Source organism: Hyla sarda, chromosome 1, assembly GCF_029499605.1.
Source record: "Hyla sarda isolate aHylSar1 chromosome 1, aHylSar1.hap1, whole genome shotgun sequence".
In the NCBI taxonomy this organism is placed as follows: Eukaryota; Metazoa; Chordata; class Amphibia; order Anura; family Hylidae; genus Hyla; species Hyla sarda.
The window spans coordinates 407,973,660-408,045,748 of NC_079189.1; the positions used below are offsets into that span (position 1 = coordinate 407,973,660).

A 72,089-nucleotide genomic window follows, 5' to 3' on the forward strand; every position below is an offset into this window, starting at 1 on the left:
AAAAAGTGAAAAATCCCCTCCCCCCAATAAAAAAGTAAGACGTCCGTTTTTTCCTATTTTACCCCCAAAAAGCGTAAAAAATAAATTTTATAGACATATTTGGTATCGCCGCGTGCGTAAATGTCTGAACTATTAAAATAAAATGTTAATGATCCCGTACGGTGAACGGCGTGAACGAAAAAAAAAAAGTCCAAAATTGCTACTTTTTTAATACATTTTATAAAAAAATAAATTATAAAAAATGTATTAAAAGTTTTTTATATGCAAATGTGGTATCAAAAAAAGTACAGATCATGGCGCAAAAAATTAGCCCCCATACCGCCGCTTATACGGAAAAATAAAAAAGTTAGAGGTCATCAAAATAAAGGGATTATAAACGTACTAATTTGGTTAAAAAGTTTGTGATAACAATAATAGAAAAGTATGTAATAATGGGTATCATTTTAATCGTATTGACCCTCAGAATAAAGAACACATGTCATTTTTACCGTAAATTGTACAGCGTGAAAACAAAACCTTCCAAAATTAGCAAAATTGCGTTTTTCTTTTTAATTTCCCCACAAAAATAGTGTTTTTTGGTTGCGCCATACATTTTATGATATGATGAGTTATGTCATTACAAAGGACAACTGGTCGCGCAAAAAACAAGCCCTCATACTAGTCTGTGGATGAAAATATAAAAGAGTTATGATTTTTAGAAGGCGAGGAGGAAAAAATGAAAACGTAAAAATTAAATTGTCTGAGTCCTTAAGGCCAAAATGGGCTGAGTCCTTAAGGGGTTAATCATTGTTGGACTGGGGTGGCTAGGGCCTACATAGAAATTTAATTCTAGGGGCCTATCCTACAGCTACATTCAAAGATCACTCGTTTGGTTTTTGCCCCCAAATGTGTATTTATTATGTATATGGAGTTTTATGGTATGTGTTTTTCTTTTATTATTATTGTGGTTAATGGAATCTATAGCTCCTCAACTATATGAAAAACTGCAAATCCCAGCAAGTTCTGAAGTTATGCTGCTGTCAGTGCATGTTGGGAGTTGTAGTTCCCCAATAGAAGGAAAGGAAGAGAGTTAGAGCCAGAAACATAAAAAAGAATATGCATAAACTGTATATTATCTTTGTTAGCCTATGAGACAACATCACTTCTTCTTACTGCCTTGGCCCTTTTATTTTTGTAGAGCTCTGCTGTGAGCTGACTGTACTATACTTATCCTGCCACCACACAATGTATCTCTAGTCCGGCATGTGGGCAGGCAATGGTGAAACACTATCTGTCACCAGAACATCATAAAGTGCTCACTGAGCAGCAGGCAGGAAGATCCAGCTATAGGTAGCAGGGTCCTGGGGTTGTGATCAAGGCTGCACCTTGCCTTTTTGCTACCTGAGGCTGAAAGTGTAATGTGTCCCAGCCACACAAAAAAAAAAAAAAGAAAAGGAAAATACCACTTGGGAATCTGTCAGCTCTATATCATGCTCAGAGCTCAATTGTTAATATGCAGGTTGCATGCCTCCTTTCTCCCTGCATTGACCAATTTACAAACAGGGCTAAGTGGTGGAAGCCGAACCCTGTACATCAATCAGAGTCAGAACAGGGAGGGGTGGGGAAGGGAAGATGGGTGTATACTTCAGCTTGGCACCACCTACTTGACACTTGAGCTCTGATATCAGGAAGGCAGAATCCCTTTAAAGTGTTACTAAAAGTTAAGATGTCATGAAGAGATTGCTCTGGGTCTGACCCCCGTCGATCACTAAAATAAACCAGGAGAAGTGATTTTCTAAGCACTCATTTTCCCTGTCTTTCTGCCTACTGGTGACAGGATTTATAAGCTTACCATAGAATCCGTCACCTGCAGTGAGCAGCAAGACAGGCAGAACGAGTGCTTGGCAAACCGCTTCTTTCTGGCCCATTTTAGAGATCGGTAAGAGTGATACCCCAATTTTTTTTTATAAATGACAGTTACACCTTATCCCCTCTCAGAATTTCAATACTGTGCTGACTTTTCATAAAACCACAGGCTGGTGCAGATTGCAACTGTTGTGTGCCTGTATTACAAATAAAAAATATGACATAATTCCTAACATTAAATAAATTTGGTTTTAACCCCTTAATGCAAGAAGACAGCAATAATTGTACAGCCAGCTATTTAACTGTTTAAATGCTGCAACTAAAGCGGCCAACTGTAAACAGTGTTGCTGGTGTGTTGTTGGTGGTATAGGGGTTAGATACTACCAACTCATACTCATACGGCCTAATAGATCTCTGTTAGAATGGATCATCTGAATCTTGTCTGAGCTCCAGCTCCATGACTTGAGTTATGTAATCACCTCTGATCAGCCCCCACAGCCTACTTCACCTATTTCATCATCTCCTTGTCATATACACACACTGCAATGTATTCTGGGAATTATAGTCCTAAGCAACTGGTTAATTTTTTTTTAAATAAATAGATTTTTAGCAGCGCAACAATTGTGCTATAATTTACACCTGATAACAGGGGTGTTCCTAAAGAGAGCTGGTTGTGTGTAATAATTCCAATATATCAGCAGTTTCTGACACATCTGGCACCAACAACTATGCTACAGTCAAAGTCACCTAAATTCCCTTTCTTCCCCATTCTGATGCTCAGTTTAAACTTGGCAAGTTGTCTTGACCATGTCTATATGCCTAAATGCATTGAGCTACTGCCATGTGATTGGCTGATTAGCTATTTGTACCAACAAGCAATTGAACAGGTATACCTAATTAAATGAGAAGTAAGGCTATGTTCACACAGGCATAAAATGTGCGGAACGTCCACCTAAAAATACCAGCGGACATTCCGTACATTTGAAAAATCCGGTATGTGCTAGGAGGAAATGCGTAGTCTCATAGACGCCAATGCATTTCCTTGTGGACTCCGCAGAAAGAATAGAGCTATCTATTATTTCTGCGGATGGTGGAATCAGATTTTCCGTACATCTGACACGGAAATTCTGCCGTGTGAGTAGTGAAGCAAAATCCCATTGAAATCAATAGAACTCTGCTGCAGCACAATGTCCGTGCGGAATATTTCGTGCGGACATTCTGCACAAGTTCCGCCTGTGTGAAGGTACCCTATGAGAGGAGCGTGTGAATGAAAGATCACAAGAACAATCTAAGTTACAAGCAACTTTTGATATTTCACACGTGTTCATGAAAGAAGACAAGAATCGATTGACGTCCTATATCATAGATCATCGATTGTTATGTGCAATTTATCTGGCCCTGTAAAAGGACCCTTAAAAAGTACCTATCATGAAAAAAAATGTGATATGTTTTACATTAATGCATTTGGGACACTTTACTAAATGCATATCATTAAAAAAAATTATATTTTATTGAGAAATTTATGTAAAATCCACCACTAGGGGCATCCCTAGATAGTCTTTTAGGTGGAAGAACACTGCAGCACTCCGAGATGTGGTGAAAAATCTTGTAAAAAGTATTCATTCCATCATAAATGCAGAAGGCAACGTTTCAGCTGCAAACATGCTTGGCTTGAGAAAGGCTGCATGTTAGCAGCTGAAATGTGTGCTTCAGTATTTAGGATGGAATGAATACTTTTTACAAGATTTTTCACCACATCTCAGAGTGCTGCAGTGTTCTTCCACCTACTTGATGTTTGGAGTTCCATGACCGGGGCCTCCCACTGATGGTGTGCGGCTTTTTTTTCATCTGTCTAGATAGTCTTTTATACATTTCGGACTCATGCCTGGCCTGGCATTAGTCGGGAATCTCAGACTGCAGCCAGGCCACGTGACGCGCACAGCGCTTCTCCCTGACGGTCAATCAGACAGGCGGGAGCTCGTGTTGTGCGCGCAGCAGAGCAGAGAGCACTCCTGACATGGCCGGCCGCTTCTTCAGGCTCCTACTGCCTGAGAAGGAGAGCCGATGTGTCCTGGCCATATGTCAGTGCAGCGCTGCTCTGAATGAGGATCGGGTCTGCCTTCCTTTTTTCTGATCTGAGGTCTTCTTAATCCAAGTAAGTGATGGGCATACGTTTGAACATTAGTGTTTCACAAATAGGGTGCCTCCAGCTGCTAGTAGTAGTTTTGCAACAGCTAGAGGCACCATGGTTGTGAAACACTAATATATACATATAGAAAGAGAAAGAGAGGAAGAAGGGCGGAATTAGCTCGGCCAGAGTTCAGATGACGTTTTGCCTGTAGGGCCACTCCTCCTTCCTCCCTTGCTCACAGCAGAAGAAATGAGCAGCCTTAGGTTAAGTTTCTACTTGTTTTTTTGTCCTGCATTTTTTGGTTTGAAAAAGACGCAAGAGAAAACGCCTGAAAAAACGCCAGTGCAATTTACTGCGTCTGGCATTTTTTCTGGCGTTTTTTCATTTTTGTGGAAATTGCATTTTTGGCCCCTTTGGCGTTTTTTTTTTTGGTACCCAAAATTTGTTGGGTAACCAAAAAAAAAGGATGCAGTAGTGATGGAAAAAAATGTATTTAACAAAATTTATATTTTTTTATAACGACATTTTTATTAATTTTTAATAAAGTGTGTGTGTGTTTCACTTTTTTTCTCTCTCTTTTTGACATTTTTTAGGTAGTACTACTACTCCCAGCATGGAACACACTATTTCATGATGGGTACCTGTACTAATACACCATAATGCATCCATAATATAGCAGAGATGCGGAGCGGCTCTATACAGCGCTCGCATCTCTGCACTATACTCCGGCCAGTGATGTGAATAGAACATCACTCATTAATATTTTCCGCCCAGAGTGGTGATTGGCCGGATGGTGGCAGCCAATCACATCTCTCTGCGGGAAATATGAATAGGTGTATATATACGGCAGTGCAGGGGACCATAGAAGAGTGGCCACCCGCATCTATACATTATACAGGAGGATCGCAACGGAACCCGGGGCGATCTGTCAATTAGTACAGGTACTACTACTCCCATCATGGAACAGTGTGTGTTCCATGCTGGGAGTAGAAGTACCACCTAAAAAATAAAGGGAAAAAAGTGAAAAACACACACACACTACATTTTTATTATTGTTATATTATTGCTATTATTGCTATTTTTAGCGCCCTGCCCGCCCACATAAATTGATCCCTGTGTAAAAATTAATAAAAATGTTGTTATAAAAAAGATAAATTTTGTTAAATACAATTTTTCCATCACTACTGTATCTTTTTTTTTTTTTTTTTTAATGGTACCCTACAAAATTTTATTATAAGGTATCTCCATCACTTTTTTGGATCCAAAAGAGAATAAAAACCGCCTGAAAAAATGCAAAAATTAAATGGGCACTGTCATCAACTTTTTTTTTTTGATATGTTGTAGTACATATGTACTACAACATATCTCTAATATATTTTCATTATTTTTTTTTTTAAATTAAAATATTTAAATTAACGTTTGAAAACCAACCACTAGGGGTCTCCCTCCTAGTGGCCGGCTGCAGGCTGGCGTGACGTCACGCATGAATTCGGACTGATGCGGCCGGGCATCGGTCGCAATTCATTCAGCCTGCGCTCGCTCCCTGCCTGTCAATCAGATAGGAAGGGAGTGAGCGCATTGACTCCCTGGCCTCAGACGCCGGCCACTCCTCCTGCACCATGCCGCTGATGCTGCCCCTGCACGCCGCTGATGCTGCTGGACTCTGCAGTTTGCATGTATGGGGATCGAGGTTTGTAATACGGGGGTTGCGGGAATCGGGGTTTGTAACACGGGGGTTGCGGGGATCGGAGTTTGAACACGGGGGTTGCGGGGAGAGCGGGGTTTGAACACGGAGGTTGCAGGGATCGGGGTTTGAATATGGGGGTTGAGGGGAGAGCAGGGTTTGAACACGGGGGTTGCGGGGAGAGCGGGGTTTCAACATGGGGGGGGGGGTTTAGCGCCGGAGGGAACAGGGTAGCGCCGCGCAGCGCTGCGCCCATGGCCCTAACTTATTGTTTTCAACACAGGGTGCCTCCAGCTGTTTTCCCACTACAACTCCCAGCATGCCCTGACAGCCAATAGATGTCAGGGCAAGCTGGGAGTTGTAGTGGCGAAACAGCTGGAGGCACCCTGTATAGATGAACTAAGGGCAGAAGTGCCGGCCCCAGCAGGCATCAGTGACGTCTGCCTGCTGGGGAAGTTTACCTGGTAGTGAGCACACTACCAGGCAGACAAAAATACCTTTTTAATATAGTAAAAAAAAATTAAAAGCAGGGAGGGGGTTAGGGATAGATGGGCAATAGGCAGGGACAGAAAAAAGAAATATATAGGATGGTGGGAGCTACCCTTTAAAACCCACATGGTGTTTTTCCTGGCATTTTTTTATACTCCCATAGGCTTCTATGGGAGAAAAACGCCACGATTTCATGGGAAAAAATGCCAGTGGCTCAACATGCTGCGATTTTGCAAAACCGCCAAAGAGCTGAAAAATTCCAAAAAAGAGTGAAAAAACGCCAAAAGGATTTAAAAAACCCCAAACTGAAAAACACCAAGTGGAAAAAGTATTTAGTGATTTCTCAATGATTTACACCTAACATCTGGCCACTGCATTCTTTGGCCGAATAAAACGTCATGCGGCCTAATTGGCGTTTTTCTTGGCGTTTCCCCCCCCCCCCCCCCCCAAACAAAAAAAAACCAAGTAGAAACTTAGCCTTAGGCTAAGTTTCCACTTGGGTTTTTTTCTGCTGGATTTTGGAAAGCTGCCACTGCAGTTTTTGAGCCAAAAGTCAGAAGTGGATCCATAAGGGAGGGGAAGTATAAGTCCTTCCTTTATATGTCCTATTCCTTTTGAATACACTTCTGGCTTTGGCTCAAAAACTGCAGTGGCAGATATCCAAAACCAAGAGGTATTTATGAGCATTTGTAAGTAGAAATAGTGTTAGTGAGTGGGGGGTTTAGGGAGAGTTTAGTTGATGATAGGTACTCTTTAACAAGGGCATGGCAATAGGTTTAATAGCATGATCTTCAACCATTATCAAGCAGATCAGAGAAATATCATAGATCCCGATAATTATAATAATAATCACCTTTATTTATATAGTAGCATCTACAAATTCTGCACATAACTGCCTGATCATATCAACCTATAATGTTGATAGGAATATAAGCATGCCTTAAAAAACCTGTATATCATACTTCTATAGTATTCATCCCAAAAATGGCAAATACCACATAATACCTGGCTTCCCCATAACTATGTTCACATGTTTTAATTGCAGTAAAAAGTGACAAAACCGTTTTTGTACAACTTTCCTAATTCCTCCTATTCTAACTATATTATTAGTAGGTACATGAATTACACACACATATGTATTTATACACATATATACTGTTTCCGTGCCACAATTGTAAGCACATTTCACTACGTCTGTGATGCTGTCTTGGCAGTAGATAACCTTTCGTGTGATGAGGGTGTACTGAGAATGTCTGCAGCCTATGACTTTATCTGTCAGCCCCATCTTTCTGCCCCTACTCTAGGGCTCTGGATTTTGTCAGATATGTAAAGTTTGGATGTCTGGGGGAGGTAGCCCTTCCTTGCCATTTGCTAACATGTTTACTTCTTACTCCACCCTGTGATAAACCATCTGCTGGTTCTTAGGCTCCCACCCCCATGTGCAAAACAAGCATCACCTTAAACCATCACTAATGCCCTAATAACAGAGCCTTTCACATCCACAAGATCCCTTTGCCTGCGGGTGTATATGTTTATTTATCTGGGAGGCTAGGTTTACACACAAGTCACTGACCAATCAGATGAATTTCTGTGACATTGGTCTGATTTTGCCCTTTAGGATCTATTGATACATGGAGGATTTGTTGCAGAAGTATATGTCCTATTCATTTCTATGGGGTTTACAGAAAAGCATGCCTGAATATGTTGCAGAAACAACCCCACTGACATGTATGGAACTGATTTTCAGCCGCAGATTATTCTGTAACAAATATGCCGTGCATGAAGACAATATATAAGGGTACATTCACAAGTGCAGATTTTGCTGCAGATTTTGCTACTCACTGAAGTCAATGGGCTGCTGAAGAAAATCTGCAGCAAAATATGTACATGTGAAAGTACCCTACGGGCCTATACACTTGGCAGAATTTACTAACTGAATTTCCTCCACTTCTACATGCAAAAACCATGACACACCGGGGATGATTTATAAAAACCTGTCCAGAGGATAAGTTGCCAAGTTGCCCATAGCAACCAATCAGCTCGCTTCTTTCATATTTAACAAGGCCTCTGCAGAATGAAAGAAGCGATCTGATTGGTTACTATGGGCAACTGGGAAACTTTTCCTCTGCACAGGTTTTGATAAATCTCCCCCTCCATGACAAGTAATTTGAAGCAAATTCAAGCAGAATTTCCATATAGAAATGATGCCTGAAATCCTTGTGGAATCAAATCCCCATTGATGAGGATTATTTTCTGCTTCATTAAGTGACATGTGGATTCCGCATGCAGCAGCCTCCCGTAGATCTCAATGGGAGGCTTCTGCTACATGTCAGAAGTTCCATAGCGGAACTTTCGACAAGGAATTTAAACATGTTCATTCTTTCAGCAGAATCCCCCTGGAAAAGCCTGTAAATTTTAATTTCAGGGGCATAATCCACACAAAATTATTGCCTATTCTGAGCGACACAGAAATTCAGTGGATTGTGGATTTTCTTCAATATGTAACTATCTTCACACAACAGCTCACATATACTATTGTTTTAGCAGAACTGTAGTACTATTTCCCCCCTATTTGGATTTTATACACTTTTCAGTCTGAGATAGTTTGGATACATCCAAAAATTACCTAAATGTATTCACTAGCTGACTATGCTTGGGCCATTGAAATGTCTGGGGCTCGTGTCTGTCCAAGTACGGATATATCAACATGTAATTTTGACAGTTTCCCGTATCTGTGACTCAAAGGCACAAATTATGATGTGAACAAAGCCTAAAATTTGTGAAAAAAAATCACTAAATTGTTACGTTTTGAGAAAAATCTATAGACACGCCTACTTTATCAGGTTAGAAATGCAGTATGAGAGGTTGTTCAGGTTTCTTCTTGTAAAGTGTTGCAATATGGTACATTTTTAGAACACAAAAATGTACGCCAAAATTGTGTTGCATAAGCCGACACTAAACTATTGGGATGACATATCCCTATAAATCTGGGCCAATATTTTTTAGGACACAATTTTTTAGGTCACAATTCTCATTTAATTTAAAGATGCTACTGTAGTTTTTGATTATAAACCTTTTTGAGTATTAGTCTTACTTTATATTTCCCATTCCTTTTGAATCCACTCTAGTTTTGGCTAATAAAGCTACATCAAAAACTGCAGTGGCATGTTTTCAAAAAAATGTTGTGCATGAACCCAGCCTAAAAGAGGACAACAACCATAAGTTCCAATAGGGCATATGGATGTCTTAGTATGGGTTCACATATGTCCGGCATCTGGCATAGGTGAACTCAGCCTAAATCTCGACACAACTGATGCCACAAATGATGACAACTTTTGTTTCTGGGCAATGGACAGGGGAATGCAGCTCTGTTGCCCTGTCCAGTGCCCTCTGGTGTGTCCAACCATCCGGCGTTAAAATTGAGACGCTGGATGATTGCGAACTGTCCCATTCAAATGAATGGGATCAGTTCTAGCATCAGTTTCCCTCCGGTACACACCAGAATACTGTGCCGGACACTGGACATATGTGGACCCAGCCTTAGAGGGGCACTCACTAGACACATCCCTCTATGTGCAGGAACAGAGAGCAATTTGTGGTTCAGCAACCAGTGTTTTAGCAAATGGCTGGTCGCAGTGATGTCCTGGCTTAGCCAGTGATTGGCTAAGCGGCAATGTGATGTTTTGAGCACCAAGAAGAAGATTGAGGGCGGGGCTTAATAAGTCCCATTTCTACTAAGCCAATCACTGGCTGAGGCGGGACATCACTTTTGCCAGTAATTTGCTGACTGCAGCACAATATATTGACCACAGGGAACCAGGAAGAGGAGCGCATCAAGGTCCACAACGGGACAACAGAGGCATTGGGGGAGAGCACTGCAGCCATTCATTGAAATGTATACAGTAGCTAGACATTGTTTCTGTAATAAGAGTTGATCGCTATGATTTAATGAAGCTAAACCTGGGCACTTCATGAGACCCCCTATTTAAAGGGAAACTTACAACTTGGTTCACCCACACTAAACCCACTGCACAGTGTTATAGTGAGAGTGAGCTGGATTACAACTAGGTGTGACTTACCTGAATCAGCAGTACCGTTCCGGAGATATCTGTTGTATCTGCATGCCAGGTCCTCCCCCCCCCCCCCCCCTTCATTGCGCAAAGCCAACTATTAGCATGAAGGCTGATGCAGAATCGGACCGCTGTGATACCTCATTGTAATCTGGTTCACCCTCACTGTAACCCTGTGTATTTGGTTTAATGCAGGGGAACCATCTGTCAGTTTCCCTTTAAACTAGTGGTATTACCTGATACAGACATCAGTCAGATCAATAGATAATGTACATACCAGTTTAGATTGTAGATTGATAAAAGTCTACTTCAGATTGGTTAGGCCCCTTTACATCGAAAGTTTTTAAACTACAGATAAACAATCCATGCTGACCAAAGTATCCTGTAAACTTTAGAAGCTTATACTCTAGTCCATTACTCTAGTATGGAAAAGAGCACATAGATCTAAATGCAAGTAAAACCTGGGTAAAACCTGTGTGATTTTTTAACACAAAAACCATGTCAATTTCTTCCTTAAAAAACTAAATTGATTCAAAGGGAGATGTGGAAAAACACTTCTATTGACAAAAACCCCATCATGTATTTCCAAACTTTGCTGGTAGATTCTGTGCTTTTTTGATTTGCATTTGTGCAGGTTTGACCATGTCAACAACGCCAACCACAGACTTATTTATATGTAGAACGGCCCACGGGCCACATGCGGCCCATTGAGGACATTTATCTGGCCTGCCGGGTGTTTTTGCCGCCGCTGGCTAAGAACATCCCTGTGTCCCGAAAGATGTTTTCGGGACACAGGGATGCCCCTGTTAACTCTCTGCAGCCCCGCGTTTACTTTAAATAAACAAGGACCGCCGGGAGGTAGCGCACGCAGGGACGTCACTGACATCCCGTGCGTGCGCCCATAGCAACGGAGCACGGAGGAGCTGGACGTGTGCTGGCCAGCTTGGTAAGTGTTACCAGCGGCACGTCAGCTTCGGTGCTCCGACCACCGCTCCTCCAGTCCCGGGACCTACTGCTATGGCCGGACCGGAGGAGCGGTGGTCGGAGCACTGAAGTGGGGCAGTACACAGGCATACAGCCTCCAGCCATACACTGTATGTCTGTGGAGGAACATACTGCCAGCCTAATGTGGGGGGAACTATACAGCCAACTAAATGTGGGGGAACTATACTGCCAAACTAATGTGGAGGAACTACAACCTAATGTGGGGGGAACTATACTGCCAACCTAATGTGGGGGAACTACAACCTAATGTGAAGGGAACTATATTGCCAGCCTAATGTGGGGGAACTATACTGCCAACCTAATGTGGGGGAACTATACTGCCAACCTAATGTGGGGGTAACTATACTGCCAACCTAATGTGGGGGAACAACAACCTAATGTGGGGGGAACTATACTGCCAGCCTAATGTGGGGGAACTATACTGCCTACCTAATGTGGGGGAACTATACTGCGAGCCTAATGTTGGGGAACTATACTGCCAGCCTAATGTGGGGGAACTTTACTGCCAACCTAATGTGGGGGGACTATACTGCCAGCCTAATGTGGGGAAACTATACTGCCAGCCTAATGTGGGGGAACTATACTGCCAACCTAATGTGGGAGAACTACAACCTAATGTGGGGGGAACTATACTGCCAGCCTAATGTGGGGGAACTATACTGCCAAGCTAATGTAGGGGAACTACAACCTAATGTGGGGGGAACTATACTGCCAACTAAATGTGGAGGAACTATACTGTCAACCTAATGTGGGGGAACTACAACTTAATGTGGGGGAACTATACTGCCAACCCTAATGTGGGCGAACTATACTGTCAACCCTTATGTGGGGGGACTACAACCTAATGTGGGGGATCTATACTTCCGACCTAATGTGGGGGGAACTATGCTGCCTACCTAATGTGGGGGGAACTATGCTGTGTACTTAAAGGGGTAGTCCACTAATAAGATATATAAGTGTGCATAGGAATTTGTTCATAGTTTTTTTTTTTTTTTAAACTATAGTCTGGCCCTCCAACAGTCTGAGGGACAGTGAACTGGCCCCCTGTTTAAAACGTTTGAGGACCCCTGATGTAGAATCTATATGTGAAAATCATCAGATATGTGGTTATATGTATAGAAGCAGGTTAGTAAAAAGAAGTGAATCTATGTAGTACATGTACAGTATATATGTCCACAAAAGGAAACAGATGTGTATGTATTATTGAACACATGCATTATGTATGGATTCAGTATGACTAGGAACAAATGGTCCATGCTTTAGATCTCGATTACAACAAAGTATAATGAATCCCTTGTTGTCAATTATGATGGCATCAGAAGTCCCTGTTCCATTATCATATTAAGGCAGAAGGTCTCGGGCTGAGTGATAGCTAAGGTCACATCACTCCAAGGTTATAGCTAATACCTTCTAATACTATTTGATATATCTTCCAATCTTTAAAAAAAAAAATAGCACATTATAAATGAAATCTATGAATGCACATTTTATTTGGCTCATTCAGTATTTATTAATATTTTCAGATCAATATAATGGCTACTTGGAAAATGTCACTGTGTTATTTATTTTATGCTGATACAGATCTTTTATAGGAACTGTCTATGTGAGATGACTCTAACTACTTATTTTTATTTTACCCCACCCCTAAAGATAAATGACTAAGCCAATGCCAGAGGACTATTTTTAAGGTCACAGCTACACAGGTCACAAGTACTTCTCCAGCATTATGAACTTTCATACATAAATAAAGAATATAATTTCACATTGGTAACAATGATGCACAACTAGACCAGGGATGTCTCTGACAATATATAGGCCTTAGCTATGGATCACTGTTGGCTTAAATGGGCACTGTTATGAAAAAAAAAAAACTTTTGAGATGTTGTGGAGACATGATCAGTCCGAGTCTGAGTTCCAACCGAGAACAAGCTGGGAAAAGTGTGCGCTTAGTATGTTCTCTCCTGGCTCTGTGTCACGTGACCAAGACAGACTCATAATATATGTCCATGGGACCATCCTGGTCTTATAGAGACAGAGCAGGGGGTGGAAAGCATGTGACGGCGTGCTTCTCTCCCTGCTCATTCTCGTCATCGGTTGGGGTCTGATCATTTGATATGTTCTTAGGACATGTCAAAAGTTTTTTTTCTATGAACAGGCACACTTTTTAAATGTGTAGCTACGGTACAAGGCTTACATTTACTGTATAGACATGAAGAAGTGAGGAGGTTTCTTAGAAATAATAGCCAGCAATTATAGTCATTTACAACAGTGTACATTAATGTCTACAAGGTTGTGGAATCCTATCCAGATGTCATCCAGAGTCTTTTTTAATTTATCTAACATCACTTGCATGTGATATATGTATGTGTTATATATTATGCAAGTTTTTACTTAGACTTTATGCCATGACTAAGGGTCACCAAGGCCCAAAAGGCGTAGGAGTTTATTTGCTCTGTATGACAGGATACATTGTTTTTTTCTGCACTCCTTGCTGCTGGACAATACATTGGTTCTGCAATAGATGGATGCCATTCCATCCTGCAGCATGTACATGGCTATGATCAAAATAGTGTTAAAATATGTACACTTCTATATTCTACTGTAATCAATAGGCATTACAGATATATATAGGGGGAGATTTATCATAACCTGTGCCGAGGAAAAGTTGACCAGTTGCCTATAGCAACCAATCACATTGCTTCTTTCACTTTTAAGAGAAATTTTCAAAAATGAAAGAAGCGCTCTGATTGGTTGCTATGGGCAACTGGTCAACTTTTCCTCGGCACAAGTTTTGATAAATCTCCCTGTGCATTAGTGTCTTCTGTTCTCTATAAGACCCTTCCTTGCTAAAATACTGTCTATCCCTCCCTGCATAATAAACTATTTCCTCTATAGAGGATGAAGGACATGGCTACTGCACAAAATATATAAGTTCTGCCAAAACATGGTGAATGCAGCCTAATAGCTGTAGAGTGGCTCTTCCACACATCTCTTACACCACAGCAATCCTCCATCCCCCATCTCTCTCTCTTCTTATCTATCATTCACTCAGATAAATCCCAGATGTTTTGTGCCTTATACTGACAGACAGGGAAAAAGAAACAAAAACAAACACATAAAAAAGAAACATTTAGCACCTGAAATCATATTGACAACCTTAAGACACTACTATCAGTCATACATAGAAGACAAGTTGTAACTGCTGAGCTGCCAGAGTACAAAATGCTGTCAGCAAAGTGTTAATAAATACTTTAATGGGCTGGAAATAAGTCGCGTATTCACCCAGGGGTTGTGTGTCGGAATTTTTTTACTTTGGTTTGTACCTGGAGGAGAGCACAGTTCACACTACTAGTAGATGGAGAGAAGAGGGATAGCCTTTCACTGACATTTCTATAACTATAGGTGTCAAAAGTCAAAAGTTCACAGACTTCAAAATATGTATTGTCAAATTCTGCCCTGCAGATCTGTCCAACTAACCAAGGTGCTGTAGGCTAGGTTACACAAGTCTGTGCTATTACACTGCATAACTACAAAGAAAACAGCTTTTCGCACGGTCATACACATACAGTAGAATATAAACAGTTAAGGTGGCTATACAGTTTCAAAAACTGTCAGACAGTTTGGTTGACATTTATTTTTCCAAACTTCCCCATTCAGCATAGCGGAACGTTCATGAGTTCTCTCCGGGGAGTGGAGGGGTAAGCCACAGACAGACAGCTCCCTCTAGGGAAGACTATCATTGTAATACAGGGACAAGTAGAGACATTGGGGGGCATTTATCATTGGCTTTACACCACTTCAATGTTCTAAATGTCCCTGCAAATTTTGCGCAATTGCATTTTTTGCGCAATTTTTTAGCACCATTTTTGGTAGAACATCTTTCAAAGTTGTCTACTATTTGGTGCACCGTACCCCACTTTTTGCAGTGGAGCTGTATTTATTATTTGCGCAAATTAAATTTAGAAGTGTTTTTTTTTAAGGTGCAAAGCCTACTTTTTTTGAGCAAACCTACACCACCTAATAGGACACGTACAAAAGTGTCTATGCTAGAGCACAAAGCTTAAATCAATCTCTGCTGCACACTGGTTTCTATAATTGTGCAAAATTTATCAAGCCCTGTGCACCTTTTTGGTAAATTTTGAGCAAACAATACACCAAGCAAACAGGGGTAAAATCTATTCTACCTTACACCAACATTGATAAATGTCCCCCATTGTGTTGCACATGGAGTAACATAGTAAACATAGTTAATAAGGTTGAAAAAAAGACCAGAGTACTTCAAGTTTAACCTATATCCCTAATTGGGGGGCACCCCTAAAAGTTGTTGTGAATATATCCCTAATGAGTCCCTACTGAGTTGAGCCAGAGGAAGGCAAAAAAACCTCACCCTAGAGGTAAAAATTCCTTCCCGACTCCAAATATGGCAGTCAGAATATATCCCTGGATCAACGTTCTGTCCATATAAATCTAGTATACATAACATGTAATGTTATTATTCTCCAAAAATGCATCCAGACCCCTTTTGAACTCTTTTACAGAGTTCCCCATTAACACATCCTCTGGCAGAGAGTTCCACAGTCTCACTGCTCTTACAGTAAAGAACCCCCGTCTGTGCTGGTGTAGAAACCTTCATTCCTCTAAACGTAGAGGATGCCCCCTTGTTATAGATACAGTCCTGGGTATAAATAGATCATGGGAGAGATCTCTGTAAGGTCCCCTGATATATTTATACATAGTTATTAGGTCTCCCCTAAGCCTTCTTTTTTCTAAACTAAATAATTTAGTTAATCTGATCATCTTTCTGGGTACTGTAGTCCTCCCATTCCCGTATTACCCTGGTTGCCCGTCTTTGAACCCTCTCCAGTTCCACTATATCTTTCTTGTACACTGGTGCCCAGTACTGTACACAATATTATATGTGTGGTCTGACTAAGGATTTGTACCGGGGTAAAATAATTTCCTTGTTGTGGGCATCTATGCCCCTATTGATGCACCCCATGATTTTATTTGCCTTGGCAGCAGTTGCCCAACACTGGCCACTACAGCTAAATTTGCTGTTAACTAAGACTCCTAAGTCCTTTTCCACGTCAGTCGTCCCAAGTATTCTCCCATTTAATACATAATCCCAGCCCGGATTTTTCTTCCCCATGTGCATTACCTTATATTTATCAGTGTTAAACCTCATCTGCCACTTCTCAGCCCAAACCTCCAACTTATCCAGATCCATTTGTAACAGTGCACTGTCCTCTATAGTGTTTACCGCTTTACAGAGTTTAGTATAATCTGCAAAGATTGCCTTTGGTTCGATAGTACAGGCTTTAAGATGGGCATACATGTTAGATAGAAGTTGGTTAACAGTTGAACGAACAATCATCTGATGAACAATTGTTTCATAGACTCCATTGACACCATTCAAATACTAGTCCATATTGGTCAGTACAATTGTTCAAACTGGTCACATAAGATCAATGACACTTGGTGAAGGACATATAGAGGCCTTATCAAAAATGAAAGAAACAATCTGATTGGTTGCTATGGACAGGTTTTGATAAATCTCCCAAATGATCTTTTTAGCGACTGTTACCTGTTTTTGGCTGACTTCAGAGAATATCAGTCTGCATTGGTCAGCTACAAACCATTGTACATTGTACAATTTCACCTGACAAACTAATGTTTGGGTTGAAATCTTCCACTTTCATCAGCTTCAATCTAATGTATAAAGTGATCTTTAGACTATATTTGCCCTTTGTTTTTGTCCTACATCAAACTTATACATCTGTATGCAAAAAAAAAAGGCTGACACAAATAATATGATGTAATGTGTCAAAGGTAAGTCCTTTTGGCATATGCTTGTCAGGTTGATACCATTTATGAACCCAAGGAAATTTATGGCAGATAAATCCAAATGTTCAGATCTGTCTGAGGAGAAATAGGCAAAAACGTGACTTCCTTGTACTTTATACAACTGTATACGTTGTTTTTATGGATCTATATCATGGACTGGGTAATAGGTGTAAAGGGGTACTCCGGTGAAAACCTTTTTTTCTTTTTTTTAAATCAACTGTTGCCAGAAAGTTAAACAGATTTGTAAATTACTACTATTAAAAAAATCTTAATCCTTCCTGTACTTATTAGCTGCTGAATACTACAGCGGAAATTCTTTTCTTTTTGAAACACAGAACTGTCTGCTGACGACCACAGTGCTCTCTGCTGACATCTATGTCCATTTTATGAACTGTCCAGAACAGCATATGTTTGCTATGGGGATTTCCTTTTACCCTGGACAGTTCCTAAAGTGGACAGAGATGTCAGCAGAGAGCTGTAACTCTCCTGCTCTGTGTCCCTCGGCGGGGATGCAATCCCCATGGCGGGACGTGCCTGCCCGCGGGTCGCATCCCATGTCACTCATCGGCCCCGTCCTTCTGCTCAGTCCCGGCGCGTGCGGCCCCGCTCTCTAGGGCGTGCGTGCGCCGGGTCTCTCAGATTTAAAGGGCCAGTGCACCATTAATTGGTGCCTGGCCCAATTAGTTCCAAGCACTCCCCACACCATAAAAACCCACTTCCCCTTCCTGTCCCTGCCGGATCTTGTTGCCTTGTGCCCTGAGAAAGTGTTTCTGTGTGTTCCATTGCCTGTGTATCCAGACCCTTGCCGCTGCCCCTGACTACGAACCGTTGATGCCTGCCAAGACCTTCTGCTACGTCCAACCTTGCTCTTGCTTTGTCCTTGTATACCGCGCCTGTCTCAGCTGTCAGTGAGGTTGAGTCGCTATCGGGTGGAACGACCTGGGGGTTACCTGCCGCTGCAAGTCCATCCCGCTTTGCGGCGGGCTCTGGTGAAAACCAGTAACCCCTTAGATTCCGTTCCCCTGGTACGGCCCACGCCATCACCTCACTGACACAGAGGATCCACCACCCGTGTCCTCCCCGCTTACCAGTCCGGATCCTGACAAGAGCACTGTGCTCATGATATTAGCAGAGAGCTCTGTGTTTCAAACGGAAAATAATTTCCACTGTAGTATTCAGCAGCTAATAAGTACAGGAAGGATTAAGATTTTTTAATGGAAGTAATTTACAAATCTGTTTAACTTTCTGGCACCAGTTGATTTAAAAAAAAAAGTTTTTCACTGGAGTACCCCTTTAACGACGCAGGACGTATATTTACGTCCTGCGCCGGCTCCCGCGATATGAAGCGGGGTCGCGCTGCGACCCCGCATCACATCGCGTCAGTCCCGGCGCTCATCAACGGCCGGGACCCGCGGCTAATACCACACATCGCCGATCGCGGCGATGTGCAGTATTAACCCTTTAGAAGCGGCGGTCAAAGCTGACCGCCGCTTCTAAAGCGAAAGTGAAAGTATCCCGGCTAGTCAGTCGGGCTGTTCGGGACCGCCGCGGGGAAATCGTGGTGTCCCGAACAGCTTGCAGGACACCGGGAGGGCCCTTACCTGCCTCCTCGGTGTCCGATCGACGAATGACTGCTCCGTGCCTGACATCCAGGCAGGAGCAGTCAAGCGCCGATAACACTGATCACAGGCGCGTTAATACACGCCAGTGATCTGTGCAAGAGATCAGTGTGTGCAGTGTTATAGGTCCCTATGGGACCTATAACACTGCAAAAAGAAAGTAAAAAAAGGTGTTAATAAAGGTCATTTAACCCTTTCCCTAATAAAAGTTTGAATCACCCCCCTTTTCCCATAAAAAAAATAAAACAGTGTAAATAAAAATAAAAATAAACATATGTGGTATCGCCGCGTGCGTAAATGTCCGAACTATAAAAATATATTGTTAATTAAACCGCACAGTCAATGGCGTACGCGCAAAGAAATTCCAAAGTCCAAAAAAGCGTATTTTGGTCACTTTTTATACCATTAAAAAGTGATCAAAAAGTCCAATCAAAACAAAAATCGTACCGATAAAAACTTCAGATCACGGTGCAAAAAATGAGCCCTCATATTGTGGAAAAATAAAAAAGTTATAGGGGTCAGAAGAGGACATTTTTAAACGTATACATTTTCCTGCATGTAGTTATGATTTTTTCCAAAAGTACGACAAAATCAAACCTATATAAGTAGGGTATCATTTTAACCGTATGGACCTACAGAATAAAGATAGGGTATCTTTTATCATTTTTACTGAAATATGCACTGCGTAGAAACGGAAGCCCTCAAAAGTTACAAAATGGCGTTTTTTCTTCGATTTTGTCGCACAATGATTTTTTTTCCGTTTCGTCGTGATTTTTTGGGTAAAATGACTGATGTCACTGCAAAGTAGAATTGGTGACGCAAAAAATAAGCCATAATATGGATTTTTAGGTGGAAAATTTAAAGGGTTATGATTTTTAAAAGGTAAGGAGGAAAAAACGAAAGTGCAAAAACGGAAAAACCCTGAGTCCTTAAGGGGTTAAAGCTTTTAAAGAAGGGACATTCAGCTCATGTTTAACTCTCCCATTAGTTTATAGGATGGGAAAGAAAATACTCCAACTCTTAACTCCTCTAACAACAGGCAAACTTCTTTGGATCAATAATTGAAATTTTTTTGTGTCAAAACAACTATACTATTAGTATAAAATATTCTTTACTTTTTAGAATATTTAAAATAGTTAGCTACATTCCTGAGCTAGTGTAAATATTCCTTACAATGTATTATTTGGTTGCTAACCCAGTTGAATAACCATAAATCAATGTACAAATCATATACCTACAAATGTAACATTTGCCAGCATGCTTTACAGAGAATATACTACTACATTCAGTGCCTGCTTTTACCTTCACGCCTTTAATGGTGTTCACTAATATAAATCTATGGGGGAAGATTTAACAAAACCTGTCCTGAGGAAAAGTTGCTGAGTTGCCCATAGCAACTAGGGTTGCCACCTTTCCCTTAGAAAAATACCGGTCATGGGTGTGGCTATGTGGGGGTGGAGCTACAAAAGGGGAGGGGCCCGATTGCACAGGGGCTGAGGGATCAGGGGTTTAAGAAATGGCACAGCGGATAGGAGGGGGGTTTAAGAAATGGCATAGGGGATTGGAGGGATACAATATATATGCGGGGGTAATTTTCCTATATCGCACAAAAAATTTACATTTAGAGAATACCTACCAAAACCCTATGTATGCCAGCGGCGGCGGTAGTGGTGGTGCGCGACAGCAACGCTGGCTCTCTGTGATGACGAGTGACGTCCCCCTGCGCAACGTCAGATAAACAGGCTAATCAGACAGTATCACACATGACAGATTTAGATGCACAGGCTCAGCAGATAGTATCCCACATGACAGGATTAGATACACAGGCTCATATCCCACATGACAGATTTGGATATACAGGCTCAGCAGACAGTATCACACATGACAGGATTAGATACAGAGCGCAGCAGATAGTTTCACACATTAAAACATTAAATCAGTGTTTCCCAACCAGGGTGCCTCCAGCTATTGAAAAACTACAACTCCCAGCATGCCCGGACAGCCAAAGGCTGTCTGGGCATGCTGGGAGTAATAGTTTTGCAACAGCAGGAGGCACCCTGGTTGGGAAACACTGCATTAAATACACAATTTTGCAGAGAGGTCTCACCAGTCTCTTGTCTTCATTTTCTCCTTTCCCCGGGGCGGCTCCAGGTTAAGAAATGTCCGGGGTTGAGGAGGAATGGGATGGGCAATTATTTATCCCATGGGGCCACATGAGAAACTAAAAATATTGTGGAGGGCCGGGCAGCATAGTTGTCCCCCAGATTAGGAGCATAGTTTTCCCCCAGATCAGGCAGCATAGTTGTCCCCCAGATTAGGAGCATAGTTTTCCCCCAGATCAGGCAGCATAGTTGTCCCCCAGATTCGGCAGCATAGTTGTCCCCCAGATTAGGCAGCATAGTTGTCCCCCAGATTAGGAGCATAGTTGTCCCCCAGATTAGGCAGCATAGTTGTCCCCCAGATTAGGAGCATAGTTGTCCCCCAGATTAGGCAGCATAGTTGTCCCCCAGATCAGGCAGCATAGTTGTCCCCCAGATTAGGCAGCATAGTTTTTCCCCAGATTAGGAGCATAGTTGTCCCCCAGATTAGGCAGCATAGAGGTCCCCCAGATCAGGCAGCATAGTTGTCCCCCAGATTAGGCAGCATAGTTGTCCCCCAGATTAGGCAGCATAGTTTTCCCCAGATTAGGCAGCATAGTTGTCCCCCAGATTAGGAGCATAGTTGTCCCCCAGACCAGGCAGCATAGTTGTCCCTCAGATCAGGCAGCATAGTTGTCCCTCAGATCAGGCAGCATAGTTGTCCCTCAGATCAGGCAACATAGTTGTCACCCAGATTAGGCAGCATAGTTGTCCCCCAGATTAGGAGCATAGTTGTCCCCCAGATTAGGCAGCATAGTTGTCCCCAGATTAGGCAGCATAATTGTCCCCCAGATTAGGCAGCATAGTTGTCCCCCAGATTAGGCAGCATAGATGTCCCCCAGATTAGGCAGCATAGATGTCCCCCAGATTAGGCAGCATAGATGTCCCCCAGATTAGGCAGCATAGATGTCCCCCAGATTAGGCAGCATAGTTGTCCCCCAGATTAGGAGCATAGTTGTCCCCCAGATTAGTATAGTTGCCCCCAGATAAGGCAGCATAGTTGTACCCCAGATTAGTTGTCCCCCACATTAGGCAGCTCCCCCCCCCTCCCCCCCCCCCCCCACACACACACTGACACAGACACATATAAACACAGACACATGAATACACAGACACATATATACACATATATACACAGACACATATATACACATATACACAGACACACATATACACAGACACATATATACACATATAAACACAGACACATATATACACAGACACATATATACACATATATACACAGACACATATATACACACACACACACATATATACACAGACACACATATACACAGACACACAGAGACACATGCACAGACACATGTAAACACAGACACTCACCCGCCCTGCGCAGCAGAGGGAGACAGGATACACGGCCTCTCCTCCTCTCCCCTCCCTGCTCTGCCTATGGAGGGTTGTAAGACTGCACAACAGAGAGAAGGCGGGGGAGGGGGAGAGAGGAGACAGGAGGTGCACGCCCCCTCCCCAGCACTGTACAATCTCTTCCTGTCATCGCACGGAGCTCTCCCTGTCACAGGCTGGTGGTGTCAGACCTGGGCATTGTACGGCCCGACAGTCAGTGGGCTTTGTGTCGGGGGCTGAAACTGTAGTGCGGCAGCCTGCAGGTCACAGGCAAAATTTAGTTGCCGGTCATGAAAGAAGTGCTCTTCTGGGGATGCTGCTCAGTTCGCCGCTGTCAGTGAATGAAAAATACCGGCCATTGCATGGCCGGTATTTTTCATACAAACTTACCGGCACAGCCCGGAATGTAGATGAAAATACCGGCTGAGCCGGTAAAATACCGGCAGGGTGGCAACCCTAATAGCAACCAATCAGATCGCTCCTTTCATTTTTGAAAAGGCCTCTGCAAAATGAAAGAAGCGATCTGATTGGTTGCTATGGGCAACTCAGCAACTATTCCTCTAGACAGGTTTTGATAAATCATCCTCTATGTGTTTGTTTTTTGTCCACAGATTATTTTAGGCCTCTGTTCATTACTTACTTTACCTCCTCCAGTGTGTCACTCAGTAGTTTGAGTCCTGTGCTGTCAGGTTTTGAAAAGAAGCTTGTAAGCTAATACTTTTCTTGTCACACAATAGAAAATAAAGTATTTGACTAGTACTGATGCTGTACGCACTAACTTAGCTTTTTATAGGAAATTTTACATAAGGCACGGATGTTTAACAACTGTTAGTAAAAGTCCACTTATGTGGGTCTGCTGTCAGGTGAAGGTCACAACCAGACACCATTACCTAGGCTGGAATGTGGCTTGGCTCTGAAGGCAATGTTTGGCCTTAGGCCTGATCACATCACAGACATATATGTAGGGAGCATTGTCCGACCTATACCACTGAATGGCATACAGAGACATACATTGCCCATAAACTCCCATGCCTTAAAAATCATATACAATGGCACAAAAGTGCAGTCAACTATGTACATCCTGTACAGTAAAACAAAAAGGTATATAAACGTATATTAGCCTGATGAAGCCCATGCCGAAGTTACACTCTGTGCTCCGGCCGCAAGCTCTGGCCGTGAGCGCAGTGTCCCTGTGTCCCCCGTCTGCCCGCATGCGCCCGCATGCGAATCCCAGCACGTCACTCATCACGCTCCACTGCCACCTCCTCCTCTGTGTCTCAGCTCCGGCGTGCGCGTCCCCATCTCCTGGGGCGCGTGCCCCGGAGCTCTGAAACTTAAAGGGCCAGTGCGCCCATAAATTAGTTGTTGCACCTGACACTACATTATAAAGTCCTTGCACCTCCCATACTTCCCTGCCAGATCTTCAGTGCCCCTAGCCTGAGAAGAAGCGTTCCATATTGCCTGTTTGCCTTACCCGTGTATCCAGACCTTCCCGCTACGTAATTTGACTTCGCACCTTTGCCGCCTGCCTTGACCTTCTGCTAGGTTTGACTACGCTACTGCCTTATCCTCCAGTACCTCCCCTTGCCCAGCTACCTGTGTGGTCGAGCCATGTCGGGAGTAGCGACCTGTGTGTCGACTGCTACAGAAAGCCCATCCTGCCTTGCAGCAGGCTCTGGTGAAGACCAGCGGCACATTATACTCCCCGATACGGTCCGAGTCCTCAGCCACACAGGTTAGAGGATCCACATCCAGCTCCGTAACAACCGATATGCTTAGTGTTTTCCCAATATACACACTGATGTGAACAGACCCTAATTGTAAGAGGCGGCCTTTTAATTTGGCAAGCTAGGTGTTACGCCGAGCGCTCCGGGTCCCTGCTCCTCTCCGAAGCGCTCGCGGCGTTTCTCTCCCTGCAGCGCCCCGGTCAGACCCGCTGACCGGGAGCGCTGCACTGACATGGCCGGCGGGGATGCGATTCGCATAGCGGGACGCGCCCGCCCGCGAATCGCACCCCAGGTCACTTACCTGTCCCGGTCCCCGGCTGTCATGCTCTGGCGCGCGCGGCTCCGCTCTCTAGGGCGCGCGTGCGCCAGCACTCTGAGATTTAGAGGGCCAGTGCACCAATGATGGTGCCTGGCCCAATCACCCTAATTAGTTTCCACCTGCTCCCTGGCTATATGACCTCACTTCCCCTGCACTTCCTTGCCGGATCTTGTTGCCTTGTGCCTTGAGAAAGCTTTACTGTGTTACCCATACTGTGTTCCAGACCTCCTGCTATTCCACCATTGACTACGAACCTTGCCGCCTGTCCCGACCTTCTGCTACGTCTGACCTTGCTCTTGTCTACTCCCTTGTACCGCGCTTATCTCAGCAGTCAGAGAGATTGAGCCGTTGCCAGTGGATACGACCTGGATGCTACCGCCGCTGCAAGACCATCCCGCTTTGCGGCGGGCTCTGGTGAATACCAGTAGCAACTTAGAACCGGTCCACTGACACGGTCCACGCCAATCCCTCTCTGGCACAGAGGATCCACCTCCAGCCTGCCGAATCGTGACAGTAGATCCGGCCATGGATCCCGTTGAGGTTCCCCTGCCAGCTGTCTCTGACCTCACCACGGTGGTCGCCCAGCAATCCCGACAGATCGCCCATCTAAGTCACCAGCTGTCGGAAGTGTCCACCATGGCACAGCAACTACAGTCGCAGCTACAGCATCTGCAACAGCAGCTACCATCTCCTCCACCAGCTCCTGCACCTCCTCCGCAGCGAGTGGCCGCTCCTAACCTCCGCTTGTCCCTGCCGGACAAATTTGATGGGGACTCTAGACTCTGCCGTGGTTTTCTGTCACAATGTTCCCTTCATTTGGAGATGTTGTCGGACCAATTTCCTACAGAACGGTCGAAGGTGGCTTTCGTGGTCAGTCTCCTGTCTGGGAAGGCTTTGTCTTGGGCCACACCGCTCTGGGACTGCGATGACCCTGTCACCGCCTCTGTACACTCCTTCTTCTCTGAGGTTCGCAGTGTCTTCGAGGAACCAGCCCGAGCTTCTTCTGCCGAGACTGTCCTGCTGAACCTGGTCCAGGGTAATTCTTCAGTAGGCGAGTACGCCATCCGATTTCGTACTCTCGCTTCCGAATTATCTTGGAACAACGAGGCTCTCTGCGCGACCTTTAAAAAAGGCCTATCCAGTAACATCAAAGATGTGCTGGCCGCACGAGAGATTCCTGCCAACCTGCATGAACTTATCCATTTGGCCACCCGCATTGACATGCGTTTTTCGGAAAGACACCAGGAACTCCGCCAGGAAAAAGACCTTAATCCCTGGGCACCTCTCTCTCGGTATCCCTTGCAATCTACCCCTGTGCCTCCCGCCGAGGAGCCTATGCAAGTAGATCGGTCTCGCCTGACTATTGAAGAGAGGTCTCGCCGTAGGGATAAAAATCTATGTCTGTACTGCGCTAGTACCGAACATTTCTTGGTGAATTGCCCTATTCGTCCTCCACGTCTGGAAAATGCACGCACGCAACCTGCTCATGTGGGCCTGGCGTCTCTGGGTACGGAGTCTGCTTCTCCATGTCTCTCTGTGCCCGTACGGATTTCTCCTTCTGCCAACTCCTCCTTCTCTGCTGTGGCCGTCTTGGACTCTGGTTCTTCTGGAAATTTTATTCTGGCCTCTTTGCTTGATACGTACTGCATCCCGGTGACCCGTCTCATCAAGCCGCTCTATATTTCTTCGGTCAACGGAGTCAAGCTGCACTGCACTGTGCGTTATCGCACAGTGCCCCTGCTTATGAACATTGGACCGCATCTCGAGGAAATTGAATTTTTGGTTTTGCCCGGCTGTACCTCTGAAATCCTCCTCTGCAAACAGCAACATCGAAGATACCGAAGAGGATAGCCAGAGAATTACAGCACAGAACAGGACCAGGTAAGTATCATTGTCATCATTGTCACCTGCACTACCTTTCTGTACTGGCAGGTTAGTGCAGATGACACTGATGACAGATTTCCTTTAAAGACTATCAAGCTTTTAAAAAATAATACAGAGTGCCAAGTATATGTTATTATTGTATTTACAGGGTGGGACCCTAGCCGTGCACCCACAAGATCTTGTGCAGTACCATAGTATTTTCTGTACATTATCACTAAGTGGACCAATAAAAGTGCATTATCTCTAAGTGGGGGCAATAAGGAGGCATTAACACTTTGTGTGGGCAATAAGGGGACATTAACACTACATGGGGCAATAAGGGGGCATTATCCTTAAGTGAAGGCAATAAGGGGGCATTATCATTAAAGGGGTATTTTAGGGGGAAAAAATATTTGACTATGCTACAAGGGCTGTAAAGTTAGTGTAGTTCATAATATAGGCCCTTATTTACTAAGAGTGGAGTGTAGGTTTCTTTGTGGGTTTTAATTCCCTACAATTTTTTTTCCATGGTATTTACTAAGGTTTCCCTACATTTTGCATTTTTTTTTTTTTTTACACCTGCTCTGATCTGTAGGGTTTTCCTCAGCTGAAATCCACCACATTTTCTGTGGAAACCTTAGTAAATATGTTGGGTTTTTGTGAAAATGTCAGGGACACGCCCCTTTTGTGACCACGCCCCCTTTTCTTGATGGCCACAGATTTTCTTAGCAAAATGGAGAGTTAGTCGGGTTTTTTTTCAATTCTGGCGCACAATCTGGCGCAAAAATTTCTGGCGCACAACCTGACAAAACATGTCGGGTTTGCAAAAGTAAATGAGGGCCATAGTGCCTGTACCTGTGTGTGACGGTGGTCTCACAATTCTTCTGTGATTTTCGCACCAATATTTATTTTTAACAGCATACAAAATTACTCATGTTTCGGGTTTTCCAGGTTGCAGTGCGTCAAGACCTGACATCACTAGTCAGGTGATCAGAGGGAGCCTGTCCTGCTTCAATTTTGCAACAGCTGTAGGCCTACTGGTTAGAAAACACTGTGTTTCAATGGGTGGGGTGGCTGATGTGTGGGAGGAAGGAAAGTGATGTGGTGTCCCGGTACAGGACATGTCCTGTCCCTTTTGTCTGGAGTCCCCTCAACCAGAGTCCCTCCATGATAATGGGCTCTCCTGAAGGGCTAATCCCTAGTCGCCTCTTAATATGTCGATATTTAATGTGTATATTTATAAATTTAATTCATATAGGATACCTATGTATAGGACCTTAGAGGTCACGTGCCTTTGATTTATGTTATGCTATGGTTTAAGGACCTTTGGGTCATGTGATATACCCAGAGTTCCAGAGGTCAAGACTGACAGGTTCTGCTGACCAATGAGCTTTGTCCGACCCCCTTAATATATAAGGAGTTGCTGCCACTAAATTCTCTCTCTTAGTTCCGGATTATCAGAGAAAGCACATCTCAGCACAAATCATCAATTCAAGCTATGCCTGAAGCCTTATCTTCCGCAGCCACTAAACCGTGAGTTATCCAGCTCAAAACTACTAAAATCCTGTGTGACTACTGCAACTCTTGTGTGACTATCTTCAAACCAGTAGCACAGTGGCTGGCAAATCAAAGCAAACCTGTGAGGAACCTGAACTTCGGTCCTCTATACTAAAGACTGTTTTGTTACCTGCAGTTGCATAAAATATGCAGTAAAGTTTATTTCTGTTTTCATCAAATATCTGCTGTGGACATTCAATTATTTCTCCCTACCGTTTCTGGGACGGTTGGCGGTAGGACCATTACTCTAAGGAAACTGCATCCTGGCGTCACGACAACATAGGGTTAATACCAGCATACCCTACACTATTACCTGCACCACCTAGACACTACAGTGATCTTAAATTTTCAAGCATGGATCTATGGGATGTGTATTTTAGAGATCGAAATCCAACAGGAAATACCCAGTTTGGCAGGTAAGTACTAAAATCCCCTCATGGTGGATAACCCCTTTAAGTAAAGACAATAAGGGGGCATTATTACTGAGCCAGTGGTGCAATTACTGTTTGTAAGGTACTAACTTTGTGTGTATGTGGGACAAGAGGCCAGCTGTGGACACGAAGAGTATCATCTTTTTAGGTGTTGATGTTGAATAGTCTATGTGTTTACGGAACCCTGAGGAGTCTATAGTTTTCTTGCTGCCCTGCTAGACCATAGAGGGGTTTTAACATAAAACACTTTCCACAACAAACTTAATATTTTGTTGGGTTGAATGAAATTAAATGTCCACCTCTGAAAAATAATGCGCATATGACCTTATTTTCTTGTCTTGGCCTTCTTATTTTTCTTCTATTCAACTCCTCACACAGTGTACAGTGTTATTATAGTGAATAATATCCTTCCTCCTCCAAGTAAATTTGGTGTTACAGATTGTACTATAGACAGCTATAGCAGTATACAGGGTGGACCATTTATATGGATACACCTTAATAAAATGGGAATGGTTGGTGATATTAACTTCCTGTTTGTGGCACATTAGTATATGTGAGGGGGGAAACTTTTCAAGATGGGTGGTGACCATGGCGGCCATTTTGAACTCGGCCATTTTGAATCCAACTTTAGTTTTTTCAATAGGAAGAGGGTCATGTGACACATCAAACTCATTGGTAATTTCACAAGAAAAACAATGATATGCTTGGTTTTAACATAACTTTATTCTTTCATGAGTTATTTACAAGTTTCTGACCACTTATAAAATGTGTTCAATGTGCTGCCCATTGTGTTGGATTGTCAATGCAACCCTCTTCTCCCACCCTTCACACACTGATAGCAACACCGCAGGAGAAATGCTAGCATAGGCTTCCAGTATCCGTAGTTTCAGGTGCTGCAGAATGGGCAAAACAAAAATTGGAACAGGACCCTCAGTTTACGCAGAAGATTTTGTTCAGTGATGAGGCAAACTTTTATGTGAATGGTGAAGTTAACAAACAAAACCGCCGCTATTGGTCTGACACTAACCCACATTGGATAGATCCCTCCAAGACTGTTGGAACACAAAAATTGATGGTATGGTGTGGTATATGGGGTACAAAGATAGTGGGGCCATTCTTCATCAATGGAAACCTCAAGGCCACTGGATATGTGAAATTGCTACATGATGATGTGTTTCCCTCTTTTTGCACTGAAGCTGGCATATTCCCTGAGTTTTTCCAGCAAGATGGTGCACCACCAAATTATGGGTGTCAGGTCCGAGCATTCCTAGATGAACAGTTTCCTGGAAAGTGGATTGGTGGTCGTGGGCCAGTTGAATGGCCCCCAAGGTCTCCCGATCTGACCCCCTTAGACTTTTATCTTTGGGGTCATCTCAAGGCAATTATCTATGCTGTGAAGATACGAGATGTGCAGCACCTGAAACTACGGATACTGGAAGCCTGTGCTAGCATTTCTCCTGCGGTGTTGTTATCAGTGTGTGAAGAGTGGGAGAAGAGGGTTGCATTGACAATCCAACACAATGGGCAGCACATTGAACACATTTTATAAGTGGTCAGAAACTTGTAAATAACTCGTGAAAGAATAAAGGTATATTAAAACCAAGCACATCATTGTTTTTCTTGTGGAATTCCCAATAAGTTTGATGTGTTACATGACCCTCTTCCTATTGGAAAAAAAAAAAGTTGGATTCAAAATGGCCGACTTCAAAATGGCCACCATGGTCACCACCCATCTTGAAAAGTTTCCCCCCTCACATATACTAATGTGCCACAAACATGAAGTTAATATCACCAACCATTCCCATTTTATTAAGATGTATCCATATAAATGGCCCACCCTGTATAATGGCCAGTGAATATTCAGCCAGAATTCCTCATACATAAGTATGCAAGTAAACCTCATGCATTGTATCAGATGTATATGCTACAGTCTATTTGGCTGTATATTCACAGTGTGTGAAGAGAACTGAGCAACAGAGCATACCTGACCAGAACAGGAAACTGCCTACAGGACGTATCCCATGGCAACAAGGAAAAGACAAGAGGGCATCCAGCATATATTAGTACGGCCGCCTTTCAAAAAAATTGATTTCTGATAATTACTTGTGTTTACTAATATTTTTTATTTCACATAAAGGTTTAGATGTGTTTATCTTCGTGGGAAAAGTGGCTTGTCTGCTTCTTGATTGACACTACTGGTTGCCGTAGAGCGCCTTCTTTTGTGCACCATGTTACTTGTACTAGTTCTGTACACTTTTTGATATTGCTTTATTATTGTACTGCTTTAAAACTGTTTATAGCTGTTAAGTTACTCTACTAAAAACTAGCTTGAAAGCATACATCCCATTGACTTGCCTGGGACTTCCAACAAATACGTATCCAGATTGCGATAGTCTGAGGGCAAGTCCCAGGCTCTGAAGTTGCCCAGGAGTTTAAAAAATATACCCTGCCGCCGACGCATCACTGGATGTATTCTTTGCTACAATACAGGTGACCTGTTGAAAAATATGAATCTTTATTAACATATAAATTATATATTTATTTCTAAATGATTACTATGAAGAGTACTTAAAAATAAAATAATTATGAGCCAAATAAAATTCTAGGACCTGTGAATATCTAATTTCAGGAATTAAAGGCTTGTCTTAAAATATGCATTATATACAATAAAATTTTATTATTATTTGCAAATCTTTTTGCATTTAATATTTTTTTTTATTATGATGGTCTCCTCTGCTAACTGGGAAATGATGTACCTGCTGCAATTTGCAATGAGGGTCTCTACACTTCACATGCCTGAAATTCCCGTTGCTTTTTTCCCCTACTCTCCAGAGTCACTGTACTTCAGGTCTCCTCCAACTTATTTCCTTTCACCATATTCCAAACCTGGACATTAGCGATCCGATAGCCCCCTGTGAGCCCAGCTTCTGTTTTGTTTTTATGCCATTAGGAGTCATATAACAAAATATCATTGTAGCCCAGGACTTTTTTAACCCCTTAAGGACCACGGACGTACGAGTACGTCCAAGCTCCCTGGTACTTAAGGACCAAGGACGTATGCATACGTCCGTGGGAATTTCGGTCCCCACCGTGCAAATGCCCAGGGGGGTCCTGAGACACCCCCCATTCCGGCGATCGCTGCAATTTGCTGGTGCATTCACACCAGCGATTTGCAGCGATTCCGGGTCATACGGGTCTCCGGTTGCCCGGAAAATAAGGGGGATCGGGGTTGTCCAAGAAACCAACGATCCCCTGAAGGGATAGGAGTGAGGTGGCAGGGGTGCCACCCCTCCGATCCCAGCTATTGGTTGTTCGATCGGCGGGGGTGATCGGCGACAGAAGAGGACGGCGATGCGGCTCCTTGGATCCTACGGATGTCGGTGAGTTGCCTAGCAACATCTGGAGGGCTACAGTTTGAGACCACTATACAGTGGTCTCTAAACTGTAGCCCTCCAGATGTTGCAAAACTGCAAATCCCAGCATGCCCAAACAGAAAACAGCTGTCTCGGCATGCTGGGAGTTGTAGTTGTGTACCTCCAGCTGTTGCATTACTACATCTCCCAGCATGCCCTTCGGCAATCAGTACATGCTGGGAGTTGTAGTTTTGCAACAGCTGGAGGCACACTGCTTGGAAAATACTGATTTAGGTAAAAGAACCTAACTGAAGGTTTTCCAACCAGTGTGCCTCCAGCTGTTGCAAAAGTACAACTCCCAGCATGCATGGTCTGTCAGTACATGCTGGGAGCTGTAGTTTTGAAACAGCTGGAGGTTTGCCCCCCCCCCTCCCCCATGTGAATGTACAGGGTACATTCACACGGGCAGGTTTACAGTGAGTTTACTGCTTCAAGTTTGAGCTGTGGCAAATTTTTCGCCGCAGCGCAAACGGCTAGCGAGAAACTCACTGTAAACCTGCGCCTGTGTGAATGTACCCTAAAAACACTACACTAACACATAATAAAGGATAAAACACTACATATACACCCCTTACACTGCCCCCCCCCCCCCCCAATAAAAATGAAAAACGCATTGTACGGCAGTGTTTCCAAAACGGAGCCTCCAGCTGTTGCAAAACAACAACTGCCATCATTTCCGGACAGCCACTGACTGTCCAGGCATGCTGGGAGTTTAGCAACAGCTGGAGGCACCCTGTTTGGGAATCACTGGCATAGAATACCCCTATGTCCACCCTTATGCAATCCCTAATTTAGTCCTTAAATGCGCATGGTGCCTTCTCACTGTCGTATTTCAAGGGAACAGTTTAGGACCACATATGGGTTATTTCCGTACTCGGGAGAAATTGCACAACACATTTTGGGGGGCTTTTTCTCCTTTTACCCCTTATGAAAAGGAAAAGTTGGGGGCTACACCAGCCTGTTAGTGTAAAAAAAAATGTACGCCAACATGCTGGTGTTGCCCCCTACTTTTTATTTTCATAAGCGGTAAAAGGAAAAAAATACCCCATAAATTTGTAATGCAATTTCTCCTGAGTACGGAAATATCGCATATGTGGGCGTAAAATGCTCTGCGGGGGCACAACAAGACTCTATGTACATTAGAGTCTATGTACATTTGAGGCCTAAATCAGTGATTTGCACAGGGGTGGCTGATTTTATAGCGGTTCTGATATGGACGCAAAAAAAATAAATACCCATATGTGACCCCATTTTGGAAACTACACCCCTCATGGAACATAACAAGGGGTATAGTGAGCCTTAACACCCCACAGGTGTTTGAAGAATTTTCATTAACCCCTTAAGGACGAAGGACGTATATTCACATCCTCCGCCGGCTCCCGCGATATGCCGTGGGGTCACGCAGTGACCCCGGGTCATATCGGGTCGGTCCCGGCGGCCATCAACTACCGGGACCCGCGGCTAATACAGGACATCACCGATTGCGGTGATGCCCTGTATTAACCCTTCAGACGCGGCGATCAAAGCTGACCGCCACGTCTGAAGCGAAAGTGAAAGTATCCCGGCTGCTCAGTCGAACTGTTCGGAACAGCCGCGGTGAAATCGCGGCGTCCCGAACAACTTACAGGACACCGGGAAGGCCCTTACCTGCCTCCTCGGTGTCCGATCGGCGAATGACTGCTCCGTGCCTGAGATCCAGGCAGGAGCAGTCAAGCGCCGATAACACTGATCACAGGCGTGTTAATACACGCCAGTGATCTGTGCAAGAGATCAGTGTGTGCAGTGTTATAGGCCCCTATGGGAGCTATAACATTTTTTAAAAAAAAGTTTAAAAAAGTGTTAATAAAGATCATTTAGCCCTTTCCCTAATAAAAGTTTGAATCACCCCCCTTTCCCATAAAAAAATAAAACAGTTTAAATAAAAATAAAGATAAACATATGTGGTATCGCTGCGTGTGTAAATGCCCAAACTATAAAAATATATAGTTAATTAAACCGCACGGTCAATGGTGTACACGTAAAACAATTCCGTCACTTTTTATACCATTAAAAAAGAATAAAAAGTGATCAAAAAGTCCGATCAAAACAAAAATGGTACCGACAAAAACTTCAGATCACGGTGCAAAAAATAGCCCTCATACCGCCCTTTATGTGAAAAAATAAAAAAGTTATAGGGGTCAGAAGAGGACGTCTTTAAACATATAATGCATGTAGTTATGATTTTTTCCAGAAGTACGACAAAATGAAACCTATATAAGTAGGGTAACATTTTAACCATATGGACCTACAGAATAATGATTTTACCGAAATATGCACTGCATAGAAACGGAAGCCCGCAAAAGTTACAAAATGGCGTTTTTTCTTAAGTTTCGCCGTGGATTTTTGGCTAAAATGACTAATGTCACTGCAAAGTTGAATTGGTGACACAAAAAATAAGCCATAATATGGATTTTTAGGTGGAAAATTGAAAGGGTTATGATTTTTGAAAGGTAAGGAGGAAAAAACGAAAATGCAAAAACTGAAAAACCCTGCGTCCTTAAGGGGTTAAAGTTGGATGGAAAAATGAAAAAAAAAAAAAAACATTCTCACTAAAGTGCTGGTGTTACCCTAAATTTTTCATTTTCACAAGGGAAAATAGGAAAAAAGCCCCCAAAAATTTGTTACCCTATTTCTTCTGAGTAAGAACATACCCCATATGTGGATGTACAGTGCTCTGCTAGCGCACTACAATGCTCAGAAGAGAAGGAGCGCCATTGGGCTTTTGGATAGAAAATTTGTCCGGAAATGAAGGCCACGTGTGTTTAAAAAGCCCCCATAGTACCAGAACAATGGACCCCCACCACATGTGACCCCTTTTTGCAAACTACACCCCTCATGTAATGTAATAAGGGGTACGGTGAGCATTTACGCCCCACAGATGTCTGACAGATTTTTGGAACAGTGGTCCGTGAAAATGAAAAATGTAATTTTTGATTTGCACAGCCCACTGTACCAAAGGTCTGTCACACGCCAGTGGGGTGTAAATACTCACTGCACCCCTTATTAAATTCTGTGTGGGGTGTAGTTTCCAAAATGGGGTCACATATGGTGGGATCCATTGTTCTGGCACCAAGGGGGGCTGTGTAAATGCACATGGCCCCTGACTTCCATTCCAAACAAATTCTCATTCCAAAAGCCCAATGGCACTCCTTCTCTTCTGAACATTGTAGTGCGCCAGCAGAGCACTTGACGTCCACACATGGGGTATTTCCAAATGGGGTTACAAATTTTGGGGGTCATTTTCTCCTATTACCCTTTGTAAAAATGTTAAATATGGGGAATAACCAGCAAAAATGTTTTCACTTACACATCCAACTTTAACAAAAAGTCGTCAAACACCTGTAAGGTGTTAAGGCTCCCTGTACCCCATGTTACGTTCCTTGAGGGGTGTAGTTTCCAAAGTAGTATGCCATGTGTTTTTTTTCTGTTATGGCACTATAGGGGCTCCCCAAATGCGACATGCCCCCCAAAAACCATTTCAGCAAAATTTGCTTTCTAAAAGCCAAATGTAACTCCTGCTCTTCTGAGCATTGTAGTTCACCCGCAGAGCATTTTACGTCCTAACTTTGGGTATTTCCATACTCAAAAGAGATGGGATTACAAATTTTGGAGGGCATTTTCTCCCATTACCCTTTGTAAAAATGGTAAATTTGGGAAAAAAACTGCACTTTAGTGAAAAATAAATGTTTTTCATTTACACATCCAACTTTATCGAAAAGTCGTCAAACACCTGTGGGGTGTTGAGGCTCACTGGACCCCTTGTTACGTGCCTTGAGGGGTGTAGTTTCCAAAATGGTATGCCATGTGGGGGGGTTTCTGCTGTTCTGGCACCATAGGGGCTTCCTAAATGCGACATGCCCCACAAAAACCATTTCAGCAAAATTCACTCTCCAAAATCCCATTGTTGCTCCTTCCCTTCTGAGCCCTCTACTGCACCCGCCGAACACTTGACATATACATATGAGGTATTTCCTTACTGGAGAGAAATTGGGTTACACATTTTACCAATTGTAAAAATTCTAAATCTGGGTCTACAAGAACATGCGAGAGTAAAAAATGAAGATTTTAAATTTTCTCCTTCGCTTTGCTGCTATTCATGTGAAACACCTAAAGGGTTAACACACTTACTGAATGTCATTTTGAATATTTTGAGGGGTGTAGTTTTTATAATGGGGTCATTTGTGGGGTATTTCTAATATGAAGGCCCTTCAAATCCACTTCAAAACTGAACTGGTCCCTGAAAATTTCCAATTTAGAAAATTTTGTGAAAAATTGGAAAATTGCTGATGAACTTTGAAGCCCTCTGATGTCTTCCAAAAGTAAAAACATGTCAACTTTATGATGCCAACATAAAGTAGACATATTGTATATGTGAATCTATATATAATTTATTTGGAATGTCTATTTTCCTTACAAAGAGAAAAGCAAAGGTGCTTCCTGTGGAGTAACGTAGATGGTAGGGGTATAGGATATAGGGGGATTCAATACCGCTTACAGAAAAGAGTTGTGCACCAACATACACAACAATGGTAAAGGTGTGTAGTTAGACAGAGCTCCGACTGCAGCCTTCCTGGATTTGTGTATAATAGTATAGAGACAAAGCTTCGCTTTGCCAGGATCCATGGCGCTGAACAGGACACAAGACTCACAGAAGGAAGGTAACGTCCAACAGGTTTAATTAACAATAATGCAACGCATTTCGGAGGAGCATGCAGCAATTTCAGCACTGGGGACCGGCCAGCGAACGAGGTCCCCAGCGCTGAAATTGCTGCATGCTCCTCCGCTATCAGAGCTCACGGTACGCAACATCCATTTGCTCCCCCCTGCCAACGGGGCTGCTAAGGGAGACATACCAACTTGTGCCCCCCTCCATCTATTGGGGCACACGAGGAACACAAGGCTGCGACTCATCCATCACAATACATCAAGTCAGAAGCAGTGGTGAGAGATACTCTGTATCATCCATTCATTAACTTTTTTTAATTTTTTTTTTATGGACTTTATGTTACAATTATTTTGCCATAAACCCAAAAATCTATCCACACCTTTTGCGGATTTATTTTATTTTTGTTTTTTATCTGCAGATTTATGGACTTATTAGAATATTAATTTATTCACATATCTTTTTTATATTTTGGATATCTCACTAGGGCCCAGTGAGATTTTCATCAGATAGTGCCAGTGTAAGGTGATATTTTGTTACTGTTTTACTTATTTATATATATTTTAAATTCTGAATTAAAAAACTATTTCTGAGCAAACGCTGTTATATCTATCTTTGCCCACACCATTATGCACCATTGGTGAGGTCCTAGAGGCATAAGCTATAGGTTTCCAAGATTTGTAAATTACTTCTATTAAAAAATCTTAATCCTTCCAATAGTTATTAGCTTCTGAAGTTTTCTGTCTAATTGCTCAATGATGATGTCACGTCCCGGGAGCTGTGCATGATGGGAAAATATCCCCATAGGAACTGCACAGCTCCCGGGACGTGAGTCATCAGAGAGCAGTTAGACAGAAAACAACAACTCATCTTCAGAAGCTAATAACTATTGGAAGGATTAAAAAATTTTAATAGAAGTAATTTACAAAACTGTTTAACTTTCCGGAGCCAGTTGATAAATATTAAAAAAAGTTTTGGCCTGGAATACCCCTTTAAATTAACTGGGTACTGCTACAATTTTCAACTAAACATAATGCAGGCACATGTTTGGGACTATATCACAGTTGCAAATCCCACCCCAACTGTGAATCTAATGACCTGAACTAATGACAACATAGGGATCTTTCAAGCTGTTAGCTCAGGTCATGCACATGACTGTATTATTGCTCTATGCAACCTCTGCATTTTAATTACATGGGACTGACATCAAAATAATACACAGCCTAAACAAGTGTATTGGCCTAACTGTACATCCATAAGCTTTTGGTTCCATATGGAGGTTTTTCTGTTGGACTCTATTTAAATTTGTCCAAAAAAAAAAGTAGCATGTTCTGTTGACAATTTTTTTTTAGAAAAGAGTATCTCTGTTTGTATATAACCCAATGGCTCTTTTTTTTATTATCATGCGGCATCATACAGGAGCCACACAGCCCCATACACTGCAGGACACAGCTCTGCTTTGTGCCTGAGCCCTATGTCTAAGGCCAGGTTCACATTACGGAATTTCTGAGTGGAATAACATTTTTAAAGATTCCTCTCGATAATTCGGGTGCAGCAGAATCCCATTGCTGGCAATAGGATTCCACTGCAGAGTGAACACTGCAGCGTTTTTGAGGTAGACTTTCTTCCAATAAAATCTGCTCTAAAAATTCTGCCAGAATATTGAACTTCTGGCGGATTTCTGCTCCACAGAGATTGCCGTCTATGGTGATGGCAATATCCATGCGGTCCTAGAGGTACTAGCTGCTCTCAGTATCTTTGGCCGGATTTTGTCCAGCTGAAATTCCGGAGTGTGAACCTGGCCTAAATATATGTTAGGGTATGTTCACACTGCGGAATTCCGTGAGCGGAATTTTGCAAGTGAATTCACACTGCGGAATTTCAGCGGCAGACAATTCTGTCGCTGAAATTGTTCCACGCAAAGAAAGAACCTGTTCATTCCTTGCGTGGAAGTCCGCGAGCACTGCATAGCTGTCAATGGTGATGGCGCAGTACCGCGCGGTCCTACCGTCGCCGCTGGCTGCCAGACTGAATCTCCGCTCGCTGAATTCCACGAGCGGAGATTCAGCTACAAATCCGGAGTCGGAACATACCCTATAGGTAGGAGCTGGTAAAGAAAGTTGTTGATGATCAGAAGTGTTTGAAAGGTATAGTTTTACTTTTAATAGGTGTCTAATGGGATTCTAGTACAGGCATATGTGTCATCTTCTACACATATGTGGTGGGGCATCTTCCAGACAATGCCACCATATAAGTGCATTTAGGCTTCATACACATGCCTTTGTAGCATTTTTATCTCGTAGAAAATACCATAAAGCACACCCACTGTGGTAAATAACATATCAGCGAATAGATTTACAAGATGACCAGAGTGAGAGCTACCGGTATATTAGCCTTGCCTGCATAGATGTAATGGTCATTGTTTGAATGTATATAGATTAGGTAGCAAGATTAGAGAAGTTCAAGGCAAGAGACCACATCTGTATGTATCTAAAGCAGGTCTAATTCTTCACCACTTTTGAACATGAGCTGATTTTCAAGCATAGATTTAGTAAAGGGATCAAAATACTGTAAAAACAGTGTCAGATCCCAGGATGGGGGAGGAATTCACACCTCAGATGAAGAGAGTGTTCCTGGGAGCAATTGGTGTCTATTTAACAACCTGTTTTAACTTCATTAGCAATGGGAGCCCAGGGGAGATAAAACTGTGACAGACAGCAGCTGGAGGAAAGAGAGGAGACAAAGCTGTGTACCACATCAATGCCAAGCAACACCAAAAATGTACTCACAGCCTAAAGCAGTATTAAGTGTCATGGCTTATGTGTAATGCCAGACAGCAATATTAGCAAAACTTGACAGAAACTAAAGTGGTAGTATCGTATTAGCAGTTGTCAGGTAAGGAATAGTCTGGCAGACGCAGTCGGCCATAATACATGAAAAGTAATATAATAACATAGCAAACGACTTTTCTGGGCATTAATTTAAGATGGAGCCAGGATAATGTGCTACTATCCTAGCAAAGTAAATCTTTTTCCTTCGATGCTTGTATATTTTTGGACTTACATATTGCTAGTGCACCACGCGCCTCTGCAGCTTTCAATGGGAGCATCAGAGTGGGACCCTATAGAAAAAGTGACATGACATTTGAAATCAATGAGAGATTTTTAATAAAAAAAAAAAAAAGTAATTAAAATGGATTTTTATACAGAAACCGGCACTGTTTCCAAGCAAAAACGTATGGGCCCTACAGATAAGCGTTAAAGGGGTACTCCAGTGGAAAACATTTATTTATTTTCAAATCAACTGGGTCCAGAAATTTAAACAGATTTGTAAATTACCGTATTTTTTGCCGTATAAGACGCACTTTTTCTTCCCCAAAACTGGGGGGAAAAGTTGGAGCGTCTTATACAGCGAATACACCCCTATCGCGGCGGTCCCTGCGGCCATCAACCATGGCCAGGACCCGCGGCTAATACAGGACATCACCGATCGCGGTGATGCCCTGTATTAACCCTTCAGACACGGCGATCAAAGCTGACCACCGCTTCTGAAGGGAAAGTGACACTAACCCGGCTGTTCAGTCGGGCTGTTCGGGACCGCCGCGAACAGCCCGACTGAATAGCCGGGTTAGTGCTTACAGGACACCGGGAGGGACCTTACCTGCCTCCTCAGTGTCTTCTCCGTTCAGGGATCCCCTGTATGGCCGGCGCTCTCCTTCCTCGTCATCACGTCGTCGTGTACGTGCGCCGGCGTGCGTAACGACGTGATGGCGGCGACGGAGAGCGAGGATACCCGGCCGGCAGCAGAGACGCTCCGGAGCGACGGGGACACGGCGACAGCGATGGAGCGACATCCAGGGCAGCAGTGACGGGTCCGGATCGGCGGGGACACGTGAGCATTACCTCCTATGCAGTGGTCTTCAATCTGCGGACCTCCAGATGTTGCAAAACTACAACTCTCAGCATGCCCGGACAGCCAACGGCTGTCCGGGCATACTGGGAGTTGTAGTTTTGCAACATCTGGAGGTCCGCAGGTTGTAGACCACTATTGGGTTCAAAATCTTTATTTTTTTAGATTTTGCACCTATATATTGGGTGTGTCTTATACACCGGTGCGTCATATAGGGCGAATAATACAGTACTTCTATTAAAAAAAATCTTAATCCTTCAAGTACTTATCAAATCCCTCCACACCAGGATGAAATATTAATACTGCAGTAACTAAAGAACACCATTATATTGTTATGAAATAAAAACAACTACACACAGTAGGTAGGTAATTCCCCCCAGATAGGTAGATTACTCTGCTAGGTAACTCTCTCTTCCCCCCATCAGCTAGATGCCACCAGTAGGTAGGTAATTTTCCCCGTATTAGGTGAATGCCCCAGTAGGTGGGTAATCTCCCATATTAGGTAGAATCGCCCACATAGGGAGGTAATTCCCCCCCCCCCCATTAAGTAGATACCTATACCGTAGTAGGCAGGTATATAAGTAGGGAATCTCCCTAATAGGTAATTAATTTCCCCCAAAAGGTAGGTGACCCCAGTAGATAGGTAGATATGTAGGGAATCCTCTCTATTAGAAATAAGCCTCAAGTAGGTAGGTAATTCTCTCCTCACCCCAGGTAGGTCAGTAGATCATTTCTAATCACCCACCCCCATTAGGTAGAAGCCCCAATACATCCGCTTTAAATAAAAAAAAATACGACTCTCACTCACCTTCCCTCTGCACATGATGTCAACATGTGGGTCTTGCAGTATAAGCCTGCACCTCTACGGTTAAATCGGTCTGGCTTCAAGGAGAACGCCGGATCCATGTGGCGCAGGATACAAAAGGAATGGAGATCAGATAAAATCAAGGTAGTTTATTTCCCAAGATGCAACACATTTCGCTGCGGGAAAGCAGCTTCATCAGGCATAACAGGGAGTAAGTGTTTTATAGGAGTGGTATTTTGTTACATCGGTATAAGGAGGGGAGAGGGAACATTTGGAATAAGGAATGTAATATAACAATTACAGGAGAAACATCAAAAACGTATCAAAAACATATATGGACAAATTTAAAAAAGTTATGAATTGTATTTACTCAAGAGTGAAATGCATACATGCATGCACACGTGCGGAAATAGGTGTGCATGCATATATGCAAAAACATGCAAATCTATAACAATATAGTCACTATAACATACACGAGAAGTGCATCCATAGCGTAGGAAAAATCAAATACAATGGGATGAATATGATATAGAGACTATACACATAAACAGAAAAGAAACAAATTACATATACACCCCATGCGGTCCCCTTTAGACCTCTACGGTTAAGGCTGATTAATACTGGCACATCAGTGGAGAAAAAAAGACATGGTCGCAAATCTACATCTTTCAAGATCCTGAGCTTCTCAGTATATATATAAAACTAACAGGTTATTGGTGTACATTATGATCATAAGGTGCAAGCCCGCAAGCCATGTTACGGCCACCTGTACATAGCGGGTCCCTAACATCCCTAGCAAAATTGGCACTGGGCGACCAATACTGCCGCAACATCAGTGCTCATAAGGGAAAAGGCCCAGTGGCAGAGCAGTCCCAATGCCCCAGGCTCTGGGCCACACCACCCCACAGACAATAGCCGCCGCACAGCACAAGTGTAAACAGATGACAAAACTAACTTACCATGTGCTCCCAGTCAAAAGACTGGGAGACTTCCAGAAAAAGTTAGGTGATAATAATGGGGGACTTTAACTATCCTGATATAAACTGGGAGACTGAGACCTGTGAATCTCATAAAGAAAACAAGTTTCTGACTATAGCTAAAGGCAATTATTTGTCGCAAATGGTGCAGGGCCCGACCAGAGGGGGCGCCCTACTAGACTTAATATTAACCAACAGACCTAACAGAGTAACTAATGTGCAAGTAGACGGACACCTAGGAAATAGTGATCATAATATAATACATTATAACTTGTTCTTCAATAAGGGAATCTCTCGAGGGGCCACAAAAACAACTCAGAGAAGCTCTTAACAATATAAAATGGGATAATGTCCTCAAAAACAAAAATAATGACACTAAATGGGAGACTTTTAAGAATATTTTAAATTCATATATACCTTATGGGAATAAAGGGGTCAGAAATAAAAGAAAACCAATATGAATGAATAAAAATGTTCGGGGGCAATAAATGACAAAAATAAAGCATTTAAACTACTAAAACAGGACAGCAGTGAAGAAGCATTAAAAAGCTATAGATAAAAATGTAAAATATGTAAAAAAAAACTAAAACATACAAGCCGCAAAAATAGAAACAGAAAGACTCATTGCCAAAAAGAGTAAAACTAACCCCAACATGTTCTTTAACTATATAAATAGCAAAAAGGTCAAAAATGAAAGTGTAGGCCCTTTAAAAAATGATGGAGGAAATTATAAACGGGGATCAGGAAAAAGCTAATAAATTAAACAAATTCTTCTCCACTGTATTCACAGAGGAAAATGAAATGGCAGGTGAAATACAGTGAGATAAGGTAAACACCCCAGTACAGGACCCCTGTCTAACCCAGGAAGAAGTACAGTGCCGCCTACAAAAAATCTAAATAGACAAATCACCAGGTCCAGATGGCATTCACCCCCGTGTTCTAAAGGAATTAATGTAATAGACAGACCCCTATTTTTTATATTCAGGGACTCTATAGTGACAGGGACTGTTCCCCAGGACTGGCGCATGGCAAATGTGGGGCCAATATTTAAAAAGGGGTCAAAAGGTGACCACGGGAATTAAAGACCTGTTAGTTTAACCTTCGTTGTATGTAAATTGTCTGAGGGTTTTCTAAGAGATGCTATTTTGGAGTATCTTGATAAAAATATATGTATGACTCCATATCAGCATGGCTTTATGAATGATCGGTCCTGTTAAACTAACCTGATCAGCTTTTATGAGGAGGTGAGCTCCAGATTGGACCAGGAGGAATCACTGGATGTCGTAAATCTGGATTTTTCCAAAGCATTTCATACGGTTCCACATAAAAGATTGGTGCATAAAATGAGAAGGATCGGGCTGGGGGAGAATGTGTGTAAGTAACTGGCTCAGTGATAGGAAACAGAGGTTGTTATAAATTGTACTTATTCTAATTGGGTGACTGTTACAAGTGGGGTACCACAAGGGTCAGTCTTGGGTCCTGTTCTATTTAATATATTCATTAACCCCTTAAGGACCCAGGGTTTTTCCGTTTTTGCTTTCTCATTTTTTCCTCCTTACATTTAAAAAATCATAACTCTTAAAATGTTGCACCTAAAAATCCATATGATGGCTTATTTTTTGCGCCATCAATTCTACCTTGTAATGACGTCAGTCATTTTACCAAAAAATCTACGACGAAACGGAAAAAAAAATTACTGTGAGACAAAATTGAAAAAAAATGCCATTTTGTAACTTTTGGGGGCTTCTGTTTCTACATAGTAAATTTTTCGGTAAAAATTACACCTTTTTTTTTATTCTGTAGGTCCATACGATTAAAATGATACCCTAGTTATGTAGGTTTGATTTTGTTGTACTTCTGGAAAAAATCATAACTACATGCAAGAAAATGTATACGTTTAAAATTGTCATCTTCTGACCCCTATAACCTTTTTATTTTTCTGCGTATGGGGCGGCATGAGGGCTCATTTTTTGAGCCCTGATCTGAAGTTCTAGCGGTACAATTTTTTTATTGATCTGACTTTTTGATAGCTCTTTATTCATTTTTTCATGATATAAAAAGTGACCAAAAATACACTATTTTGGACTTTGGAATTTTTTTGCGCGTACGCCATTGACCGTGCGGTTTAATTAATTATATATTTTTATCATTCAGACATTTCCGCACACGGCAATACCACATATGTTTATTTTTATTTACACAGTTTTTAGTTTTTTTTAAATGGGAATGGGAAAAGGGGGGTGATTAAAATTTTTATTAGGGAAGGGGTTAAATGATCTTTTTTTTTGGCACTTAGGGAGATATAACACTGAACACACGGATCTTTTACATCGTTCAATGGTTTCTCGTAGGAAACCATTGATCGATGATTCTGCCACTTGACTGCTCATGCCTGGATCTCAGGCACTGAGCAGTCATTCGGCGAACGGACAGCAAGGAGGCAGGTAGGGACCCTCCGGCTGTCCTGTAAGCTGTTATGGATGCCACGTCTAAAGGGTTATGGATGCAACTTTGGACGCCACGTCTAAAGGGTTAATAGCGCGTGGCACCACGATCAGTGCTGCGCGCTATTAGCCACAGGTCCCGGCTTAAAGAACCCCCGCGTTATAGAACGGGAGCGGACTCATGATGTACCGGTATGTCATGGGTCCTTAACAGGTTAATGACCTTGTAGAGGGGTTGAATAGTAAAGTAGCAATCTTTGCAGATGATACTAAACTCTGTAAAGCGGTAAACTCTATAGAGGACAGTGCACTGTTACAAATAGATCTGGATAGGTTGGAGGTTTGGGCTGAGAAGTAGCAGATGAAGTTCAACACTGATAAATGTAAGGTAATGCACATGGGGAGGAAAAATGCGGGCTGGGATTATGTATTAAATGGGAGAACACTTGGGACAACTGACGTGGAAAGGGACTTAGGAGTCTTAGTTAACAGTAAATTTAGCTGTAGTGACCAGTGTCGGGCAGCTGCTGCCAAGGCAAATAAAATCATGGGGTGCATCAATAGGGGCATAGATGCCCACGACAAGGAAATTATTCAACCCCTGTACAAATCACTAGTCAGACAACACATAGAATACTGTGTACCGTATTAGGCACCAGTGTACAAGAAAGATATAGTGGAGGTGGAGAGGGTTCAAAGACGGGAAACCAGGAAAATATGGGGAATGGGAGGACTACAGTACCCAGAAAGATTATCAGAATTAGGGTTATTTAGTTTAGAAAAAAGAAGGCTTAGGGGCGACCTAATAACTATGTATAAATATATCAGGGGACCGTACAGAGATCTCTCCCATGATCTATTTATACCCAGGACTGTGTCCATAACAAGGAGGCATCCTCTACGTCTGGAGGAAAGAAGGTTTCTACACCAGCAGACAGGGGTTCTTCACTGTAAGAGCAGTGAGACTGTGGAACTCTCTGCCAGAGGGGGTTATCATGGTGAACTCTGTAAAAGAGCTCAAAAGGGGTCTGGATGCATTTCTGGAGAATAATAACATTGCTGGTTATGAATACTAGATTTATAGGGACAGAACGTTGATCCAGGGATATATTCTGACTGCCATATTTGGAGTCGAGAAGGAATTTTTTACCTCTAGTATGAGGGTTTTTTGCCTTCCTCTGGATTAACTCAGTAGGGACTCATTAGGGTTATAGGTTGAACTTGATAGACTCTGGTCTTTTTTCAACCTTATGAACTATGTTACTATGTATCCACTGCACTGAGAGGCTTTGTGGAACCTCTGATGAGAGTTGGAAACCTGAGGTGGACAGACTCAAAAAGGGGACATCTTCTTTGTATGAAAAACACATTTTTGTTGACTGTTTTGTTGGGTGGCTGGTAGTAAACCATCTGTACAGAAAGAGAAGATTTTGTGTAGTTTCGCACTGAACAAGGGATTATTTTGTATTTGTTTGTGCCTGAAATTAAAGGGGTATTCCAGGCCAAAACTTTTTTTATATATATCAACTGGCTCCGGAAAGTTAAACAGATTTGTAAATTACTTCTATTAAAAAATCTTAATCCTTCCAATAGTTATTAGCTTCTGAAGTTGAGTTGTTATTTTCTGTCTAACTGCTCTCTGATGACTCACGTCCCGGGAGCTGTGCAGTTCCTATGGGGATATTCTCCCATCATGCACAGCTCCCTGGACGTGACATCATCATTGAGCAGTTAGACAGAAAACTTCAGAAGCTAATAACTATTGGAAGGATTAAGATTTTTTTATAGAAGTAATTTACAAATCTGTTTAACTTTCCGGAGCCAGTTGATATATATAAAAAAAGGTTTTGCCTGGAATACCCCTTTAAGGGCTATATTTGTTTTGGTTACTGAAAAAACAGAAAGAAGCTCTGTATAAATGTAATTTCTGTGTCCCTGGTTGCTATTTTCCCACTATCTGACTGGTTCTACAGAGCTAATCTCCCACTATCTATCTATCTATCTATCTATCTATCTATCCTCTAGATAAATTTTTTTTTTTTTTTGCACAAAAATTATCTATCCTAACTGAACACACTTGAGCACAACCGCCTTCATGTTTCCTTCCTGTTTTCAGATGGCAACAGAAAACAAAGCAAAAAGTATAACACTAGAGCTGCGATCTTACACACATGAGCTTTAAGAAGCAATAAAAGCCATAATGGCATGCTTATTCATTCACAGCTGAACATGTTTTCAGGGGTAAAGAACCCTTTTTCAGACTTGTAAATGCATTCTGAGGTCTGAAGAATGTCTCTTTACCCTAAAAACATGTTCAAGCTTCATTTTTTCTAGGAAAGCATTTGTGTAAGAGTGCAGCTCTATTGGTAAATAATTTTTGTGTTTTTTTCTGTTGATATTTGTTATGCTCGACTATCTATAAACCTCACCAAAAAAGAAATCAATACCAAACAAATGGTATGAAACTGAGCATGAATATAAACTACACCAATTTAAATGAAAAGTGCACACAACCAACTCAAATAAATTACATCAAAAGAATCTTAATTGACATATACCATGTATGAAAACATATTAAAAATACATAGACTGTCCGGTATGTGTTCGGGTGTCTATATACTTGTGATGTGTTTTGTATTATACAATGATGTCATAAACAATGATATGCCAATAAAGGTTCTTCTGATCTAATTTATTTGAGCTGGTTGTGTGCACTTTTCACTTGAATTGTTATATCTATACCTGCTGCAGCAGAGTGGTCCCCTATGTTCTTTCTCCGGAGTAGGATATCCCGTGATATTGGGTGTTGTGGCTGCCCTACAACCTCCTTAGGTGATTTTCTCTAGAAGGTTTTATCCTATAACACAATTGAAAAAAGAAGAAAAAGACTGGCAACCACAAAAGATGCACACCAACATATGTACAAATGTTACGCCGAGCGCTCCGGGTCCCCGCTCCTCCCCGGAGCGCTCACGGCGTCTCTCTCCCTGCAGCGCCCCGGTCAGTCCCGCTGACCGGGAGCGCTGCACTGACATGGCCGTCGGGGATGCGATTCGCACAGCGGGACGCGCCCGCTCGCGAATCGCATCCCAAGTCACTTACCCGTCCCGGTCCCCTGCTGTCATGTGCTGGCGCGCGCGGCTCCGCTCTCTAGGGCGCGCGCGCGCCAGCTCTCTGAGACTTAAAGGGCCAGTGCACCAATGATTGGTGCCTGGCCCAATTAGCTTAATTGGCTTCCACCTGCTCCCTGGCTATATCACATCACTTCCCCTGCACTTCCTTGCCGGATCTTGTTGCCTTGTGCCAGTGAAAGCGTTTAGTGTTGTCCAAAGCCTGTGTTACCTGAACTCCTGCTATCCATCTTGACTACGAACCTTGCCGCCTGCCCCGACCTTCTGCTACGTCTGACCTTGCCTCTGCCTAGTCCTTCTGTCCCACGCCTTCTCAGCAGTCAGCGAGGTTGAGCCGTTGCTAGTGGATACGACCTGGTTGCTACTGCCGCAGCAAGACCATCCCGCTTTGCGGCGGGCTCTGGTGAACACCAGTAGCCTCTTAGAACCGGTCCACCAGCACGGTCCACGCCAATCCCTCGCTGACACAGAGGATCCACAACCTGTAAGCCGAATCGTGACAGTAGATCCGGCCATGGATCCCGCTGAGGTGCCGCTGCCAAGTCTCGCTGACCTTACCACGGTGGTCGCTCAGCAATCGCAGCAAATTGCCCAACAAGGACAGCAGCTGTCGCAGTTGACCGCCACCTTACAGCAACTTCTGCCTCTTCTACAGCAGCAACCATCTCCTCCGCCAGCTCCTGCACCTCCTCCGCAGCGAGTGGCCGCTCCTTGCCTCCGCTTGTCCCTGCCGGACAAATTTGATGGGGACTCTAGACTCTGCCGTGGATTTCTGTCTCAGTGTTCCCTGCATATGGAGATGTTGTCGGACTTGTTTCCTACAGAACGGTCTAAGGTGGCGTTCGTAGTGAGCCTTCTTTCAGGAAAGGCCTTGTCTTGGGCCACACCGCTCTGGGACCGCAATGATCCTGCCACAGCCACAGTCCAGTCCTTCTTCGCTGAGGTCCGTAGTGTCTTTGAGGAGCCAGCCCGAGCTTCTTCTGCCGAGACTGCCCTGCTGAACCTGGTCCAGGGTAATTCTTCAGTGGGCGAGTACGCCATCCAATTTCGTACTCTTGCTTCCGAATTATCATGGAATAACGAGGCTCTCTGCGCGACCTTTAAAAAAGGCCTATCCAGTAGCATCAAGGATGTGCTGGCCGCACGAGAGATTCCTGCCAACCTGCAAGAACTTATCCATTTGGCCACCCGCATTGACATGCGTTTTTCTGAGAGACATCAGGAGCTCCGCCAGGAAAAAGACTTAGATCTCTGGGCACCTCTCCCACAGTATCCTTTGCAATCTACGCCTGGGCCTCCCGCCGAGGAGGCCATGCAAGTGGATCGGTCTCGCCTGACCCAGGAAGAGAGGAATCGCCGTAGGGAAGAAAATCTTTGTCTGTACTGTGCCAGTACCGAGCATTTCTTGGTGGATTGCCCTATTCGTCCTCCACGTCTGGGAAACGCACGCACGCACCCAGCTCACGTGGGTGTGGCGTCTCTTGGTTCAAAGTCTGCTTCTCCACGTCTCACGGTGCCCGTGAGGATTTCTCCTTCAGCCAACTCCTCCCTCTCAGCCGTGGCCTGCTTGGACTCTGGTGCCTCTGGGAATTTCATTTTGGATTCTTTGGTGAATAAATTCTGCATCCCGGTGACCCGTCTCGTCAAGCCGCTCTACATTTCCGCGGTCAACGGAGTTAGATTGGATTGCACCGTGCGTTACCGCACAAAACCCCTCTCAATGTGCATTGGACCCCACCACGAAATGATTGAATTTTTCGTCCTTCCCAACTGCACCTCTGAGGTCCTCCTCGGTCTGCCATGGCTCCAGCTTCATTCTCCCACCCTTGACTGGACCACCGGGGAGATCAAGAACTGGGACTCTGCTTGCCACAAGAAATGCCTCTCCCCCCCTCCCAGTCCCGTCAGGCAAGCCTCAGTGCCTCCTCATGGCCCCCGTCCTGGTGTCACCCTGCCCCGTGCCAAGCTTCACCCTCTGCCCTCCCTCCCCATTCCCACTCCTGCTGTACGGCCTGCCTTTGGGGAAACCCTTCAATCACTCCCGGTGTCCTCATCCCATGGGAAGCAGTTACCGGACAAAGAAAGGGGGAGACCTAAGGGGGGGGGGTACTGTTACGCCGAGCGCTCCGGGTCCCCGCTCCTCCCCGGAGCGCTCACGGCGTCTCTCTCCCTGCAGCGCCCCGGTCAGTCCCGCTGACCGGGAGCGCTGCACTGACATGGCCGTCGGGGATGCGATTCGCACAGCGGGACGCGCCCGCTCGCGAATCGCATCCCAAGTCACTTACCCGTCCCGGTCCCCTGCTGTCATGTGCTGGCGCGCGCGGCTCCGCTCTCTAGGGCGCGCGCGCCAGCTCTCTGAGACTTAAAGGGCCAGTGCACCAATGATTGGTGCCTGGCTCAATTAGCTTAATTGGCTTCCACCTGCTCCCTGGCTATATCACATCACTTCCCCTGCACTTCCTTGCCGGATCTTGTTGCCTTGTGCCAGTGAAAGCGTTTAGTGTTGTCCAAAGCCTGTGTTACCTGAACTCCTGCTATCCATCTTGACTACGAACCTTGCCGCCTGCCCCGACCTTCTGCTACGTCTGACCTTGCCTCTGCCTAGTCCTTCTGTCCCACGCCTTCTCAGCAGTCAGCGAGGTTGAGCCGTTGCTAGTGGATACGACCTGGTTGCTACTGCCGCAGCAAGACCATCCCGCTTTGCGGCGGGCTCTGGTGAACACCAGTAGCCTCTTAGAATCGGTCCACCAGCACGTTCCACGCCAATCCCTCGCTGACACAGAGGATCCACAACCTGTAAGCCGAATCGTGACAACAAATAAATATAAATATTGCTTTATTAGAAAAACCACAAAGGGAGAGGCCATCTTAAAAACACACAAATAGATATACAGAGAGAAGGGATGTAACCCTACCTCAACCCCCTAACAAGCCTATACTCCTAACCAAAGAAGAAATGTGTAGTATTAATGCTACACATTTCTTCTTTGGTTAGGAGTATAGGCTTGTCATATACACATATTTTTTGGTGCCTTCAGCACTCTGGTGTTATGTTGTTAAGTATATAGTGGTACTGTATTAATTATTGTTGAGGATTATTATTTATATACTATATATACATACACTTCCTCTTTGTCACATTCTTGGTATCTTTTTGTGTGAGGGCATTGCTTATATTATATCTATTTGCTATGCATATTGCTGTATTTACTCTTTGTGGACTTGGTAGGGTTCATTTGCATTGATTTTGTGGACAGTTTTCCACCGATACGCTATTTAGCGTCGGTTAGGGGGTTGAGGTAGGGTTACATCCCTTCTCTCTGTACATCTATTTGTGTGTTTTTAAGACGGTCTCTCCCTTTGTGGTTTTTCTAATAAAGCAATATTTATATTTATTTGTACATATGGTGGTGTGCATCTTTTGTGGTTGCCAGTCTTTTTCTTCTTTTTTCAATTGTGTTATGTTTGGGCAACATCCTTGCACCCACGTTCATTATTTCAGCGGTGCCCATCGCTTTCTTTAGTGCGGTTTTATCCTATGATGCGCTTTTTTTTTTCTTTTTTTTTCCTCTGTTCCTGTTTTGAGATGGCTTTCCCATTATCCATGTACAGTCCGAGAGAGAGAGAACATTTTATATATCAAATGTGTCACTAACAGATTGTGGGGGAAAATATAGAAACACCTGCCTTGCATTTATAAAAGCCAAAACTAGAAATGTTTGCTATACAGCATGTAACAATTAGCAATAGAAGGCTCCTATATGCAAATAATCAGTATGGAAAAAAATCTGTGGATTAAACCTTAAGAGGATTTATCCTTGAATGAGGAACGCAGCCTTGAAATCCAGGGACATTTAGCTTACATGACAAACCACAGTATTCAAAAGCTAAATGAAACTGCAAAGATGCTGTCAATCATGAAAAGTCAGAATAACATGACATTCGACATGTCACTGGGATTGACGTACAAGTCCCAAAGCAATAAATACAGACTGACAGAGAGGAAAACAAAGCCCTAGACATAAAATAACAACATCAACTTGTGAAACCTAAATATCCTGGATTCAACAGTCTACAGCTGAAGCAAAGTTTTAGGTAGAACATATACAGGGCTCATTGAAAGGATTATCCCATAATGGAAAAAAACATTATCCCTATCCACAGGATGACTGTAAAGTGTATCATTGATGGGGGTCAAAATGAGAACTGGGGTCCCCTGTCCCCCCTTCTGAATGAAACAGCAGTCAAGAATGCAAGCTGTTGCTCCATTTTGTGGGACTGTAAAAGAAGCTGAGTCCCATAGAGCTTGAATAAAGCAGGGGAAAAGGGGAGACATTTAACTGGGTAGGACTCCTGTCCTCATGATTGCTGTGGATCCCAGTGGTTGGACCACCACTCACCATAGACGATAAGCTCTGATTATTGTAGCTTTGAACAGTTCAGTTATTCCCCACAAACAAGGATGTGTGTTCTGTTTTACTAACCATATACAGTACATACTACAATTTCAATTATATTAAAGGGGTATTCCGGGCAAAAACTATTTATCCCGTATCCAAAGGATAGGGGTTAAGATGTCTGATCGTGGGGGGCCTGCTGCTGAGACCCCCCGCGATCTCCCTGCAGCACCCGCATTCAATGCGGGTGCTGAATCTCCAGTTTGGGAAACCTCCTTTCCGGGACTGGGGGCCGTCACGCCCCGTCCCATAGACATGAATGGAGGGGGCATAGTGTGACATCACGTCCCCAGTCCCGGAAACCCGTAGGTTTCCGAAACTGGAGATTCAGCTCCCGCATGGAATGCGGGTGCTACAGGGAGATCGCGGGGGGTCTCAGCAGCGGGACCCCCGCGATCAGACATCTTATCCCCTATCCTTTGGATAGGGGATAAAATGTTTTGGGCCCGGAATACCCCTTTAAACCTTACATTCTGCAGAACATTTATGAATCCATAAAATATGTCCATAAAACATATATTAATATATGACCTATCCCGAAATAGGTCACAGAATGTCATATGTAAGTGTGCATGTGTGTTGTAATAAACTTGGATATTGAATAAAAATGCAAGACAAAGGTGGGCATCCCCGAACCCAGAGAAGAGAAACTTTTACCATCAGCATTGAAGGGGTTATGTTAGTGTTGGAGCTGTCAAACAGATTTTAAAAGAGGACTGGATGATACTGTTTAGATAAATAATGTTACTTATCACGTATAGTTGGTTACTAAAGTGGGTAATTGATCCATATGGAGTTATTATATCAGATAGTTGCCAATGTCAGAGGACTTTATTCTTTCCTTTGAATTGACCCAATAAAATAATAAGTTGAACTTCATGGACTTTCTTTCACTTCAAAGTTGTACTGAGCTATAAGCAGCACCTGTATAATTCTGTGGGCACTACTTTACCTTCATATACTTACCATGTCACACAGAGGCATACGTTTTTTTTACTTTTTTTATTACATACTAGCTGAATACCCGGCGTTGCCCGGTTTTTCCTTCCTAATCCTGGTTGGGGAGGAAAATCAACAAAGGAGGAAGCTTTTGACTTCATATCCCGTCCTCATATATTGTTGTCATATCCTATCCCCTCCTCCTATCCCGACCTCCTATCCCGAACTCCTATCCCATCCTCCTATCCCCACCTCCTATCTCGACCTCCTATTTCGACCTCCTATCCCGTCCTCCTATCTCGACCTCCCATCTCGACCTCCTATCCCGAACTCATATCCCTACCTCCTCTCCTGACCTCCTATCCCGACCTCCTATCCCGTCCTCCTATCCCGTCCTCCTATCTCGACCTCCTTTCCAGACCTCCCATCTCGACCTCCTATCCCGACCTCCTATCCCGACCATCCCGTCCTCCTATCTTGACCTCCTATCTCAACCTCCTATCTCGACCTCCCATCCCGTCCTCATATCCCGACCTGTAATATGTGTACCAGGTATTGAAATATCTCCAGCCGTACGGAAGTTATGTGAGAACATACATTTCCCATTGATTTGCATGGGACATTAAACAAAAACCCTGACCCTCACAAATGGGGGTAGTTAAGGGTTAAATTAACTATCCTATATTTTAAGTGGGCATATAAGTAACATGTGACCAAGTATTATTGAAATATCTCCAGCCGTTTGGAAGTTATGCAGTAACATATATTTCCCATAGACTTGTATGGGACTTTACACAAAAAACCCCGCCCCTGGCAAATGGGGGTGAGTAAGGGTTAAATCACCTATCCTATGTTTGTTGTTGACATATAAGTAACATGTGTGTCAAGTTTCATGTTAATATCTTTAGCCGTTTGGAAGTTTTTGTGGAACATATACACAAACACACACACACACACATACATATACACACACACATACACATACACACACATGTTGAGTTTTATATATATAGATAAATCAGACAGAAAATGAATGGTGACTTAATTGGAAGCTGTATGATAGATATTAAGACATATTTCCCCTTATTTGTTACTTTTCTTCTGTTTACTGTTTCGATAAAGCTAGCTATACACATAAGACAGTTGTCAGCCAATAACTACCTCTCCTGATTCCCCCCAACGAGATCTGAATGAAGGCAGGAAAGAAAGCCCCTTTTAAATGCCTCTGGTGGTGGCTTACTTCTTCAAGGACAAAAGGACCAGGCAGTTAAATTCCAACATGTCCATTGGGGACAGAGAGTCAAGAGGCTACAATTCACATGTGCGGCCTATGTTCCTGGAATCGACAAGTGCAGCTGATACATATGAGTCCGCCTGGGGTTAAAGTGTGCAGTGACAGGAGGTCCAGGGGGTACTAATGGGGCAATAGTTATCAGTCTTAAGAAGCTCTCCTAGCTCTTCCATACTACCCTAGGCTTGCAAGGTGACACAGTGCACAACTGATGGTAGTGATGATGTTTTCCCTTGGAATACCTTGTGTAGTTTTTGACTTGATTTTGGGGTGTCTGTTAAGGTCAAGTGCAATGTGAGACCAGACACATGAACAAACTCACAGTGCTTTATTGGAAACCATATGTTCTTCCATAAATGAAGCAGCCTCTCCCTCCTGAAGGGCCTGAAAGTTAGCCTCTCCACATGGTGAGAGAGATGTTGTCAGAGAAGCAGGTCAGCCTGTAGGCTCCTCATAAGATTCTTCATCCAGCTTGGGGTTCATGTAAAGAATTTCTGTCTGAGGCTTACTGCTTACTAGTCCCGTTCTAAGAGATTTTCGTTATTGGGAGCAACTTTACTAGAGAGATAAGTGGATATCTGATGCCACTTCTGAGCTCTGCAAGGATTTAGTTACTACTTCTCTAGGGGAAAAAACAAGGGACTAGCAATAGCATCAATAGATAAAATTGGAGTAAAGAGCACAAGCTTCAATTACCTTAGTATACACCAACTTTATGGAATACCCTGCTTCAGTCAAAAGCCTGCCTGCTGGATTATTCATGACACACTTCATCAATTATTCTCCATATTATAAATAAGGGAACGCCCTGTATGCATTACTTAGAATTGCAAACTAAACTGTACCAGGATTTAAGAGATTTTGTATATAATAGTTAATTTCTGTATGATATATTAGGGGACATCACTACCAAACACAGTATATAATGAATAATTAAGAAAAGTGCATATATATCATATTGATACAGATTATTTTTATCTCATTTAAAAAATGATACCCATAATTGCTATCACATTGCTATTTAATAATACACAATGGCCCTCATTTTCTAACAGGATTCCTACTCTTTTTGTCGGGTTTTGTGCCTAAATTCTGTCGCACGGACCATGTGACAAAATGTGCAACAGAAAAAAAACGACAGAATCAAAATCAGAGTAAAAAAAATGTATAAAAAAAAAATACAAAATGGGCTAGGTTTTTCGGGAAAAGAGGCCCGTCTCTATCCCCCACTCTGCCTTCCTTTCCTGCTCCCCTACTGCCACAAGCGATGTTACTAATAAATATAGCTTTTTGATTCAAGAGAAGTCTGGGTGAGTGCTCCGTGCTTTTCATATCTACATATCTACAGTTTACCTGCATGTTTAGCGTGAGCACCTTGTCTGGACTCTCTGCCGATGCCGTAGGAGATCGTGCCATACTGTTGGTTTTGGTTGGTGGTGCTGAGACACCTCTATTAGTAATTGTCTACTTCATAACTGTCTATTCATTGGTGTTATGGTGCATCCTTATATCAAATAAAAAGCAGCCTTCCATAGAAGCCAATGAAAAGCTTAGCTTTAACGGTTAACATGGTACAGGAAAATGAAAAGTGAATTCTAATTTGCTACTATGGCCAACATTGATACCCAAGGGCAGGGGTCAGCAACCCGCGGCTCCAGAGCCGCATGCTGCTCTTTTACACCTTTGCCGCGGCTCCGTCACCCTCATTCCGGGACAATGCAGTGTCCCGGAATGATCTGAGCCCGTGAGCCGCCGTCACGGCATCGTCAGTTTTACTTACCTGCTCTGGTGCCATCGGAGCGGAGTCTCTTCTTCCGGGGCCGCGCGGATCCTCACTGTCATGTGACAATGTAACGTTACATGACAGTGACGTCGCCGGCCTGCGCCTCAATCGAGGAGCGCCGCCGGGAGAGGAAGACGCCAAGTGAGGAGCTGGTGAGTATGTGATGTACATTACTCACTTGACAGCGGGGCGTTAACCCCTCACCCCGCGGCAGTGTTAATGCTGCCGCGGGGTGAGAGGTTAACGCTGCCGCTGCCATGGGGTGAGGGGTTAAGTTACCCCTCACCCTATGGCAGCAGTAGCGTTAACCCCTCACCCTGTGGCAGCATTAACCCCCCTCTCCCCAGTGCATTAACCCCACTCTCCCCAGCCCACCCCAGGCCCCAAAAAAAGCCCACCCCAGTCCTGGGCCCAAAAAAAAAGCCAACCCCAGGCCTGGGCCCCCCCAAAAAAGCACACCCCATGCCTGGGCCCCCACAAAAAAAGCCCACCCCAGGCCTGGGCCCCAAAAAAGCCCACCCCAGGCCTATATCTATTAATTTGCAAAAATATATTTTACATTGTTAAGTGAAAGTCCTTTTTTTCTTCAGATTGACAGCTGACTGCACGATCCTGTATATATAGCATTAAGGTAAGAAACAATATTGTTACGCCGAGCGCTCCGGGTCCCCACTCCTCCCCGGAGCGCTCACAGCGTTCTCCTGTTCGCAGCGCCCCGGTCAGGCCCGCTGACCGGGTGCGCTGCGATAATGTCTCCAGCCGGGATGCGATTCGCGATGCAGGACGCGCCCGCTCGCGGTGCGCATCCCAGCCCGCTTACCAGACTCGTTCCCCATCTGTGCTGTCCCGGCGTGCGCGGTCCCGCTCCCTAGGGCGCTCGCGCGCCGGCTCTTTGCGATTTAAAGGGCCAGTGCGCCACTGATTGGCGCATGGTTTTAATTAGTGTGTTCACCTGTGCACTTCCCTATATTACCTCACTTCCCCTTCACTTCCTTGCCGGATCTTGTTGCCATTGTGCCAGTGAAAGCGTTCTTTGTATGTCCCAAGCCAGTGTTCCAGACCTCTTGCCGTTGCCCCTGACTACGATCCTTGCTGACTGCCCTGACCTTCTGCTACGTCCGACCTTGCTCTTGTCTAATCCCTTGTACCGCGCCTATCTCAGCAGTCAGAGAGGTTGAGCCATTGCCAGTGGATACGACCTGGTTGCTACCGCCGCTGAAAGACCATCCCGCTTTGCGGCGGGCTCTGGTGAAAAACAGTAGCAACTTAGAAACGGTCCACCGACACGGTCCACACCAATCCCTCTCTGACACAGAGGATCCACCTCCAGCCTGCCGAACCCTGACAAATATATGCAGTGTTATATTTGTTTTAAATGTCGCAATGGTTTTGCGGCTCCCAGTTTTTTTTTTTCTTCGAAAATGGGTCCAAGTGGCTCTTTTTGTCTTAAAGGTTACAGACCCCTGCCCAAGGGCCATTATTTCTGCACAGTTGCTCAAGAGAATGGTTCCAAATTTTGGATATAACAAGGGTTCTTTATGCCAGGATTAAAGAGTAGCCCAATCATTAATAGCAGTAGAGTAATGAAATGAACAGCTAGTTCAGTAAATATTTGCTTTCACACCTTGGAGTTGATCTCTCCCTTGTGATTTGTGCATTCATTTAAAGGCTGGTGAATTCTTTTTAACTCTCTGTTATATGCTGATCCTTATTAGCAAATTAATTCCCTTCTCTCCACTTAAGATCAGTTAAACAAACTTCTCCCAATTACTGCAAATTCAAAGCAGCGACATCTCTCTGTACATCCCCTTTGACAAACACGATGGGCTTCGCACCCCTCCTTCCTGATGTGCTTTTCACAGGTAAGCGGCCTTTGGTGGAATTAAAGAAGGTACACTACACTTTTTCCCTGTCCTTGTTCCTTCAATTCATTGAAAAAAGAGCCACTTAACATGTATTTGTTCAACACAGCCACCCAGAAAAAAAAAAGTTAATTGATTTCCTTTTTTTATGTTATATGAATTTTTATTCCTCGATACAAATATTACAGTTTTCCAGATATGTTATGTTAATGTTGTAATAGGAATAAATGTGCCTTTATTTAACTGCTATATAAACTAGAGAGTAATCTTTGTATACATAATAGTAGTGAGTAATGTTACAAATCATAGTAATAAATAGGACTGGTGCTGTACACAACACAGCCCTGCCTCTACACGCGGGTACATTTCCAGGAGCTACTGGTGGCATGAATTGGAAAATATACCTTCCACATGCTTACCAACACATACCCAACACGCAACCATAAGGCTTGCCTTATACAACACAATTTACTATGAGATTATTGTAGTGAACTTTGGGTGTACTATAACACCACAAAAACTATTGTGCTATGGGTGATTATGTAGAAAAATGTGTGACTTTTCATTTAGATTCAACCTGAATGTAGCGTGGCATGGTTAGCTTTTTGGAGTGGCTGGTGATTTACCAACTGTGAATTTAACAAATTGCTGCACAATTTTTGCACTGCCACTCAAATTTGTGCACAATCTCTGCACCTTGGAGAAGTGCCCTAGTGAGGTTACCATACACTGAGTACAGGACATTTCAGCCAATCACTGGCCTCAGTAGTCACATACAAGAGCGAGTGCATGTGATTGCTGGGACCAGTGATTGGCTGCAGTGTCCCATGCGCAGCGTGACATAACCAGGACACTTCCGTTGGGAACTCCAGAGTAGCGGTGGTGATGGACCAGGAGCAAGTAGGAATGACTATAAGCTTTTTAAAATTTCTTCTACCATCCCCTGCCCCCATGCACTGTTTTAACCAGCCAAGAAAACTCCTTCAACATTTACACTATAGTATCTATTCTTTATAGGTGTCCATGCACATATAAGCAACAATTTTCGGCAGAGGCCAGAAATATATTATGCGCGTTTTGGGAAAAGGCACACATTTTGTTGCAAATATACAGCAGCCCAGACATGGCTTACCTTTTTGGCGTGTGTTAAAAAGTCTCAAAATGTCTTGCAATGGGTTAAAAAGTTCCAAAAATATGTTGCACCAGGGAAACTGTAGAAAATGCTGTACTGAGGTAACATTTCAGTATGTGTCTTACACAAAGTGTATCAAATGCGGTGTGTCCATTAAATTAATTTGGCGCACATACACATTACCACCACACAAATGTAGGTGGACAAATTCAAATACACCAACAATAATAAATCCCCCCCTCCCACCCCACCAATGTCTTTACCTGCTGTTCAAAGTAACCATGTTTCAAAGTAAAGTCACATTTGTAGCTGCCTAAAGAAATTCTCTTTTAGAGAAATGTATTATGTGCTAATTTCTTCTGTGAGCAGAAGTAATTCCACACCCTGTTGGATTCTTTGATTTAGTTTCTATAAACTTGCTTGCATTCTGTAACTGGAAATTTGAATTCCTTGTTGTGATCCTGGTAGTATCCTGGTATGTATCCTGGAGATACATTTGTTAATTACCATATCAAAGATATATGGTTTACAGTATCCCAATGGTAGAGATTTATCTTAAAGGGTACTCCTGCCCTAAGACATCTTATCCTTATCCATGCCCCCGCCCATAGACTTGCATTGAGGGGGCAGGGCTTGTTGTCACAAGGGGTGGAGTCGTGATGTCACAATACTCCAGCCCCGTGGTTGTGAGTCTTCAGACACGGAGCGATCATCGCTCAGTGCATCTGAGACAGGTGGGTGCTGCATGAGAGATTACGGGGGTGCCCAGCAACGGGACCTCCGCGATCAGACATCTTATCCCCTATCCTTTGGGTAGGGGAAAAGATGTCTTAGGGCCGGAGTACCCCTTTAAGGCATGCCAGACCTGAAACACTGTTCTAACCTTGGCTCTTTACAGTAGTGGTAGAAACGCATCTGAACATGAAGTAGAAGTATAAAGTGGTATAATATCGAGTATTGTAGGAATAATAATAAAAACTGCAGCAGGAGAAAGCAGAAGAGGATTGTGCATTTACACATCAATTCTGAGAACAATTGACTTTTGTAAGTGAAAGGATCAGTGTCAGAGTGAATAGGAAACAGACAGCTTAGGAAACAACTAAAGAGACATTAGACCTGCCATCCACAATGCCGACAGACCATTATAGGGCGCGCAATACACAAGTACTTTGCTATGAGCTGCATGAATGCAGGTGCCAGTATAATACAGAGATCATTGTATTCAGTTTTGATATTAACATCCTTTGCTGTTATCTAACTCTCACTAGGGGACGTAACCTCCAGTAAGATCTAAAATTACTAAACATTAACTGTAACCAATACATAGGCTGTTTCCTATGTGTGAACAGAGGTCGGTCTTACAGGGTTGTCTTATGAAGACAATCACTGTCCATATGCCCCATTAAGGCATATGGATGTCATGAAGGTGACTCCCGCAATGGCAGACTCGATTCATCTGTGTATTACATAGATGACAATTCATCTGAATGGCTGTCATGTAATACTATATTCCCCCTGCTGCAGCAGCATAGTTATAATGCAAGCCTATGATGTAACATTTAGGCATTTACATTATGTGGTTGATGAGAACAATCACTGACTGCAATATACACATTTATATGTAAGGCATGTCATGTAAAGTCAGTTTTTTGGTGCAAACTGCACCATAGTGCAGGCAGTTGCGATTCAAGGTTTTCAATTGAACAATGTGAAATAATCCCCTCAAAAAATGCACTAAAAATGCAACACACATTTACACATCCGTTTTGTTAAGTAGGGGAAAAACTATAGAAGGGAAGATTTATCAAACCTTGTACAGAGGAACAGTTGTGCAGTTGCCAAAAATGAAAGCTGGAATCTGATCGGTTAATAAAATAAAACATTTTAATAAAATAAAAATGCCACAAACAAGAAGCATTGTAGGTATAATGTTTTATATTTTTCTTACTAACTTTCAGCAAACATCTAATATTTGTGATGCCAGGGTAGTGTTCATCTCCACGCTCCAAGGGTAGTAGCTTCTACGGCCAATCGCTGGGGTAATAATGACCACAGATGCAGGGTTACGGAAACTACTCAATTTTACTCAGGATTTTGCAAAAATACACAGGAACAGTTAATCAGTCAGTGCAAAGTTTGCTGGAAATGCTTTAGGATCACAGTTGCTTCTAGGCTCTATGGGACCTGTAGTCCTCACTGACTGACTAGCTTCTTGCTTGCTAAATTAAGTTTAGACTGATCTGGATTTGATTGTGTAGCTTTTATAAGACTTAGGAGCTGACAAACACTGACTTTTCTCTCAGCTTACTGCCAGGTTTAGACTGTAGACTTATGGACCGGAGTTGCTCGAGGTTTTCAATCTTCTGTTATCCTCTTCTTTGCGAATGGGGTCCATGGGCTTTCTTGGCTCTTCTCCCCACTGCAGACTTGCTTCTGACTTGAATGGACAACCTGGGTGGCGGGATCCTGTGAAGGATGCTGTCGCTGTGGAACAGATTAGTGCTACAACTAGATTTTCTTAGGCCTGTCCTCATGTGGTGAGGTACAGGTCCACAGCAGAGGTCAAGAGGTCACCTCCGCTTTCCTCTCCTCCTGAACAAAGACTAACTCCGCCCTGTCTAGCAAATCCCCTTAGCATCCTCCTACACAAATAAGTTAACCCCTTAGGGCACAAAAAAGCATAAAAGTGCATTGTCAATACATTACACAACACAATAAATCATAAGGCATTATACAGGTGAACCTGAGCAGTGGGCACGGAGCAGAGAAGCTACATCCACCTGACAGGTCAGGAAGACAGGTGTGTTCCGCAGCAGGACACCACGGAGACGCTGCACACGCTGAGGGTGCACGAGTTTGGCAACTGCACAGTCAGTGTGGCATGTGTCTCTCCACATGACCCTTTTACGTATATTAGCTTGTTTCCCTTTTTTTTAATACACAGTAAATACTAATTATGTTGGCATACTAATATTATGTACATAAAGACCTCCAGCACTTTTGGTTGCGTCATAATTGTCCAGGCTGACTTTTCTATCTTTGTCCTCCCAATCATACCCATATGGCTTCTGGGCCTCTGGCATGCTGGTGGACTACATAATAATCTGCAATCCGTGCTGCCTTTAAAGCAGTTTTATGTCCCCTGTTGCATAAATATTCCTGTACATCCATGGGGCAGAGTTGCAGAAGTATATCCCTTACCATGAGATACTTTAGTTCTTTAGAGAGGTTAATGGCTATTTCAATCTACCACTGCTGGAAAGTGGCCCTCAAATTGTCTTCAATGTTCTCATAGCATTTAGTTGGTCTGTACTGTAGACTGCAGAACCTTTTGCCATATTCTTCTAGTGCAAGGTTGAATTAATTGATTATAACCTCCTTTATAGCATCATACTCACCCAATACTTACAGGGTACGTAATACTGAGTGCGTGTTGTTTCAATCTCCAGACAAACAATGTCGTAGTCATAATTCTTCTTCACTGTGGTTGTGGAGAATTACCCTTCTGCGGCATCTCCAACCAGAGCGTATTCACAGTCTGTGCAGCCTCTTGCTTGCAAACATTCATCAGAGCCTCCTTGCTCTGCTGCTTATATAGGGTTGCCATGCCAGAAAGCACCCCTTTGCCAAATAAAAAATAGGAAAAAAATGGGAAAGGAAAATCTGTATGTCTTAAACAAAAAGTACTGCATTTGCCTTGTAAAACTGGTATATGCCTTGCAAGGATGCTACCCGTCCTTTAGTGGTAATTTATCTCACCGCTTGCCACCAATGTTGTCATGTTCACGCTTCCCTAGCACTTACTGAATTCCTAACCCCAAGGCCGTAGCCCGGGGTGCAAAAACGCCTCTAATTAATCCCCCTTTAAAATGTAACTTTTATTGTATATACTCATGAAAATAAAAATAAACCCAGCAAGGTGATGATTAAAATTAGGATGTCAGGTAGGATAGTAAGAGTATAATTAGAGCAGTATAGCTTCAATGTCAAGGGCTCTGCAGCAGCCCAACATTCCAACACTGACACCAAATTAAAACACTAAATTGCCGCCTCTACATGTTTCGCCGTCTCCACAGCGTTTTCAAGAGGCAAAATGTGGCCACATTTTGCCTCTTGAAAACGCCGTGGAGACGGCGAAACATGTAGAGGCGGCAATTTAGTGTAAACATGTAGAGGCGGCATCAAGGTTACAAAACTGAGCATGAATCACACCCCAAAAACCCAATGCCACTAATTGTGTCACAACCCTTTCTGTCTATACTGTACATACATTTAAAGAAATTTGGTCTTTCCTAAAGTTGGAACATGATATCGATGCTTAGGAGAAAACCGAAAGGCTCACGGGCCCTTGCAACATCCAGCCCTCCGGCCAGTCAAGCTGGCAGTGAGCGCTTTCCTCCCCAGCCGGCGGCACCAAGATTCGCATTGCGGGATGTGCCTGCATGCAAATCCCAGCCTGTCACTCCCCTCTGCCCTCTGCTGTCCTGTCCGTCCTCCCTCAGCGCCGGCACACGTGCCTCCGCCTCCTAGGGGTACGCGCGCACCAGAGCTCTCTGATTTAAAGGGCCAATGCGCCCGTAATTATGACATACACTTGCACCTTTGTTATAAGTACCAGCACCTCCCACAAACCTCTGCCGGATCTTTGTTGCCATTGTGCCCTATTGAAAGCTTTCCTGTGTCTTGCCTTGCCTGTTCCTGACTCCTTTGTTCCGTTACCTGTCCTTGCTCCCGTTCCGCCTGCCTTGACCTCCTCTCACGTTCCTTTCCACACACCTGTGCTGCCTGCCCCAACCTTCTGGTATTCTGACCACGACTGGTATTCTGACCACCTCCTCAGCCGCCTGTGTGGTCGAGTCGTGCCATGGGTAGTGACCTGGGTGCTGCCTGCCACAGCAAGACCATCCCGCTTTGCGGCAGGCTCTGGTGAAAACCAGCGGCTGTTACGCCGAGCGCTCCGGGTCCCCGCTCCTCCCCGGAGCGCTCGCTACACTCTCGCTCCCGCAGCGCCCCGGTCAGATTCACTGACCGGGTGCGCTGCGATTCCGCCTCCAGCCGGGATGCGATTCGCGATGCGGGTGGCGCCCGCTCGCGATGCGCACCCCGGCTCCCGTACCTGACTCGCTCTCCGTCAGTCCTGTCCCGGCGCGCGCGGCCCCGCTCCCTAGGGCGCGCGCGCGCCGGGTCTCTGCGATTTAAAGGGCCACTGCGCCGCTGATTGGCGCAGTGGTTCTAATCAGTGTGTTCACCTGTGCACTCCCTATGTATACCTCACTTCCCCTGCACTCCCTCGCCGGATCTTGTTGCCATTGTGCCAGTGAAAGCGTTCCCTTGTGTGTTCCTAGCCTGTGTTCCAGACCTCCTGCCGTTGCCCCTGACTACGATCCTTGCTGCCTGCCCCGACCTTCTGCTACGTCCGACCTTGCTTCTGTCTACTCCCTTGTACCGCGCCTATCTTCAGCAGTCAGAGAGGTTGAGCCGTTGCTAGTGGATACGACCTGGTCACTACCGCCGCAGCAAGACCATCCCGCTTTGCGGCGGGCTCTGGTGAATACCAGTAGTGACTTAGAACCGGTCCACTAGCACGGTCCACGCCAATCCCTCTCTGGCACAGAGGATCCACCTCCTGCCAGCCGGCATCGTGACAGTAGATCCGGCCATGGATCCCGCTGAAGTTCCTCTGCCAGTTGTCGCCGACCTCACCACGGTGGTCGCCCAGCAGTCACAACAGATAGCGCAACAAGGCCACCAGCTGTCTCAACTGACCGTGATGCTACAGCAGCTACTACCACAGCTTCAGCAATCATCTCCTCCGCCAGCTCCTGCACCTCCTCCGCAGCGAGTGGCCGCCTCAGGCCTACGACTATCCTTGCCGGATAAATTTGATGGGGACTCTAAGTTTTGCCGTGGCTTTCTTTCACAATGTTCCCTGCACTTGGAGATGATGTCGGACCAGTTTCCTACTGAAAGGTCTAAGGTGGCTTTCGTAGTCAGCCTTCTGTCTGGAAAAGCTCTGTCATGGGCCACACCGCTCTGGGACCGCAATGACCCCGTCACTGCCTCTGTACACTCCTTCTTCTCGGAAATTCGAAGTGTCTTTGAGGAACCTGCCCGAGCCTCTTCTGCTGAGACTGCCCTGCTGAACCTGGTCCAGGGTAATTCTTCCGTTGGCGAGTACGCCGTGCAATTACGAACTCTTGCTTCAGAACTTTCCTGGAATAATGAGGCCCTCTGCGCGACCTTTAAAAAAGGCCTATCCAGCAACATTAAAGATGTTCTGGCCGCACGAGAAATTCCTGCTAACCTACATGAACTCATTCATCTAGCCACTCGCATTGACATGCGTTTTTCCGAAAGGCGTCAGGAGCTCCGCCAGGATATGGACTTTGTTCGCACGAGGCGTTTTTTCTCCCCGGCTCCTCTCTCCTCTGGTCCTCTGCAATCCGTTCCTGTGCCTCCCGCCGTGGAGGCTATGCAAGTTGACCGGTCTCGTCTGACACCTCAAGAGAGGACACGACGCCGCATGGAGAATCTCTGCCTGTACTGTGCCGGTACCGAACACTTCCTGAAGGATTGTCCTATCCGTCCTCCCCGCCTGGAAAGACGTACGCTGACTCCGCACAAAGGTGAAACAGTCCTTGATGTCAACTCTGCTTCTCCACGTCTTACTGTGCCTGTGCGGATATCTGCCTCTACCTTCTCCTTCTCCACTAAGGCCTTCTTGGACTCCGGATCTGCAGGAAACTTTATTTTGGCCTCTCTCATCAACAGGTTCAACATCCCAGTGACCAGTCTCGCCAGACCTCTCTACATCAATTGCGTTAACAATGAAAGATTGGACTGTGCCGTGCGTTACCGCACGGAACCCCTCCTAATGTGCATCGGACCTCACCACGAAAAAATTTAGTTTTTGGTCCTCTCCAATTGCACTTCCGAAATTCTCCTTGGACTACCCTGGCTTCAACACCATTCCCCAACCCTGGATTGGTCCACAGGGGAGATCAAGAGTTGGGGTCCCTCTTGTTTCAAGGACTGCCTTAAACCGGTTACCAGTACTCCTTGCCGTGACCCTGTGGTTCCCCCTGTAACCGGTCTCCCTAAGGCCTATATGGACTTTGCGGATGTTTTTTGCAAAAAACAAGCTGAGACTCTACCTCCTCACAGGCCTTATGACTGTCCTATTGACCTCCTCCCGGGCACTACTCCACCCCGGGGCAGAATTTATCCTCTCTCTGCCCCAGAGACTCTTGCTATGTCTGAGTACATCCAGGAAAATTTAAAAAAGGGCTTTATCCGCAAATCCTCCTCTCCTGCCGGAGCCGGATTTTTCTTTGTGTCCAAAAAAGATGGCTCCCTACGTCCTTGCATTGACTACCGCGGTCTTAATAAAATCACGGTAAAGAACCGCTACCCTCTACCTCTCATCTCTGAACTCTTTGATCGCCTCCAAGGTGCCCACATCTTTACCAAACTGGACTTAAGAGGTGCTTATAATCTCATCCGCATCAGAGAGGGGGATGAATGGAAAACGGCATTTAACACTAGAGATGGACACTTTGAGTATCTGGTCATGCCCTTTGGCCTGTGCAACGCCCCTGCCGTCTTCCAAGACTTTGTTAATGAAATTTTTCGTGATCTCTTATATTCCTGTGTTGTTGTGTATCTGGACGATATCCTGATTTTTTCTGCCAACCTAGAAGAACACCGCCAGCATGTCCGCATGGTTCTTCAGAGACTTCGTGACAATCAACTTTATGCCAAAATGGAGAAATGTCTGTTTGAATGTCAATCTCTTCCTTTCCTAGGATACTTGGTCTCTGGCCAGGGACTACAAATGGATCCAGACAAACTCTCTGCCGTCTTAGATTGGCCACGCCCCTCCGGACTCCGTGCTATCCAACGTTTTTTGGGGTTCGCCAATTATTACAGACAATTTATTCCACATTTTTCCACCATTGTGGCTCCTATCGTGGCTTTAACCAAAAAGAATGCCAATCCTAAGTCATGGCCTCCTCAAGCGGAAGACGCCTTTAAACAGCTCAAGTCTGCCTTTTCTTCAGCTCCCGTGCTCTCCAGACCTGACCCATCTAAACCCTTCCTATTGGAGGTTGATGCCTCCTCAGTAGGAGCTGGAGCGGTCCTTCTACAAAAAAATTCTTCCGGGCATGCTGTTACTTGTGGTTTTTTTTCTAAGACCTTCTCTCCGGCGGAGAGGAACTACTCCATCGGGGATCGAGAGCTACTAGCCATTAAATTAGCACTTGAGGAATGGAGGCATCTGCTGGAGGGATCAAGATTTCCAGTTATTATTTACACCGATCACAAGAACCTCTCCTATCTCCAGTCTGCCCAACGGCTGAATCCTCGCCAGGCCTGGTGGTCTCTCTTCTTTGCCCGATTTAATTTTGAAATTCACTTTCGGCCTGCCGATAAGAACATTAGGGCCGATGATCTCTCTCGTTCCTCGGATGCCTCGGAAGTAGAGCTCTCTCCGCAACACATCATTCCTCCTGACTGCCTGATCTCCACTTCTCCAGCCTCCATCAGGCAAACTCCTCCAGGGAAGACCTTCGTCTCTCCACGCCAACGCCTCGGAATCCTCAAATGGGGTCACTCCTCCCATCTCGCAGGTCATGCGGGCATCAAGAAATCCGTACAACTCATCTCTCGTTTCTATTGGTGGCCGACTCTGGAGACGGATGTTGTGGATTTTGTGCGAGCCTGCACTGTCTGTGCCCGGGATAAGACTCCTCGCCAGAAGCCCGCTGGTCTTCTTCATCCTCTGCCTGTTCCCGAACAGCCTTGGTCTCTGATTGGTATGGACTTTATTACAGACTTACCCTCATCCCGTGGCAACACTGTTGTTTGGGTGGTCGTTGATCGATTCTCCAAGATGGCACATTTCATCCCTCTTCCTGGTCTTCCTTCTGCGCCTCAGTTGGCAAAACAATTTTTTGTACACATTTTTCGTCTTCACGGGTTGCCCACGCAGATCGTCTCGGATAGAGGCGTCCAATTCGTGTCTAAATTCTGGAGGGCTCTCTGTAAACAACTCAAGATTAAATTAAACTTTTCTTCTGCTTATCATCCTCAATCCAATGGGCAAGTAGAAAGAATTAACCAGGTCCTGGGTGATTATTTACGGCATTTTGTTTCCTCCCGCCAGGATGACTGGGCAGATCTTCTACCATGGGCCGAATTCTCGTATAACTTCAGAGTTTCTGAATCTTCTTCCAAATCCCCATTTTTCGTGGTGTACGGCCGTCACCCTCTTCCCCCCCTCCCTACTCCCTTGCCCTCTGGTGTACCCGCTGTGGATGAAATAACTCGTGATCTTTCCACCATATGGAAAGAGACCCAAAATTCTCTCTTACAGGCTTCATCACGCATGAAGAAGTTTGCTGATAAGAAAAGAAGAGCTCCCCCCATTTTTTCTCCCGGAGACAAGGTATGGCTCTCCGCTAAATATGTCCGCTTCCGTGTTCCCAGCTACAAATTGGGACCACGCTATCTTGGTCCTTTCAAAATTTTGTGCCAGATTAATCCTGTCTCTTATAAACTTCTTCTCCCTCCTTCTCTTCGTATTCCTAATGCCTTTCACGTTTCTCTTCTTAAACCACTCATCATCAACCGTTTCTCTCCTAAACTTATCTCTCCCACTCCTGTCTCCGGTTCTTCAGACATCTTTCCTGTAAAGGAGATACTGGCCTCCAAAAAGGTCAGAGGAAAAACCTTCTTTTTGGTTGACTGGGAGGGCTCCAAGAAGAGGGGGAGACCCAAGGGGGGGGGTACTGTTACGCCGAGCGCTCCGGGTCCCCGCTCCTCCCCGGAGCGCTCGCTACACTCTCGCTCCCGCAGCGCCCCGGTCAGATTCACTGACCGGGTGCGCTGCGATTCCGCCTCCAGCCAGGATGCGATTCGCGATGCGGGTGGCGCCCGCTCGCGATACGCACCCCGGCTCCCGTACCTGACTCGCTCTCCGTCGGTCCTGTCCCGGCGCGCGCGGCCCCGCTCCCTAGGGCGCGCGCGCGCCGGGTCTCTGCGATTTAAAGGGCCACTGCGCCGCTGATTGGCGCAGTGGTTCTAATCAGTGTGTTCACCTGTGCACTCCCTATGTATACCTCACTTCCCCTGCACTCCCTCGCCGGATCTTGTTGCCATTGTGCCAGTGAAAGCGTTCCCTTGTGTGTTCCTAGCCTGTGTTCCAGACCTCCTGCCGTTGCCCCTGACTACGTTCCTTGCTGCCTGCCCCGACCTTCTGCTACGTCCGACCTTGCTTCTGTCTACTCCCTTGTACCGCGCCTATCTTCAGCAGTCAGAGAGGTTGAGCCGTTGCTAGTGGATACGACCTGGTCACTACCGCCGCAGCAAGACCATCCCGCTTTGCGGCGGGCTCTGGTGAATACCAGTAGTGACTTAGAACCGGTCCACTAGCACGGTCCACGCCAATCCCTCTCTGGCACAGAGGATCCACCTCCTGCCAGCCGGCATCGTGACAGCGGCACCTTAGACTCCGCTCCCTGGCACGGCACAAGTATGAGTGCTAAAGCCTACTGTCATGAGTCTTACAGCCCTGGAGCAAAGTCTTAGCTTGGCTCCTCTTCTCCCCAGGCAATTTCTCTTTCCTGCAGCAAGCTTTGGCCTGCCATGACTTTTAGCTGCATTGCTGGCAATGTTCACTGAAAGGCCCCATTCACATGGCATCCTTTCCGTGCATCCGCTCAGAATCCATTCTACCAAGCTGGCAGAGGATTTTTTTTTTGCAGAATCCGGAATATGAAATTTCCGTTGCAGAAATTCCACTGTGGAAAATCTGCCATCACAGGGTAAAACATGCTACTGAAACGTGTAGTGTGTAAATCTACAGCTCCTAGTATGATCTGAACAAAAGGTAAGAATATGCTGGGAGCTGCCACAAACTTGAAAGGTCATCAGCCATCATCTCACTGCAGATCATACAGGTGCTACAGGACTCATCAGACACAGCCAGAAACAGAATACATAGTTTTATCCAGGGACTTACAGGTGACATCTTCTTTTATCAGAGTTATTCCCTTTCCTATACTTCTTCATTTGATCTGGGCTACCAGAAAGACTTCTTTCTGCTATGTCTAAACTGCCGCCACATACTGTGCTCCCTCAATAAAATATTGCTAAACAAGGTGCCCCTAAATAAAATACTGTCATATACCGTGCTCCTAAAATTGCCACATGCTTTGCTCCCTACATATAATACTGCCACATACAGTGACTCTGAACTGAATAATTTTGCCTCTGTGCCCTTAACAATGAATAATGCTACTAACACCATGTCACTGTCCCCAATTAACTATACCACTGTTTCCTAATGAACTCTACCACTGTCCCATAAATGAACTGTGCCATTGCACCCAACTGTCCTCCTCAGAATACTTACCTGTCCCGAGCCGCATGCTCTGGCCTCTTCTAGTCAGACCTAGCCAGTGGACACGATGCTAACTGTACCGTCTGCATCATAGACTAAGAACTGGGGATGAGGGAGCCTAGGATTCCTTACTCCTTCCAGCACTCAGTTATTATTTTAGAGATAACAATTCAAGTGAATCCTGGGCTGCAGATTCTTCCTCTAGGGGGTTCCCTGAACTGGCTGTAGATGATGGAGGCTTCCATGTCTTATGGACATTTGAGGCAAGTTGGAGACTGTGCCCAGGCCAAGTGTGGTGTCCCAGCATCTGAGGCTGTCTTGCACCTTTGGACTGTCTCGGGCAGATCATCAGCACAAGGTGTTGTGCCCACACAGGTTCCACTGAAATAATGTTTATGCTGTATTTAAGATTAAGTAATATATTTTTATGAATTAATTTTGTTATTTATGTGTATATAAGTTGTAATAAGTGTACGGTGCCTTTAAAATGTGAGCATTGAACCCCATGTGAGCCAATGAGACTCCAAAAGTCTCCCTTGTATAGTGAGGTACAGGGGAGGAGTTAGTTTGTTCACCCTAGAGTGGCTCCTGAGCAACAGCTAAGCTCAGGTGTGCTGTGTGTCATGTGCTCTGAGTAGGGGGCCTACTCTGGCTTTAAACTTTCTACTGGTCATCCCAAAAGGTTCACTCACAGGAGGAATACATGCCCCTGCACAATAGTCTACAGTGCCTTGGAAGAACCCTAGCAACCAGAATCTACAGTCTACAACTCCATTCCGGTGAAAGCACCACAAGTGATTTGTCTCACTGTATTTTGGATTGTGATTGCCTGTTGTCCGGCGATCTGTTTGCCCTCGAACGGGGACTTATATATCATATTTGCTTTTATGTCTGTTGGGTCCGGAGGACCCTCTCTCTGATTGCATACCTGCCTTATTATCCTGATTGTTGTTTACCTTAATTGTAAAATTTTGAAAATCCTTTCAATAAACAAAGTTTGAAAAAAAAAAAAAAAAAGCACCACAAGTCTCAGAAAAGCAAGCTGTCTGTGTGTTAACATCTGCACAAGCTCAGTAAAGAAAGTTATCGGTAACCTGACGTCGGTGTGTTTATTTGCTCATCGTGTCTGGCCCTGGAGAAGCTGCCTTCAGATCGTGGATTGGAAAAATGGTGCCTTGGCGTCACAATGTGAACAGTTACTCTTATTAACACCCAGTGGCCGCCGCACAAGTAAAACCAACTCACTTTCCTCAGAACTGGTGAGTGCCAAATGTTGCCCATTTTTGTGCAAATATTGTTGTGCCATGATTTGCAACTTTTTAACACCAAAAGAAGGAATGCAGAGCTAGTGTCAAATTTGAGTCTCTTACTTTCATGTCATCTCTACCCTCTCTGTCCTTTATTTTGTCCTTGATACCTCTTTTTTTATCTACCTTTTTGACAACTTATCAATTTCATCAGTGTGACCCTTATGTAGATGTCACCCAATTCTCCCAGCTCCTAATTTCAGGTGGCCATACACCTTTACAAGGAAATTAATATTATTCTGCAGAGATTCTCTGGCAGGAAAGGGAAAAGCTAAGCAGGGGAATAGTTAATGCTTATCAGGTACACAAAGATGGTGACCCTGATTTACTATTGTAAACCCGACATGTCTTGTCGGGTTGTGCTCCAGATTCTGGCGCATTGCGCCAGAAATTCTGTCTGTGCCAGAATTTGCACCAGAATTGAAAAAACCTGACAAACTCTCCAT

General features: G+C 44.3%; 1 long non-coding RNA gene across 1 annotated transcript; it reads right to left on the reverse strand.

The window, feature by feature from the left end:
* Window positions 1–30,187: 30,187 nt before the first annotated feature.
* Window positions 30,188–41,057, reverse strand: LOC130278664 (uncharacterized). The gene is made up of 3 exons (XR_008846004.1): window positions 40,920–41,057; window positions 39,266–39,323; window positions 30,188–30,582 (listed from the first exon to the last, which is right to left on the reverse strand). It is a non-coding gene; the product is annotated as an uncharacterized LOC130278664 (long non-coding RNA).
* Between the last annotated feature and the right edge of the window lie 31,032 nt (window positions 41,058–72,089).